The sequence below is a fragment of the Talpa occidentalis genome, unplaced genomic scaffold (assembly GCF_014898055.3).
Source record: "Talpa occidentalis isolate TD23 unplaced genomic scaffold, MPIMG_talOcc4v2.1 talOcc4.17, whole genome shotgun sequence".
NCBI classification, from domain to species: domain Eukaryota; kingdom Metazoa; phylum Chordata; class Mammalia; order Eulipotyphla; family Talpidae; genus Talpa; species Talpa occidentalis.
Window position 1 is genome coordinate 49,237,427 of NW_023601754.1, and position 67,916 is coordinate 49,305,342.

Sequence of the window (67,916 nt, forward strand, 5' to 3'; positions counted from 1 at the left end):
CTCCAGCCTCAGGGAACAGAGGCATGGCCTGTTTGAGTGGAGGCGACAGAGCCAGGTAGGAGAGTGGCTGCCTCAGCACAGACGCCTGTCAGATTACACAGACCTGGAAAGTCCAAGGTGTCACACCCGGCGGATGACTCAGGCTGTAAATGTTTGCTTCTGTTGCCCCAACCCTGAACTCCGTGGTTTTGGGGTTGCGGTGCCTAGGAACAAAGACTGGCCACAGAGGCCACAACTTAGTGAGCTGTGTGTGTGTAGGGCTCCCGGGAAGGATGGGATATCTCAAGTGTGCCTCTTCCTGGTCAGGCAGAGAGGGGCTGTTGCGGGCTGTGGGACCAGGCGGCTGCGGCTACACAGTGCCCCAGGAGATGTGGGGACAGAACTTGGCAACGTCCTCAGGGCCCTCCCGACACTCTGCGTCCTCGGGTGGCCCCTCATTCAGGAGTCGAGACCCCCTCCCCTGGCAGGTCACAGAAGCACAGAGGGTCTGTGGCTACTCCTGTGCAGGGACACACATGTGGGCCTTCGAGCTCCTCATCCCTGCCACCCCACCCCTACCCCCACTTCTGCAGAGCGCGGCGTCCACCCGCCCCTCCCACCTCCGTAGGGCACGTAGCCCGGGCGGAGGAGCTCGCGGACCCCTGCGGACCCCCGCCTCGCGTCGCGCGTGCTGACACCCCAGGACTCGGCCTCCAAGCCTGCTCCGTTGTCGCCTGGAGGGCGCCCAGGACCCGTTAGCTCAGCGCCGCGGAGCAGCCGCGCCAGGCCCCGCCCGGCGGCCGCGGCGAGTGAGGCCTCGCAGGGGACGACTGCAGAGGGGTGAGTGAGCTCGGCCGGCGGGAGGCACCCCTGTCCCGCCGCCCGCCCCGCCCTCCCGGGCCCGGCACCCCCAGCGTCGCCTCCCGCTAGGGTTTCGGGGGCCGCCCCACCCGCAGGGACCCGCAGTCCCTCCGCCCCACCGCCGCTGTTGGGGGGCCCGGCGGGCGTCTCGACGCCCCGGGCTGCAGCCCGGAACCCGGAGTTCCTGGCCCCGGCGCGTCCTCATTAAGCTCAGGGAGCCCCTCCCTCATCTGGGAGCCAGGAATGCGGGCCAGAAATATCTCGGCCAGACCCAGGAGACGAGCTTGCGGCCACATCTGCGCTGGAAACCCTGAGGCTGAGCAACGAGGGCGCCTTGAGCCAAGCCTCGGCCCCCACCCCGCCCCCGGCATCCTGTGGAACCCCGGAGGTGCCCCTGACCCCCACCGCCCTGGACGCCGGGGCATTTGCTGACACCCCCCCCCCCCCCCCCCCGCCTGGGCACAGCTGGGACCCAGCAGTCCCGCGCCCCACTCCTGGGCGCCCGAACCCCAGCTCAGGGAGGATGCGGGCCCCATTTGCCCCTCCCCCAGATCCTCCAGGGCAGGGAGCCTCCGCGCTCCTCCCGGGGCGGAGGCAGGGCCCGCAGCCCAGGACACCCTTCCTCTTGCAGGGCCCAGGTACCCTCGTCCACCGTCCCCCCATAATCCGAGGCCGCACCCCCCAACAGTCTGCCGTCCAGACGCGACCCCCCAGAGCAGGGCGGGAGCAGACGAGGAGGGCGGCGGGCAGGAGCGAGAAGAGAGCGGGGGGCGTCTAGGGTGGGCCGGGCTGGGGGCGCCGCGGTCCTAAACACACGCCCGCGGGCGGGTTGGCATGGCAACACCGGGCCCCGCGGAGCTGCCGGGGCGGGGCGGGAGGCAGCCCCCGGCCCCCCTTCGGCTGTTGTGTCTTCCTGTTTTGTCACCAGGACAACGGTGACCTCAGCCCTCCGCGCCCACCCGGCGCCGGGAGCTGCGCCCGCGCGGGGTGGGGGGGGGGGGGGGTGGGGGGCCTCGTCTCGGCCCCACCCGGGGCGGGGCTGGGGGAGCCCCCGCCGGGGGAGGCGGCCGGGCCCGCGCCCCAAGCGCCAGCCGGGACTCGGCCCCGCCCCGCCCCCGCCCCCCGAGCCGCCCGCCCCACCCGGCCCAGCCCCCGCCGTCCGTCCGCAGCTGCCGCCGTCCCTCCTGCCGCTGCGCGGGCCGCGTAGGTGAGGCTGCGGGGACCCCGCGGGGGAAGGCGGCCCGGGCTCCCGAAAGCCGCGGGGGGTGGGGTGGGAATCGTGTCTGCGTCCCTGGAAGGCCGGGCCGGGAGCGGGCTCGGGAGCGGGGGCTGGTGCGGGCCCCGCCGGTGGCGCCCTGAACGCGGCGGGGCTGCGCCTGGGCTCCCGGGGGACGGGGAGGCTGGGGTCTGGCCCGGCCCGAGGGAGCAGGCTGGGGCCGGGACGCCCGAGTCTGGGGAGCAGGGGCTGGGGCCTGGACTCGCGCGTCCGTGCGGGGCGGGACAGGACGCCGGGAGCTGGGGCCGCCCGGGGCGGGAGTCTGAATGTGGGTCTGGGGGGCACGCCTGGGAGCCTGGAGGCCGCCGGCGGGGAGCGGCTGGGAGCTGCCGGCAGCCTCCTCCCCCTCTAGGGGACCGAAGTCGAACTTCGGACTGGAAAGGCGGCGCGTGTGCGCGCCTGGGCCGTGCGTGGCTGAGACCCCGCAGCTGTCCCCCCAAAGTGAGGACAGAGCTGGGAAGGGGGGGGGGGGCCCAGCAGCGCTCCCGGGCGTGGAGGGCCGGGGAGCTCTTCGGAGTCGGCGGGAGATGGGTGTGTTGGAAGTGAGCGGGAGGAGGGAGCACTGGGGTGTGGCCGGGGAGGGGGTGCCGAGCTGGCCGAGCGGAAGAGGCGCTCGCTGGCCCCCTCCCTCCCCCTCCCTCCCCCTCCCTCCCAGGTCGTGCATTCCTGAGCTCTGACCTCAGGCGCCGGCGGGGGTGGGGTGGGGGGGCTGGGGTGGAGACCCCTTCTCGCCGGGGGTCCCCGCGAGCCCGCCCTCCGCGAGCCCCGAGCGAGGCCCCGCCCCGTCCTCCGCGCGGCTTCCTCCTAACGGACCCCCGGGGGCCGGTGACAGGTTCCCGCGCGGCACCCCCGGCGCCGGGGAGCCCAGCGCTGCCTCCGGGAGGGGTGCGAGGTGTGGCCGCTTCCCGCTGGCCCGGAGCCCGGGCTGGCACAGCTTCAGCGCCCAGGGGCGCGCCTCCGCCGGTGACCCCGGGTTCGTGGCTCCCTGCGCGCCCTTCCTCCGAGACCGGGGGGCGGGGCCCGGCGGCCCAGACCCTCCCGAGGCGCCCCAGACGCGTGCCAGGGCCCCAGAAACGCGGGCTTCCCCAGGACCGGGGCGCGGGTCTCCACGGCTCCCCCAATTCTGAAGTCCCCGCGCGGGGCGGGCCTTCCCGAGCGGGGTCCGGCGCCGCCTCCAGGGCTCCGCACATTCCGCCCGGCGGCGCCGGCTTCGGGCCTTATAAGGCCGGGGCCGCCGCCTCCCGCCCCGCGGCCGCCGCCCCCAGCCGCCCGGCCCGGGCCGCGCCGCCCCCAGCCGCCTGCCCGCGGCGGGTGCGGACCGCGAGGGGCGGCCCCTGGGGCCCTCCGGACCCCGGGCTGGGCGCGCGGAGCCCCGGCGGGGCCTCCACACCGGTCCGGCCGCCCGGCGGGCCGGAGGGCGGAGCGCGGCCCGGGCCGGAGCTGACGTCCTCTCCCCCTGTGCCCTAGCGCCGTTGGCCCGGTGCCCGCCGTGATCCGCCGCCGCCCCAGCCCGCGCTCTCCCCTCCCCGCCGGGGCCCTCAGCCGAGGCCGCAGGTGAGTGGCAGCAGGTTGGGTCTCCCGGATCCGGGGAGATCCGAGGCGCTGGGCTGATCTCGGGACCTGAGGGAGGGGGTGCTGAGGGCCTGGACGCCCTCCCGGGCGTGAGAGAGGAGCGGCTGGGGGTACCTGGCTGGGGGTGGGGGGCAGAAGTACCTGGTCGCTTGGGTCCGAGGAGAGCACGGGGAGGTGGGTATCTGAGGAAGACGCTTGGCTGGACCACCAGACCGCAGGGAGAAGCTCCAGCCTGCCCAGCTGCTGCCTCTTGTGTGCCCCGCCCTGGAAGGAGGTATTCCTCCCCACGGCTAAGAAAGGTCTTCTGAGTTCATGAGGGGTAGTGATTAAGGGATTAGGTGTCTGGGGGCCCGAGGGAGGACCCCTGGTCAGGTGTGGAGACTGGACGCAGGATTCCTGAGGGCCTTTAGGACCAGCAGCTGGTGCCCAAAGCAGGGCTGTGGGCAAGTTCAAGGAGATGGCCCCAGGATCCTGGGCTCTGAAACTGTAACAGAACCTACCAGGCTCGGGACTTGGGGGGTGGGGGCAAGCTGAGCACAGGCCAGTGAGGAATCAGGGCAGCTGAGATCCTCTGAAGTTGGGGAACTAGCTGGTTGGGTTCTGAAGGGGGTTGGCTCCTGGGGGGAGGGGCTGTAGGGAGGCGGAAGTTGAGCCACCAGGCCTACATCCCAGATGGTGGGTGCACTTGAGGGCGCAGGCCCACTCTCCACCTCGACGGGGGAATGGGCAGAGGAAGGGGGCTGCTGACAGGAGAGGGGGCTAACCCCATCCCAGCAGGGGGAGTGGGAAGCACATAGGCTTCCAGAAGCTGGGAGCAATGTGATGCTGACAGGAGACAAGCTGGGGACTTGGAAGTTCTGAACAGATGTGTGGCCCCCAGAATGTGCACTCATGGAGGGTGAACACTTGAATGTTTGGGTGGGGGTTGGCAATGTCTAGGCCCTTGCGGTAAAAGAAGGAAGTTGGGTGCAGGGTGTGGGGTGCAGAGCTGTGGGTACCCAGAGGGAGGGGGTTTTTAAGAGCTTATGGGATACCAGGGAGGGGATGCTTTGGAGCAGTCTTGAGACGCTGAGTGTGCAGAGTGGGCAGAAGGACAGGTGGGTTTACTGGGAGAGAAAGGATTGTTTGGGAAGGCGAGACAGGGGCCTGACTACTGAATGCTGACTTGGGTGGGGAGGAATGGTGACTACTACCCAGAGGCCTGCGGCTATTCAAGCTTGCAGACTGGGGGCCTCCTCCCCTCAATCCAGCTAGAGTCCGGGTGACTTTGTTCCCCTAAGGGAGGTGGGGGGGTTGCCTGCCTTCTCCCCTGGGAATCTTCTTAGGACCTGTTCTTCCCCTCCCTCCAGCCATGCCGGTGACAGTGACCCGCACCGTCACGACCACCACGACATCCTCAGGCCCGACTATCGTGGGGTCCCCTCGGGCCCTGACGCAGCCCCTGGGTCTCCTCCGCCTGCTGCAGTTGCTGTCCACCTGTGTGGCCTTCTCACTGGTGGCCAGCGTGGGTGCCTGGATAGGGCCCATGGGCAACTGGTCCATGTTCACCTGGTGCTTCTGCTTTGCCGTGACCCTGGTCATCCTCATGGTGGAGCTAGGGGGTCTCCAGGCCCGCTTCCCCCTGTCCTGGCGCAACTTCCCCATCACCTACGCCTGCTATGCCACCCTCTTCTGCCTCTCGTCTTCTATCATCTACCCTACCACCTACGTCCAGTTCCTGTCACATGGCCGCTCCCGGGACCATGCCATCGCCGCCACCGTCTTCTCGTGCATTGCCTGCATGGCTTATGCCACTGAGGTGGCCTGGACCCGGGCGAGGCCCGGCGAGATCACCGGCTACATGGCCACCGTGCCAGGGCTGCTCAAGGTGCTGGAGACCTTCGTGGCCTGCGTCATCTTCGCCTTCATCAGCGGCTCCAGGCTGTACCAGCACCAACCAGCCCTGGAGTGGTGTGTGGCCATCTACGCCATCTGCTTCATCCTGGCCGCCGTGGCGATCCTGCTGAACCTGGGGGAGTGCACCAACATGCTGCCCACCCCCTTCCCCACCTTCTTGTCCGGGCTGGCCCTGCTCTCCGTCCTCTTCTACGCCATCGCCCTGGTCCTCTGGCCCCTCTACCAATTTGATGAGAAGTACGGCGGTCAGCCGTGGCGGTCCAACGACAGGAGCTGTGGCACAAGCCACACGTACTACGTGTGCAACTGGGACCGCCGCCTAGCCGTGGCCATCCTCACCGCCATCAACCTGCTGGCCTATGTGGCTGACCTGGTGCACTCGGCCCACCTGGTGTTTGTCAGGGTCTGAGGCCAGGCCCTGGGATCCTGGCTCCCTCCAACTTTATTCTTCTCCTGAGTTGGCTTTCCTGAGTTTGATGTCCTCTTTCTGTCTCCCTCTCTCTCTCCTTTTCCCACGCCTCTGCTCGCTTCCCTCCTTTCTGGAGTTCTCTCCTTGCCTCCCTGTTTTGCCCGGTGACCTGAGATCCAGGTTGGCCTCCGGCCTGTTACTATTTCCCCTCCACTTCTCTTCCACTGGTTCTGCTTTTTGTCTCCTGGTGGATCTTCGTAGCTGTTTTCTCCTCTGCCAGTTTGCTGACCACCTCCTACTCTGATTTCTGACTTCCTCCTCCGGAGCCCTGAGACGACTTTCTTCTCTCCTCCCACCCCCCTACCTCCAAAGGTGCTGAGCTCCACGCCACACACCCCTCTTTTCAGCTGTTCATGCCCTGGGCCTCCCAGGGGGCCTCCTTGCCAAAGCATGCCTGCCCGCCCCGGCTGTGCCTTAGTTAGTGTGTATGTGTGTTTTTTGGGGGGTGGGGGTAGGGAGCTATGGATTGGACCCCCTTTCTCCCAGGGGAGGGGGGTGCACAGTGCACCTCCCTTTAAGTTAAAATAAAACACTCTCTGGAGGACCATCATTTCCAGTGGGCGGGAGGCTTCAAGCACAGACCCTAGGTCCCCAGGCCTCCTCCTGGCTGGCCATGTCCGGAAGTTTTGCCTGGCTTACAAAAACCCACTGCATAGAAGCCATTTTAGCAGAAGGGGCAGGGGGATGCATCAAAAAAGCTGACAAAGAACCACATGATCTTGAAGACAATGGCCTGAAGTATTTGTGAGGGGCTGTGGGATGGTCCCCCAGCCTATGTGTTATAAGTAGCTTGTCCCTCCTCTGTAGGGAGAAAAGAAAATGGCCACTGCTGGCCTTAAAGGCAACGTTGGCCAAGGGGTTATGTTTTTTTTTTTTTCTTAGTCCTGAACTCAAAGGCAAACATGACTGTGGGGAAAGTTCTTAAAAAAATTTTTTGTTGTTGGGTGGGGGGGAACTGTTGCTGCCGTAGTTACAATTGCACTGCTTGAGTGAGTGGATGGAACATACAGGGGTGTTTCTGTGTGCTAGTTGCTTCCTGCTGCTGCTTGCTTCTCTGGGACTCACGCATAATGTGATATATATAAATGTATAAATATATATTTTATTTTTTTTTAATTCCCTGGAGCTTCTAGTTCCAAGCAGCCCCTCTGGAAGGCACCAGAGAAAACAGCCTTGGGACCACTTCCACATTCATAATGTTGTTTTTTTTTTTACCTCAATATAAAGATAAAAGAAAAACTGCTTGCTTTATTACTGGGAAGGTCTCCAGGATAGAAAACAAGGCCTGGATTCCTGGGACTGGTTGGAGAAGGGGATTGAAGGAGGCCAAGATAACTCTGGCCTCGTCAGAAAATAGAGCTGAGTCTGGATCTCTCAAGTTTGCTTCTCAAGCCAGGAGAGCTGGTTAGGACAGAAAGGAAGACCTCTCTCCACCGTGTCCCATGAGCAACTCAGCACCTCAGATAAACAGTGTCCAATGGAGTCCAGCATCCCTAAAATCAACTCTTCCGGGCTCCCCATCTCAATAATTAGCCTCTCCAGGCAGAGAACACGTCTTTGTGTCAGTTCAAACACTTGAACTCACCAAAGGCGCAACAAACACTTGACTATTCTCCCTCCTAAAGACTTTGATATCTGGGCCTCCCCTGGTGGCAGCAGCGGTTGAGCGCTGGGTTGCGAGGCTGCCCGCGGCCTCTGCAGCGCCGGTTTAATTTACGGCCGCCCGGCGAGGGTCCCACAAAAAAAAAAAAAAAAAGACTTTGCTATCTGTCCCCTTCTCCAGGTTCCTGACCCAGCTCGGGTTTCATTTGGCTTCACCTGAGCAATATTGCCCTCGGCTGCCACCGCCACTTCCTCCTCGACACACTCAGCCAACAGGAGACCCTGACAAAGCTTAAGTGAATCGCTCCTGCCTTGAGGGTCATCTTGCCCGTTTCTCCAACCCGACAATCACAACTACATAAATATGTAAATGCGGGGCACATGCAGTCCGTTTTCTGCACCTGCACCCCATGCTTGAGCCCCCCCGGAAGGCACCAGAGAAAGAACAGCTTAGGGCCCCGGGTGCCGGTGACTGGCGAGCAATCTCGGGCGGGCTGGCACGGAATGCGGGGGGCCGGCCGCACCCCCTATGCTGGGCCCTGGGGGGCAGCGGACGCCTGGAGGTGGCTGGAAGGCGGGTGGACCCATGTTTGGGAGACCAGGGGAAGGCGCGGATTCTCTCACCTCCCTCTCGGCCTCGGAAAGCCGCCCCCAAGCCCAAAAACGTCCCTGAGAAGGTGTGACGAGCGTTCAGGGGCGCGGCCCAGCCACGGCGCGGCGCCTCGCTTCGCGGGGCATTCTGGGAGAGGAAGTTCTCGCCCTCGACCCGAGGGCGGCCGTCCTGCTTGCCGAGACTACAAGTCCCAGAATGCATTGCCCCCGCAGCCCGGGCGGGCCGCGGCTCCCAGCGGGCGGGGCTCCGGGAGCCGCCGGGGACCGGGAGGCGCTCGGGAGCCGCGGGAGGGACCGCGCGCCACCGGGGTGGGGGCACGTCGCCCCCGCGGAGGGGAGACTCGCAGGAGACCCTGCCTCCCCGGACACTGGGGGGAGAGGATGCCATAACTTCGAGACAAATGGGGGGCACAACTGAATCCCAGAGACCCCCAGATGCACAGGGAGACCCCCGGAGACTGGCCGCGGGCGGGCGGGCGGGCGGGCGCGGGCGACGGCAGACGGGGGGCAGCGGAGTGGGGCGCCGGGTCAGCTTCAACGTCCAGAGAGACGCCCCCGGCGGCCCCGACGGACGGAGCCGGGGCGCGGGGCGCCGCTGGCGGGGGGCGGGCCCGGACGCAGCTCGGGGGACGGGGCGGGAGGGCGGCGGCCCCACCTTCGCGGAGCCGCGCGAGGCCGGGCCCGGGGGGCGGGCGAGGCAGGGCGGCGGCGGGCAGCGAGGCGGCGGGGGGCCTCCGGAGGCAGACCCGAGGGGCCCGGCCGACCGCCCGCGGCGCCCCCCTGCGGAGGGGCAGGAGCCGGCGTTCTCGGCGCGGAGCGGGGCGGCCCCTCCCCAGCCTCGACGGCGGCAGAGCCGGCCGCCCCGGGAGGGGGCGCGGGGGGCGCCCCCAGCCCGCCACTCCCCAGGGACGCGCGCGCAGGGCCCCGCGGGAGCCGCGGGCAGGACGCGCCGGGCCCGGGGGAGCGGGGCAGCAGCCCCGCCGGCGCGGTCGGGCCCGCCGCGCTGGACCCAAAGTTTGCGGGGCGAATCAACGACCCAGCCGGACCCGGAGACGCGGCGGCGGCCGCGGGGCGGGGGCTGACAGGCCCCCCGGCACCCCGGCAGGGCTGGGGTGCAGAGGGGCGGGGGAATGGCGCGGCTCGGCTGCCCCCCTCCAGCCAGCCCCGGAGTGGGCGTGCGCACGTGTGCGGGGGGCGGGCGCTGTCCCGCGTCCCGGGGAGGGGGGGCTCCTTTAAGCCGAAACCCCGCCCCTCGGTCGTCCTGGCAACGCCTCCCCCCACCCGGGGCTCCCACATTTCAGCAGGTGCGGGCGCTGGAGCTCCCGCCGCCGCCGCCCGTGCCTCCGGCTCCCCGCGCCCCTGCCTGGGCTCTTCGCCCCGCTCGCCCGCTCCCCCTGGCGGAGCGGGCGCGCCCCGGGGTGCGGCCCTTGGCCCCGCGCGCTCGGCACCCCGCGGGCCTCGCCCCTCTCCTCGCGCCGCGGGAGCTCGCGGGCTCCTGCGCTCTCCGGAGTCCCCGCGCCTCGCCCTCCACCTGTTTGCCCAACGCCGGGTCCCGGCCCGGGCGCGGGTCCTAGGGCCATGGCGGGCCTGGGCCCCGGCGGAGGAGATTCCGAGGGGGGACCCCGGCCCCTGTTTTGCAGAAAGGGGGCTCTGAGGCAGAAGGTGGTCCACGAAGTCAAGAGCCACAAGTTCACCGCTCGCTTCTTCAAACAGCCAACCTTCTGCAGCCACTGCACCGATTTCATCTGGTGAGGGCAGGGGCTGGGGAGCGGCTCCCGCCACAGCCAGGAGAGGGTCCGCAGCCCCGCGCCTTGGGCTCCGCCCAGACCTGGAGTCGGAGGGAGCCGGGGCCTGGGCCCAGCGGCGAGGGAGGAGGGCTGGGGGCCTAGACTCTGAGGGCCGGGGCTGGGGGCCAGACTTCCCAGCTCCTAGAAAGAGGAGGTGGCTGGGCGCAGACTCCTGGGTCCGAGGGGGAGGGAGGACCCGGGTTGGCAGGCGGGCCCGTCCCCGTCTCCGCGCTGACCGCAGACCCTTGGCTCTCGGCAGGGGGATTGGAAAACAGGGCCTGCAGTGTCAAGGTAAGAGCTGGGGCCTGGGCTCCCGGGACCCTCAGGAGGGTGGAGGCTGGGGCCGGGCCGCCGAGGCTGCTTGACACACGTGTTCCCTGGTCCCCAGAGAGGCGCGGGGGAGCCCTGGGCGGGGGGTGTGGCAGAGACACAGCCTGAGCCTGGGAGGGAGCTCTGCGGAGGGGCCACCGCGGAGGTGGTGCTGGGGGCCCCTCCCTCGGCCGGCTCCAGGTGGGGACAGATATTTGGAGAATCGGTTGCTATGGGAACAGGGCGATTTGGAAAAGGGGAGCTGAAAGGCGGGGGGGGGGGGCCTGGAGAGGCAAAGTCAGAGCCCCCCCCCAGGCTGCTGTCACCATGACAACACCCACCGTCCTAGGCAGGGGCAGGCGGGGTGGGGTCACTGATGGGCGGGAGGGGGCCGGCAGTTATGAGGGGCAGGAGGGGGGCGAATCTTCAAGCACCAGCTGCCACTGCTGAGAACAGAGTGAGTCAGGGAGGGGGGCGGGCCTGCAGCGGGGGCCCCCAGACTCACTTCTGCCCAAGTTGCTGCTTCCTCCATTCTGTCTGCGGCCGTTTCTCGGCGCTGGCTTCCTTCCCGCTGCTTCTCTCTTCTCGTCCCTGCGGGCTGTTTGTCAATGAGACCCTCTTCTCTCTCGCTCTCTCTCTCCCTGTCTGTCTCTCTGTCTCCCTCTGGCTGCGTAGCGGGTGTCCCTTGGGGTCTCTTTCTGTCCTCGGGTCCACGCTTGCCTTTCCATCTCCTGGCCCCACTCTGCGTGCTGAGACCCCGCCTTTGCTTCTCTCTGTGGAAGTCTGTGTGGGGTCCCTGTCCGGCTCTTTCTGTCCTCAGAGGTGTCTCTGTGATTCTCACCTTCAGTCTGCAGCTTTGTGGTTCATCGACGATGCCACGAATTTGTGACCTTCGAGTGTCCAGGTGCCGGGAAAGGCCCCCAGACGGACGTGAGTGCCCGGACGCCAGGTTCTCCCTCCTCGGGCCGCGCCCCCGCCCTCACCCCCTCAGCGTCCGTCCCAATTTCTCCTGCTATTTTTATGGCTGGGCGGGGAGGGGGGCTGGAGAGAGAGGGGGAGCTAGTCTGGCCCAGATTCCCTGCCCTTGGCCTGGAAAGGGGGAAGGGGACGGGGACTGAGGCAGGCCTGGGACACAGGTAGGGGACAGAGGTGGCAGCGGTGAGAGAACCCAAGATGGGAACTGAAGGGGGTGGGCTGTGACCCAAGAGTCAAGAGATGTAAGGAACAGCCAGGACAGAGAAAGAAAAACGTGGATTCTGTAGAGACCCTGAGATAAAACAGAATGTCAGAGATGCAGAAAAAGAGAGACCCTAATCCAGAGACGGGGGGGGGGGGGGGGGGGGGGTAGGGGGTGGGCCAGAGAGAGCCCCACAGGAGGAAGGTAAAGGGGAGACCTGGGGAGAGAGGCAGACAGCAGATGCCCAGAGGGAGACACTAGCACGCGCAAAGCTCCAGCCTGGGGGTGCCCGGAGAGAGAAGCCCAGAGAGAGCCCAAAGCCACAGGCTCACATATGCGCACACACCCACACCCATGCACACACACACCCCCATGCACAGACACGCACAACCTCTCTCTCTCTCCCTCCTCCCCCATCGGGCACTTACAACAATAGTCAGCCTCCCTGTACCCCTCCTGGTCCCCTCCTTCACTCTGTCAGGGCTCTTCTCCCTGAACCTCACCTCCGGAAGATGGGGCTGACAGTCTAGTGTGGACCGATAGAACATCCTGCAGTGATGGGAATTATTCTGTCTGCATTGTCCCAAGTCCAACACAGCAGCCATGCACAGCTAGCACTTGTTGTGGGAGGGCTGGACATCTGAATTCCATTAAATTGCAATTAATTTAAATTTAGATGGTCACACCTGGTTCCTGGGTACCCACGAGCCAGCTTCCAACTGGACATCCCCAGGCTTGCTCTGACTGTGCTAGGAAGTCAGGTGGGTTATGGGTTAAGGGTCTAGCCCAGGGCGTGATACAGGTTTGGAGACAGTTTAAGGATCAACAGGGAGAGAGACAGAGAGACAGAGGAGCCACAGAAATCCATGAGCCATTTCACCAGCTTGGCAGCTGAACATCGAAGTTCGCAGAGAAGGTGTGACTTCCGAGAACCTATCCTGAGCCTCCCAGCCACCAGCACCCGGGCCTGTAATTGACTGGCCACCTCACCTGCCCACTTCCATGCCAGCACTGCCTCCGGCTGACCCAGTGCTGATCGCAGGCTCTCACCGGGTACCTTGTACCAGCATAGATTGAACCTGGTGAGGTTCAGCATTGTTCCTGTCTCCATCTGAATGGAGGCTCCTGAGGTGGACACCTGATTAAAATCCTGCAAAGGGGTTCTATGACCTTCCAAATGGCCTTTGCCCTTCTCTGCACCTCTGGAATGCCTCACCTCTAAAATGGGGGTGCTTAGCATGCCCACCTCATCAGATTCTTCTGAGGGCTCAATGAGTCCCATAGTTGGGACAGTAGCTGACATATAACAAGAGACAAAAGATGGGCTGTTAATGTTGTTAAAATTATTACTATTGCCAGCGATAAAACAGGTGACTAGTGAAGGGAGGGAAGTATTTCCTCTTGGTCACGTCGCTTCTTTTCTCTACTTAATGCTTTTGATCTTATTGTAAGGAACACGGATCCAGGGCTTAGGATGGGCTAAGGACTTAGAGCAGGGCTTTATTTCATCTTCCTAAGGGGCCCCTTTCCAGGGACGGCTTGTGGCTCTCATTTTACCAGAAGAAACCAAGTTTCAGTAAAGGGTGGTATGTGCGTGGGGGGCAGGGGAGACACACACATCTGGGTTAGTTGGCACAGTAAAGATTTGGACCAAGCTTCTATCCATGGGTCCTGTGGCCAAGTGTGTGCCAGGTACCCTGCTGGGGCTTTCACACCCAGGATCTCATTTCCGGCTACCACAACCCTCCATGTTAGAGTGGGCCCTTAGGGGCAGCTGGTGATCTTTTGAGGCCCAGAGCCTTGAAAGAGATCGTGGCAACTTCCAATTCCCCCCCACTCCCCCCACTGGGGAGTGTAAAACAAAAGTTGAAGAGTGTCCTGAATTTTCACCCTAGGGTAACTCTTGCAATACATTCTTAGAAAAAGGCAAATATCAAATTAGTGAACACTCAGTCATCGCTGGGGGTGGAGGGAGGAAGACTTTATCTGGTGCCCTAAATTCATGTTTCATTGGATGCCGGACATTTAGCACTGTTTCAAGACAGAGATTGTTTATTTCTACTGGGCAGAGGACGATGCTGAGGCTCAAAACTGGGAATGGATGAGCCCAAAATCACACAGCTGGGAGATGGCCTAGCTCTTATTAAACCTGGGATTATGTGGGACTGCAATAAAATCACTAATAATAACTAGAGCAGTAACAATAGCAGCGGGAGCGAGAGTACTGAGCGAGCACATTTCACACGCCAGGACCCAGCACACGCTGCAACTCTCCAGCTTTCACTTCCTCACCTGGCTCCCCATGCCTGCGAGGTCATTTCATACTGTCCATCCCGCCAGGGACTCAGAGGAAGTGGACCATCAGCAAGCCCACATTGGCATAGGCCACAGTGGATGCTCTGGGGTTCGTGGTGGACCACAAGTCTTCAGAGAATAGCTTTAATGGGCGGTGGGGCCGATAGGAACTAAGGATCCTTGGAAGCTGCCCCCCCCTGCAGGTTCTGCCCAAACACCACCTAGTTGGTGGGTCCCTCTGCTTCAAATCTCAACCCCCTCACTGTGCTGGCATCCTCTCTCCTGCCTCATGTTTCTTCCAGAACTCTATCACCATCCACCATGCTGTTAAATGAAACAAAAGTCTTTTTCCCCCGTTCCTCAGCACTTGGCAAGTTATTACGGAAAGAGAAAAAGGAGAGACTTCTGCATAGACACAGATGGTCAGAGAGCTGCTGAAATAAAAGTCTTAATGCTAGTTACTCAAGGAGTTTATTAGGTAATCAAAGTGAGCATTCGAAGCTGGGAGACAGTCGCAGATTTTTTTTCTCTGAGAACCGCTCTGACAATTGTAATTTTGAGTCAGTTTATATACTCGTTACGGAGTAGCACACATGCAGAAGGAAAAGAATGATGAGTCACTGACCATAAAAAAAAAAAAAGTCATTATTCTTGACAGGGGTTTTCATTTACAAGTTGAGCTTTTCCATTTCCTAAGTTATCTTGACCTAAACGTAGGTTGATGCTATCTATGTGCAAAGGAGGGCAAAGGCTGGGGGTGATTTTTGGTCTTCTGAAGAATGCACTGTGGAGCTGCAGAGGCTGGGTACCTCTGGTTAAAGTCTTCTTCTTTTTTAAAAGATTTATTTATTTATGCATACAAGAGCTGGGGTATTGGCCAGAAGTCGGGGGGAAGGGTGAGAGGATTCACCAGAGACAGAATGGGGAGCAGAACAGGAGGACTGACTGAAAACCACTGCTGAGGGGAGCAGGAGGGAGACAGGAGAGGTCTGCTGCGCCCTGTGGGTCAGCTCCCTGGCCGGGGATCGAACTCGTGCTACAGTACCTGGCGCTAGCTTGATGGCTTTTGATAACCCCCTCTTTAACCCCTTCGCCACCAGGGAGGCCCCTGTTAAAATCTCGTTAAGGGGCTCTTGGGTCATCAGTGGAGGCTGCAGCCTTTCTGACCTATTCTTCTCTGCCCCCAGGACCCCCGGAACAAGCACAAATTCCGCCTGCACAGCTACAGCAGTCCCACCTTCTGCGACCACTGCGGCTCCCTCCTTTACGGGCTGGTGCACCAGGGCATGAAATGCTCCTGTGAGTCTACACTGGCTGCGCACCCCAGAACTGGGCGCTTGCGGAGCCCCTCCAAAGGCATAGCGGCTAGGTTTCGGAAGCAGGAGGGGATGGAGTCTGGGCTTGGGCGCAAGGGCTGCAGGCCCATCCCGGGTTTGTCTCCGCAGGCTGCGAGATGAACGTGCACCGGCGCTGTGTGCGCAGCGTGCCCTCTCTGTGCGGCGTGGACCACACGGAGCGCCGCGGGCGCCTGCAGCTGGAGATCCGGGCTCCCACCGCAGATGAGATCCACGTCACGGGTGAGGCCTGGGCCCTGGTCTGGCTACGCCTTTCACCCCAGTGGGCAGCGCCGGTTGAATTCTCGTGCGCCGGCCACCCGGGAAGGCCATGCCCACGCAAAGACCACACCCCCATACTCCTCACCCCGCCTCTAAGGGCTGGACATTCCCTGGCCACGCCCCCTTCATAGCACCTCTGGCCACTTTCAGAGCCTCTTAATGGCCTTTCCAGGCCTCATGGTGCTTGAGAGGGAGGGCTTATCACTGGTGATGTGGCCGGTCCTGACACCTGGACGCCAAGGGAGGAAGGGGCTTTGGGTCTAATCTCTCCCCCCACCCCCATTCCTTGTGTCCTCTTATACCTCCCTCAGCTCTTAGAATGTTTATTTTTTTTTAAAGATTTATTTATTTATGCATACAAGAGCTGGGGCACAGGCCAGAGATGCAGGGGGTGAGAGGATTCACCAGAGGCAGGGTGGGGAACAGAACAGGCAGACTGACTGAATCACACTGCTGAGGGGAGCAGCGGGGAGACAGCTGCACCATGTGGGTTGCTCCCTGGCCGGGCCGGGGATCGAACTCGTGCTGCAGAGGCTGTGGATTGCTTCATAGTGCGGTGCTTAACCCCTTGCGCCACGAGGGAGGCCCACTTAGAATGTTTATTAATGTCCACTACGTTTTGAAAAATTTCCTCCACTTTTTGAAAATAACTGCATTTCACCCTTTCTTATGGCTACATAATAATACTCTACATTGATCCAATCATTCCTCAGTGGACATTAGGCTCCCCCCAAGGCCCGGCCACTGTAAAAAATGCTGCTGTGAACTTGGTGGAAGATACAGGTTTTTTTGTTGATGGTTTCATGTTCTGTGGCTAGATGCCCAAGAGTGGGATTGCAGGGTCCTGCAGTATTTCGCTTTTTAGTTTTTAAGGTAAATCCAGATCGCTTTCCATATGGCTGCGCCGGTTCGCACTCCCACCAACAGTGTAATACAGCTCCTTTTTCTGGGCATCCTTTCCTGCACTCTTGTTGGGGGTCTTTTGAATACGTGTCCTTGTCAAGGGTGTGAAATGGTATCTCATTGTAGTTTTCATCTGCATCTCTCACTTTAGAAGTGACAATGAACATTTTTGACCCTCTGCGTGTCCTCTCTGGTGAATTCTCTCTTCATTTCTGGGGCCCATTCATTAATTGGGTTATTTGGAATTTTTACTGTTGAATTGCATGCCGTTTTTATGTGTCTTGGATGTTGTTTCCTTATCAGTTGTGTAGTGTGCAGATATTTTCTCTCACCCAGCGGGGTGTCTATTTAATCTCCTTGAAGTAATCCCAATTGTTTATTTTTCTTTTTCATTCTCTTGCCATAGGGGTCGAGTCTCTCAAAATATCTCTATTGTTGATATCATGGAATGTATCGCCTATGTTTTCTCCTAAGTATTTGATCGTTGCAGTTCTTATATCTAAATCTCTAGCCAGTTTGGAATTTATTTTTGTGTATGGAGTTAGCAAGTACTCCAACTGGATTCTTGGTGTGGCTTTCCAATTTTTCCAGCACCATTTATTTATTTATTTAAAGAGATTTTATTTATTTTTGCATAGAAAAACTGGGGTGTAGGCCAGAGGGGTGTGTGTGGGGTGTGTGTGTGAGGATTCACCAGAGACAGAGCGGGGAACAGAACAGGTGGATATACTGAAATACACTGCTGAGGGGAGCCGTGGGTGAAACAGGAGAGGTCTGCTGTGCCATTTGTGGCTTAGCTCCTTGGCCTGGGATCGAACTCAGGCTGTTGTGGTGGGCCGTTGCAGAGGTAGCACTGAGACTTAACGCTCAGGCTACCAGGGAGGCCCCAGCACCATTTATTAAAAAGACTGTCTTTGCCTTAATTTATGATCAGAGGTGCTTTACCATAGATGAGGTGCTGGCATGTATGTGGATCTATTTCTAGACTTTTGAGTCTGTTCCATTGGTCCATGCATGTATTTTTGTGCTGATACTGCGTTGTTTTTAATACTCTTGCTTTAAAATAAAGTTTGAAGTCAGGTAAATGGAGAACCTCCATTTCTCTCCTATTTTCTTAGGATGGCGTTTGCAGTTTGAGACCTTTAGTAGTTCCACATAAATTTCAATATTTTGTGTTCAGTTTCCTTGAAAAATATTGCTGCTGTTTTGATGGGGGTTGTGCTAAATTTGGGCAGGAAAGTCATTTTGATTGCTTTGAGTCTGATTTCTGCTTCTCTGGAGGAGGAAAGTGCTGTTGGCTCTCCCTGTCCTCTGGCTATCAGAGAGGTAAGAGATCAGACCTGTAGATCCTGAAAAACACAGCTGAGAACATGCACTTCTTTTTTTAAATTAATTAATTTATTTGTTAAAGATTTATTTATTTATACATACAAGAGCTGGGGCACAGGCCAGAGATGCAGGGGGTGAGAGGATTCAGCAGCAACAGAGTGGGGAACAGAACAGGCAGACTGACTAAAATACACTGCTGAGGGGATCAGCAGGCGAGTCAGGAGGGGTCTGCTGTGTCATGTGGGTTGCTCCTTGGCCTCCCAGGGATCAAACTCCTGCTGCAGAGTCTGCGGATTGCTTCATAGTGCGGTGCTTAACCCCTTGCGCCACCAGAGAGGACCCTCTTTTTTTTTTTTTATTTAATTTTTATCTGTGTGCATAAGAACTGGGGTATAGGCCAAGAGGTGCAGGGACCGAGAGGATTCACCACAGACAGAGTGGGGAGCAGAACAGGCGGATCTATGGAAACATTGCTGAGGGGAGCAGCGGGGAGACAGGGCTGGTCTGCTGTGCCATGTGGGTCAGCTCCCTGCTCAGAGATCAAACTGTTGTTGCAGTGGCTGGCGATAGCTTCATGGCACTGAGACTTTAACCCCTGCGCCACCAGGGAGGCCCAAGAGAACATGCTGACTGGAAGAGAGAGTGAGGGGCCTCTTCCTGCATCTCTGACTCAATCTACCTTCCTTCCCTCTCCCCTCAGTTGGAGAGGCCCGCAACCTCATCCCCATGGACCCCAATGGTCTGTCTGACCCCTATGTGAAGCTGAAGCTCATCCCAGACCCTCGGAATTTGACAAAGCAGAAGACCCGGACTGTGAAAGCCACGCTAAACCCTGTGTGGAACGAGACCTTTGTGTTGTGAGTCCAGGGCCAGGGCGGACCTTGATGACTGAGAGAGAATGATCTGCGGGGCCCATGACCCACAAGGCCCTAGAGAACAGGTGTTAGGACAGAGGCGTCCTCTGGGCAGAAGTGAATGGTGGGTAAAGGGGATGGAGTAATGAGGGACTCACTTTAGAGGAAGACAGATTGGGGGTGGGAGAGAGAGACAGAGAGAGAGAAAGAGCTGGTGGGAAGGAGAGAGTGAGAGAGATCTCAGAAGAGGAACAACGCCAGAGACACTCAGATGGAATGGTGGAGGGATGCAGGCAGAAGGATGGTGGCGGTGATGGTGGGTGGACGGATAGGAGGGAGAGAAAAAGAAGCCAAGTGGTGCAGAGATAGCAGGACAGAGACCCAGAGGGAGAAGAGAGCTGTGGAGGGAAAGGCCAGGGATAGAGGGAGGGAGAAAGCTGTCCAGGTCTACTTAGGCCCTGACATGGGGAGAGAGCCCCCCTTCAGGAAGGTCAGAGGTGGGGAGACACAGGCCCAGCCCGCAGGGCCTGCACGCCTCCTCCAACACAAGGGGGACGCCGGGAGCTGGCGCCCTGACCCATTCATCCCGCCTGCAGCAACCTGAAGCCCGGGGACGTGGAGCGCCGGCTCAGCGTGGAGGTATGGGACTGGGACAGGACCTCCCGCAACGACTTCATGGGTGCCATGTCCTTCGGGGTCTCGGAGCTGCTGAAGGCACCTGTGGATGGCTGGTGAGTGGCGGGGCCTGGTGCCCCACTCTGTGTCTGCGTGTGGTCTCCCCTCAGGCGACCATCTTTCTTACTACCTCCCTGCTCCTCCCTCTCCTTATCTCACTCTCTCTCTCTCCATCTCTGTGTCCTTCTTGGTGTCTCTCTCCTCCCTCCTTGTCTCTGCCTGTCCCGCTGGGTGCCCCTCCCCGCTCTGCTCTCTGTCTGCGTGTCAGGTACAAGTTACTGAACCAGGAGGAGGGCGAGTATTACAATGTGCCGGTGGCTGATGCTGACAACTGCAGCCTCCTCCAGAAGTTTGAGGTACCCAGAGTGTGGCTGCCCACTGGGAGAGTCCCCAGCGCCCCCAGTTCAGGGCTGGCCAGGTCCTCAGCCTCCTCAGTGCCCACTGGGCCTGGAGTTACCATTCCTGAGAGACCCTGCAGCTACTTCGCCTCCTTTTCTTTTATTAAAGATTTATTTTATTTATGCATACAAGAGCTGGGATGTAGGTCAGAGGTGTGGGGTGAGAGGATTCACAGGAGACAGAGTGGGGAGCAGAACAGGGGGGTTGACTGAAATCCACTGCTGAGGGGAGCAGCGGGGAGACAGGAGAGAGGTCTGCTGTGCCATGTGGGTCAGCTCCCTGGCCAGGGATTGAATTCAGGCCACAGTGGTTGGCGATAGCTTCATAGTGCTGAGATTTTACCCCTTGTGCCACCAGGAAGGTCCCTGCGCCTCCTTTTCTAAGGGCCTCCTGCCCTAGGGTTTGACGGAAATTGTAATTCCTACCCATCTCATGGCTTGGGAGTTTTGGGGCCTCTCACCCCACACTCTAGGGCAAGCTGCTATCTCTTTGGGGGCTCTGACTCTGCCTTTCCCCTCCCCAGGCCTGTAACTACCCCCTGGAACTGTATGAGGTAAGTAGAGGCTGTGAATGGAGAGTTTTGTCCCTGTGGTCTGTTTCTCCCTCTGCACCTCTCCCTCCCCCGCTCTGTCTCTATTTCCACGCACTTGTTTGCTGTGGTTCTTGTGCTTGCTCAGTAGCCCTAAAGCTCCAGCTGGGGTTGGAGCCTCAAGCAACTCCCCAAAGTAGGGACACAGTTCCAGATTCTTAAATGCCAGGATGATGTGTTCTATTAGAAGTAGCCCAGGGCACCGAAGAAGAAGAATAGAGGAGGTGCTAATCGCTCGGGGGAAGGCATCAGGGAGGACTCCACTTAGGAGGTGACACCTGAATGGATCCTTGCGTTGTCCTGTCTGTTTATCTCCCTGGAATTTCTGCAACTCATGTTCTCACCTATTTCTGAAGCGTTACCTAAGCCAAGCCCTGTTCTGGGAGCAGAACCAGGCCATTCCCTGGGGAGCTCCTCTTTCCATGTTGGAGAAAATTATAGCTAGAGACACTCACGCCTAAGAAATGTGTTGGATAATGGAGATAACATCAGGCTGCAGGGAGTCCCAAAGCCCCTAGCCCCTTCTGGGGGAATGGGAGGCAGCTTCCCAGGGGGGCCAGTCCTGGAGGGAGTACAGCAAGTCCCTGGCAAAGGGGAGGGAAGCCAGACTCCAGACCCTAGGAAGAAAAGTTCTCTCGCTAACTTATTCTTTCAAAAACCAATTTGTTGAGCTCCCTCCATGTGCAAGGCGTGGTTTAAGCCACAGAGGATACAACAGCAGGCAAGACAGGAAAAAAAAAAAATCCCTGCTCTCCTGGGACTTACAGTCAGAGGAAGTGGAAGAAAGTCAGAGAATGAAGTAAATGCTAATGCAGACAGGCATCCCATCAGTGCTGAAACGCATCCTGAGGCCATTTCCTCAGCAGGCAAAGTCTAGGGTGTAATCCCACATGGGGCCTCCGCTCTCCTGGGCTGGGTGGTGCAGCCACTGTCCCCCTCGCATGGACGAGCCTGTGAAGACCACTGTCAGATGCAAGTGCAAAGGCCCTGGGGTAGGAGCTGGGCAGGGGTTTCTGCAGCACAGCATGGAGGACAGGGAGGCCGAAGGGTAAGAAGCAGGTGATGTCAGAGGGTACCTTGTCAGTCATTGGAAGGAATTTGACTTTCAGACCAAGTAAGATGGGAGGACATCAAGGGTACCTGAGGTGATTTAGATTTGAGCTAGATGACCGCCTGTGTGCAGAGAGGGAGGGTAGAGGGCACTGGTGGAAGGAGGAAGAGGGCGACAGCGAAGACCCCAGGGAGAGCTGGGCACCCGTGGTAGCCAGCAGCCCTCTTCTCCCAGCCCTCGGTCCGCTGCACACCCTCTTGATGAGATCTGTGTTCCTGCCAGCTGCTGGGTGACAGTGGGGAGACAGGAAGGGTGGAGACACAGTCTCCGGCTTTAAGTAGCTCAGGTCTGTGTCACACAGAACCTGGAAACACAAGTCATCTCAGCAGGGAATTTCCACAAGAGTGGAGGCCTTACAGGCATTGTGGGGGCCACAGGAGCCTTTAGCCCCCAACTTGGAGGCTATCCAGGGAGGTGACCTTCGCAACCCCAAGGACAGGGAGCAGCTGAGGAATCGCCAGGAGTAAGCAAACACCAGTGGGCTTCCTTTCTCCAGGAAAGGAAGAAGAATGCAGAAACGCGCACTGGGGTTTTCAGGCCCAGTTGGGCGTCCTCAGGAGCGTTTGCCAGAGAGAGAAAAAACAAAACATTTCAGGGGTCTCGCTGCAGGCTCAAGCACCTACATACCACCAAATCCCTGAGGTGGCTGTTTTGAATGAGAGCTGGCTGCTTGGAGCTGGGATACGCAGGGAGGAAATTCAGGTGCAGAGGTATAGCCTCTTGCCCAGTTTTTCACCACTTCTGCAGCAGAGGTGACATTCCTGTGCTCTCACCCGACAGAGGCTTGGCCGCGAAGACCTGGAAGACAGTGGGTAAGATCTGGAGGCAGGAAGGGGGGGACCATGGGATTAGGTGTCTGATGTGGAGTGTTTGTGAGTAACAGCATGGCTGCTGGTGGCTGGTCCTGAAATGTCCACTATTGAGAAGCTGGGGTGTTGTTTTGCACCCTCAATCTTTTGGGGCTTAACAGGCTCCTTTGGAAACTAGGGATTATGTTTTCCAAGAAAACAAAACAAAACAAAATAGATGCACATGATAGTGCCTTTTCTTTTCTTTTTTTTTTTTTTTAAAGATTTATTTATTTATTCATACAAGCACTGGGTACAGTCAGAAGCGCGGGAGGGTGAGAGAATTCACCAGAGCCAGAGTGGGGAGCAGAGCAGGCAGAAGGACCGAGGTACACTGCTGAGGGGAGCAGCGGGCGGCAGGAGAGGTCTGCGCACCATGTGGGACCCTCGCCGGCGGCCAGGGATCAAACCGGGGCTGCAGAGGCTGCAGGCAGCTTCGCAACCCAGCGCTCAATGATAGTGCCTTCATTTTCTTGCCATTCTTCATGGATGTCATTGATGAATTCCTTCATCTACAAGTATTAATGACACAGCGCTAGCCCAGCACTCAGTATGTGTCTAGAAGAAAAGCAAACAGAAATGGCCCTTATCATGCTGCGCTCTGGAAACTGTCCGAAGCACTGTGCATGCTAATTTATTTCATCTTCGCCAGGTCCCTATGTGGGAGCTACTGCTATTATCCCTGCCTTGTAGTTGAGGATATGGAATCTGTATCCAGGTGGCAGACTGCTTTTCTCCACAAGATTGCAGCGTTTGATAAAAACCCATTAAGCCCCAGCTCTTCCCCATGCACCATTACTGTGTTTCAGAGAACAAAACAGACCCCAGCCTTAGGGAACTCACAGCAATCAAATAGATGTAGATGACTAAGAAAAGAGTGACAATGGAGCTCTCAGTGGTGGCAGGGGGCAGTGAGAGAGGCAACTGACCTGGTTAAGAAAGCCTCTATGCGGTGGCTCTGGAGTCAAGGTCTAAAGCATGAGGAGCTGGGGACTAGGAGGAAATTGGAGGGGTGAACTTTCCAGCGAGAAGGAGGAGCACGTCAAGGGCCCTGGGGTGGGAGGGAGGGCAGGGTGTCTAGATCAGGATGACTGGACCATGGAGGGAGGCAGGACAGCAACCTGCAGGGTCCATTTGTGCCTGGTTTTGCAAACCATATGGAATAAAATCTTAATGCAGGGCTGTTTAAGGGCTTAGGTGTAGGGGCACAGGGGACACATGACCCAGTTTATTTATTTTTAAATTGACCCCTCAGTAGAGCATGCCTTAGAAAGGGTAGCCATCACGTACAAGTGTGGACGCTAGCCCAGCAAGTCCCCTAGGGGCGGTATCACAGGACGCCCTCCTGAGGACACAGCAAAGGCCTGGAACTTAAAGCCAAGTGAGCGTCATCCAGGAATTCCTAACAGATGCAGATTCTCAGACTGCACCTCAGATTTAAGGGAACATAAAGCCTGGGGGTGGGGGAACATTCTCAGGAATTCCAGCTTAGCAATTTGGAGCACGGAGACCCTGGAATTGAACTTTTTGCATTTTTTTTTTTTTCCTGGCTCTGCTTTTCACACACTTTTCACTGACTTTGGGATAGTTAATTAACATCTCTGTGCCAGTTTCTTCTTCTCTAAAACGAGGTGGATTTTTCAAAGACAAGGTCAGAGAGTAGGCTAGCTAAGTGTTGGCCAAGTAAATAAACCCTCTTGGCTCTGTAAATCGGAGAAGGTTGTTGAACCAAGGAGCAGGGGTGGGGACAGTGGTTTTCCCTGTCCGTTTCTCCCCAAGCCTTTCATTCTTGGATATTCCCTCTCAGGGGCGTCGCCTTATTCCTGTCTGGGGTCTGACAACTCCCCCTTCTCTCATTTCTCTCGCAGCGGGTCCGGATGGGCCCCTCGTCTTCTCCAATCCCCTCCCCATCCCCTAGTCCCACCGACTCCAAGCGCTGCTTCTTCGGGGCGGGCCCTGGACGGCTGCACATCTCTGACTTCAGTTTCCTCATGGTTCTAGGAAAAGGCAGCTTTGGGAAGGTTGGATTCTGGGGCTCTGGGGGTGGGAGTGGAAGCAGTGTGGGGAAGGTCCTATTTCTGACCCTTGGAGAAGATGGCCAGGGCCAGGCTCAGCACCAGGCTACCAAGGCCCCAGGGTCTCTGGGGAGAACCACCCAGAGGCAGGGGTTGGCAAAGTGGGGAAGCCCGGTGCCCCGAGAGAAAGGAAAGTCCTAGGGTTCTGTTTCTCCGTGCGCCTGAATCCGTAGGTGATGCTGGCCGAGCGCAGGGGCTCCGACGAGCTCTACGCCATCAAGATCCTGAAGAAAGACGTGATCGTCCAGGATGACGACGTGGACTGTACCCTGGTGGAGAAACGCGTGCTGGCCCTGGGGGGCCGAGGCCCGGGAGGCAGGCCCCACTTTCTCACCCAGCTCCACTCCACCTTCCAGACCCCGGTAAGGAAGGAGGAAACTAAGGCGGACTCCAGAGTCCTGCCTCATGTCGCGTGGATAGGCCGGGCTCAGCTTCAGGGGTCTCCGCTCACGGCAAAAAGTCTGAGACTCATGCGCTCAGCCTGGGCATGGGTGGGCCTGGGCGCTCGGTGGGCGTGGCCTGCAGGTGCGCTGCAGGGGCGTGGCCGGAAGGCTGGGCCCCTCGGTGGGTGTGGTCAGCATGCAGGTGCGCTGCAGGGGCGTGGCCTGAAGGTTAGGCCCCTCGGTGGGCGTGGCCTGAGTGAGCTTGGTCTTGAGTGGGTGTTTTTTTTTTAAAGATTTATTTATTTATGCATACAAGAACTGGGGTACAGACCAGAGGTGTGGGGGGATGAGAGGATTCCCCAGAGACAGAGCGGGGAACAGAACAGGCAGACTGACTGAAATACGCTGCTGAGGGGAGCAGCGGGCGAGTCAGGAGAGGTCTGCTGCGCCATGTGGGTTTCTCCCTGGCCGGGGATCGAACTCGTGTTGCAGAGGCTGCGGATTGCTTCATAGTGTGGTGCTTAACCCCTTGCGCCACCAGGGAGGCCCTTGAGTGGGTGTTTTTTGAGTAAAGGATTTTGAGTATAAGAAGGCGTGTGGAGAATGGCTGTGAGTGGGAATGCCTACAGTTGAGCTCCGAGGTGCTCACTCTTGGCTTCTGAGTGTAGGACTCATGAGAAATGGGGCGTTTCCCCAGGATTGTGGGATGGGACAGGAGTCAGAACCCTGAGGGGGTTGAGAGGCTGTGTCTCCACTTCCAAAAGGGCACAGCCAGCTCCCCAGGTTAAAATAAATTATTGTTGTCGAGGGCGGCTTTGGTTTGATGACCAGAATTGCATGTATGAGTGGGTGGGTGTGGAAGAAGTTGTATCCCCAGGACTTTCTTTCTTTCTTTTTTTTTTTTTTTTTTTTTTTTTTTTTTTGTGGGACCCTCGCTGGCGGCCGGGGATCGAACCGGCGCGGCAGAGTCTGCGGGCAGCCCAGCGCTCAACCGCTGCGCCACCAGGGGAGGCCCAAGATTTATTTATTTATACGAACAAGAACTGGGGTACAGGCCAGAGGTGTGGGGGGGGGGTGAGAGGATTCACCAGAGACAGAGCGGGGAACAGAACAGGCAGACTGACTGAAATCCACTGCTGAGGGGAGCAGCGGGCGAGGCAGGAGAGGTCTGCTGCGCCATGTGGGTAGCTCCCTGGCCGGGGATCGAACTTGTGCTGCAGAGGCTGCGGATAGCTTCGTAGGTTGCGTCCTAACCCCTGCGCCACCAGGGAGGCCCCCTATCCCCAGGATTTTTAATGAGTGAAGGGTCTCAGTCTTCAATGCTGAGGGCGCAGAACCGAACCAGCTGATAATTCAGTGTGTGGGGATGGGATGGAGGAAGATTCAGAGTGGCCGGCCTAGAATCGCCAGGGCCTCCCCGTAGGCGTGACCAGGCCTCTGGATTTCTGACTGGGTGAATCTGGAGCCCCCCACGTGTGTCCCAAGTGGGTCCCACTCCCTGGTGGGCGTGTCCTCGCCTCTAAGCCCCGCCCACTCCTCCCCAGGATCGCCTGTATTTTGTGATGGAGTATGTCACCGGGGGCGACTTGATGTACCACATTCAGCAGTTGGGCAAGTTTAAGGAGCCCCACGCAGCGTGAGTCCCAGCCAGGAGAGGGGTTGGTGGCGTGGGAGGGGGGTGCGAGGGACTATGACGGGGAAAGCGGGGGAGGGATCCAACCTCTGACCTCTGACTTCCCCCCCCACTCTCTTCCAGTTTCTACGCAGCCGAAATCGCCATCGGCCTCTTCTTCCTTCACAATCAGGGCATCATCTACCGGTGAGCAGCCGTGGACCTGTTGGTCACCTAGAGGGGAAGGGATTCAAACTCACAGCTCAAACTGGCTGAACTCAACCCTTTCTGCAACCTCTGCCTCCACTCCCCTGCCCTGTCCTAGGGACCTGAAACTGGACAATGTGATGCTGGATGCAGAAGGGCACATCAAAATCACTGACTTTGGCATGTGTAAGGAGAACGTCTTCCCCGGGACCACCACCCGCACCTTCTGCGGCACCCCAGATTACATAGCCCCCGAGGTAACCTGGATTCCGATGCCCTTGGTGCTTTCCATGTTCGCTGAGTGACTGTGGTTGGTTGTCTAGTATTCTGTGTATCTCTAGTAACTGGGGGGCTGGTCCTGGGGTCTTTACGTGCATGGTGGGCGATGTAGCGTGGGCTCTCTGGCTGGGCAGAGGCCTGTGCGCCTAGCATTCTAAGTGTGTGTGTGGGGGGAGCTAGGTCTCTAAATAGGCAAAGTGGGCAGGACCAATTAATAAGGATTCTAGAGCTCAGAGCCTGTTACTGGACTATTCTAGGATGGGGTGCAGAGTGGAGCGATTTCCAGTGTACTCTGCGTGCGTGGGGCTGTCTCCCTAGAACACTAAGTGTGTGGAGGCTGTCTCCTGACTCTTGCAAGTGGGTGGAGTGTTCTCTGCTTTTGTTAAGGGGGTGGAGCTAATGATCTGAACGTAAATAAGTGGGTAGAGAGCGTGTCCTGACTTTTCTCAGTTAGAGGAGGTGGTATTGGTGGTGCCATCCTTGCTCTTCCCAGGTGATTCAATGCTAGGGTCCAAGGAATCAATGTCAGTGGTTACAAAACCTAGCTGGAAATCAAAACCACCTGGGAAAATTTTGAAACACACACATATTCCTGCCTATTGAGGCTGAAATTCTTCAGGGCTGGGAACATCTATTTTTAAACAACCTCCTAGATGAATCTGAAATGCATCCAGATTCAAGATGCTCTGGTCTCTGCTATTTAGCCCTATGCACCTGATATTGTAAGGACTGGGTCCAGGTACCTAAATATTCAAGAACAGGGGAGCATGTGACTTGACCCTTAGATAGTCTCTTGATTTCAACCACGAGATGCTCTAAGTAAGTAAAGTTTGTTTTCAACATTTTCCAAAGGATGAAACTCTGGCCAAGGATTCTGAGTTGGAAGAGTCTGTGCTGAAAGCACAGTGGGTAGGGTGTCCAGGGTGTAAGGCTAGAGGCGTCCTGGGCTTCTTAGAGCACAAATCCTGATTCTTTGCCTCTCATCCCTTGTTCCTGACAGATCATTGCCTACCAGCCCTACGGGAAGTCTGTGGACTGGTGGTCCTTTGGAGTCCTGCTGTATGAGATGTTGGCAGGACAGGTAAGGGAAGCCGGGGGGAAAACTGGCTTGTCTAAAGGCAACAAGGAATGGGGTCCCATCTGTGATATGGAGCAGATCAGGAAGGTAGGGCTAATCTGCGGGGAAGCGCTGGCCCGTCTAGCGCTGTCCTTGGTCCTGAAGCATTCTCTGCGCACCCGTCAGGTGATCTGCAACTTTGTTTTGTGCCATGGGTCCCAGTAGTAATTTGGTAAGGTTTAGGGACCCCCCCCTTAAAGTTTTTAAATTCACAAATAAAATGGTAAGATTTAAGGAGAAATCGATCATACTGGAGTATGGTTATTAAAACTTACAAAAGTAACAAATGTCAATTAAATATGTTTATTTGAAAGGTATAGAGTTGCCTAAAATATTAAACATTGGGAGGTGGACATATAGGAGATTTATGATTAGTGAATTAAATAATATGTTTTAACAGTAATTGGAGGTAAATAGGAAGGTCTGTCAGCAATTTTGAAGTGGAGATTACTGATATATTAAGGTATCTGCTTCTCTAATACAATAAGAAAATATCTGTGATTTCTGCTGGCAATAAAGTCACAAGTGCTACTGTGGAGCGGGTTGCCTATATTTTTAATTGAAGAAAATGTCCATTTAGAGACTTTAAGAGATGGAGATGATGCATTATTCCCAAGCAAGATCAGAGACCCCCCTCTATTGTATACCCAGCTCCTCAGTTCCCAAAGATTAAGAAACCTTGCTTTGGGTTGCTTTCCCTAACCCCAAAGACTGGAGACTACTGATTCAACCAGGAAAAATGCTTTTACAGTTTTCCCCTGCAGCTTTTCCTCTCTTCTATTTAAATGACATATTGCCTCATTAACACCCTGCTGATTTACACCTCAGATAGAGACAGGACGGCAAAGAGGTACAGAGAGCTGAAGCATCTGAGATAAGAAAGGAGGGCATCTGAGAGGGAGAAAGATAAAACTCTCCTCTGTGGTTAGTGGGGGGGGGGTGTTCATTTCATGGTGGGTGATGAGGGTGTGGAAGGTGTCAACAGGTAGCTTGCCAAGTCTCTGACTAATCACCCTCTCCTTCCTAGCCCCCCTTTGATGGGGAGGATGAAGAAGAACTGTTTCAGGCCATCATGGAACAAACCGTCACCTACCCCAAGTCACTGTCCCGGGAAGCCGTGGCCATCTGCAAGGGGGTGAGAGCCCCCGACTCCCAGATTCTCCAGTGCACCCCATTGCTCCCTTCCAGGACAGCCCATGTGGTGTCTCTGTGCACATTAGAGCAAGTGCCCATTCCTTCCATCTGCTGGAAAAGCTTGTCTCATGCTGGGGCCGGCATATGCCCCTGCTGCTCTTCTCCCATTTTCTTTTTTTTTTTTAATTTATTTATTTATGCATAGAAAAACTGGGGTACAGGCCAGAGGTGTGGAGGGTGAGAGGATTCACCAGAGACAGAGCAGGGAACAGAACAGGCATATCTACTGAAATACACTGCTGGGGGGAGCAGCGGGCAAGTCAGGAGAGGTCTGCTGCGCCATGTGGGTGTCTCCCTGGCTGGGGATCGAACTTGTGCTGCACTGGCTGCGGACAGCTTCATAAGTTGCGTCTTAACCCCTTGCGCCACCAGGGAGGCCCTCTCCCATTTTCTTTTTCCCACTACTCAGGGAAGTGCAGGAAGGCTAGGGCCTGTCTCCCCAAAACAGGGTGGGCCCAGTGAGCCTAACTTCTGCCACTTTTCTTGGATGAGTCTCTGAAACTCTGGGAGCCTCAGTTTCCTCTTTGGGGGTTAACTCAGGAGAAAGAGCCTAGTCTAGCAGCTTTCAAGAGATGTTAGCACAGTCTGCCTCTAGCTCCTGTCTCTGTGGGCTGCTGTCTCGTCCATGTGCCTCCATCTACATTTATATGATGGGGGCTTTCTGTGTCTCTGCCTGTCCTCTGTGTCCTTTGGGATCTCTGTCCACAATCTGAACCTCTGTCCCCTGCCTCTATGTTACCCCTCCCCCCAACGCCCAAACACACACACTCACACTCTGTCTTGCCCTTCTCTCTCCGGATCTCTCTCCTCCTCTTTTTGGGGGCTCTTTGTTCTGATCTCTGCTTCTTATCTGTTCTTTTGCTTCTCCCTGGGGGTTTGTCTGCTGGGTCTTCATTCTCTTCTCTTTCTGGGTCTCTGCACACCCCCCCCCCAAATCTCCTCCATCTCCTACTTTCTCTGGGTCTCTTTCCTTCACTCAATCTCTGTTCCCCTCTTCTGGTCTCAACCTCTCTCCATCCCCCTCTGGTGTTCCCCTCTGTCCTCCTCCACTCTGTCTGGGTTTCTCTGTCCTGGTCTCTCCCTTTCTCTGCCCCTTGCTCTCTGGGTGTGGCTCCCTCTTGTCCCATCTCCGTATTCACCTCTTTCACCTTCCCTTTCTAATTTCTCCTGCCCCCACCCCTGCTCCCCCTTGCTGTCTTTTCCTCTCTGGATCTCTTTGTGGGTGTCTCTCTATCCTTGTCTTTCTTTTTCTCATTCTCTGGGCCTCCCTGTCTGGGATTCTGTCCGTCTGTCCGTCTTTCTCTGTGTTTTCCACAGTTCCTAACCAAGCACCCAGCAAAGCGCCTGGGCTCAGGGCCCGACGGGGAACCCACCATTCGTGCCCATGGCTTTTTCCGCTGGATCGACTGGGAACGGCTGGAACGACTGGAGATTGCGCCTCCATTCAGACCCCGCCCGGTCAGTCACCTTTCTCGCCCTTTAGTTCGGGGTGGGGGGGGGGCAGGGGCAGTGAGCTCCAGTACCTGCATGTGGAGGTGGCCTGGGGTTCCTTGTGGGGAGACCCCCTAAAGGGAGAGGCAAAGGTTATGAGGGATGTGCAGAGGCCCAAAGGAGACAGGAGGTGAATACGGGGTACATAGATGGACACCCAAGGAGGGGGCAGAACTTCTCAGGTTGTCCTCTGGGTATTTTCCACAGTGTGGCCGCAGCGGCGAGAATTTCGACAAGTTTTTCACGCGGGCAGCGCCTGCATTGACGCCCCCAGATCGCCTAGTTCTTGCCAGCATCGACCAGGCGGATTTCCAAGGCTTCACCTACGTGAACCCCGATTTCGTGCACCCGGACGCCCGCAGCCCCATCAGCCCAGTGCCTGTGCCAGTCATGTAATCTCACCTGCAGCCGCTAGGTGTCGCCATCGCCCCCGCCGCCACACCGGTTTAACCCCACTGCCACCCCTTTCTGATTCTATATCTTGCTCCCCAATAGTCTGGCCTCTGCCCTGTGGGTGCTAGATGCCCACCCAAGCGCTCTTGGCATTCTAAACTCCATACAGTGTCTAGAGCCTTCCCGTGTTCTGGATTCTGCTGTGCTGAATAGTCTCATCCATCTCAGGGTTCTGGACTCTACTCCACCAGGTGCCAGAACCACCTCCTCCATCCCAGCCCCCTGGGGTTCTAGACTCCGTCTTGGTAGATTCAATGCCTCTCTCTTTTTTTCCTTTCTGGGAAATAGTCTTGTGGGGTAGGCTGTTCCAGACTGGATTTCCAGAACCAGCCCGCTACCCAACTTTGAGGCCCCTCCCACCTCCACTACATTCTGGAGCAAGTGGGGGGCTGTGCCTCCTGCTCCAGTGCCCCTCCTCTAGGCTCTGGGGTTCCTGGGAGATCTGGAGGACTCTTTCCCCAACTGTTCTCAATCAGCTTTTGGTCTAGACTTCCCCATCATAAACCCATCCCTGCTCGCCTGCAGGTGCATGGCTCAGTCCTGCTCGGACCCTCATCCCCACCCACCCCTGCCTGCCACCACTCTGGGGACTCCCTGGTCCCTCCTTCTCTACTCTCTACATCTCCCACTGGCCACCGCTGCTGGAGAATAAATTTGGGATGCTGATGCTGAAGTGTTTGGATGTTTTCTTCTAGGCTTGGAGGCTGAAGGGGCTGCGGAGGTGGGAAGTGACTGTACATAGAAAAAAAAAAACCATGAAGAGACAGGGGGCGGGGTGGGGGGGAGATGGCGGCAGAGAGAAGGGGAAGCACAAAAGACCCATCAGCGAGAGAAGATACACACAGCAGCCTGGGGCGGGGGAGGCACAGGGGACCGAGAGGTAGACGCACACCCCTGAGAGTGGCTGGCACACGAGCACGCACATAGCCGCCGGGAGCAGGACGCGAACTCACAGACACACGGCCACGTGCTGAGACCCAGCACCTGGGAAATCAAAAGCGAGCCTCCCGCGGGAAGACGAGGAGACTCGGTCGGAGGGAGAGACCGAAACCCCCCGCACCTGCGAGCTGAGGAGCCGGCGACGGAAGCCGAAGGCGGGGGACGCGCGCTCCGCCTTGACCCACTTGCGAGCCGGAGGAGCGGCGAGGACTCCGGAGAGACTACACTTCCCGGCACGCATCGCGCCAGACCCTTCCCCTCAAATGCGGCCCCTTGCCGTCAGGGCTTATGGGAAATGTAGTTTCAGGACAGGCGCCGCGTGTCAATGGTGTGCCTCTGTCTGTGTGCTTGGAGGGGACTGCGCCCCAAAGATTCGCAGGCTCCCCCAGAGTGGAGGAGTGGCGGCTTTTCGTCCCGGAGGCCCTTGGGTTATCAGGACTCGGCCTATTGGCTGCCGGCGCCCCGGCCTCTCCCAGCGCCCCGCGGCGCCCGCGCCCGCCGCCCGCGCCCCAGCCCCGCGCCGACCCTCGGCGCGCGGCGGCCCCTTTAAGAGTGGCCCCGCTGACATCACGGCGGGGGGGCCGCGCCCGCGCCGCGGCGGCTGCGGGACCCGCTCGCTCTGCGCCGCCGGCTGCTCGGGACCCCGGCCCGGGCCGCGCCGCCTCCTCCCGCCGCCCGGACCCGGCTCCGCGGGCGCCCAGGGCCGGTCCTCGCGGGGGCCCCCGCATCGCCCCGCCGGCCCGCGGCCCGGGGCGCCCCTCCCTCGCCTCCGTCCCCGCTCAAGGTCTCGGGGCTCCGCGGCCCCCGGCGCGGCCTCCCGGTCTCGGCGCGGCCCGGGCCTCGCGGCCTCGGCGGGGCGCGGAGGGTCCCCGGTGCTCGCCGCCGCCCGCGCCCCGACTCCCCCGCCCGCCCGAGCCTCCCGGGTCCAGGCCCGCGGGCTCAGGACTGGGGCGCGCGCTGCGCCCCTGCCCGCCGCGCCCCGCGCCCCCCGCGCCCGCCGCGCCCGCCGCGCCCCCCGCGCCCCCCGCGCCCGCCGCGCCCCCGCGCCCCCCGCGCCCCCCGCGCCCGCCGCGCCCCCCGCCCCCCGCGCCCCTGCCCCTCCCGGGCGCTCCGCTCGGCTCCGCTCCGCTCCCGCGTCGGCTCCCCCACCCCCGGCCCCCGCGCGCCCCCGCCCCGCCCGCCCCGCTGCAGCCAATGAGCGGCCGCCGGCCCCGGCTCCCGGCTCCCTCCGCCGAGTGAGGCCGCGGGCGCGGGGGGCGGGGGGCGGAGGCCGGAGCCGGGACGCCGGGCTCCGGGGCGGGGGCGGGGGGCGCGGGCGCCGGCGACCCCGGGGGCGGCGGCGGCGGCCGGGGGAAGCCGCGGGGCCGGTCATGCGGCTGCGGGGCCCGCGGCCCGGAGCGTCCGCGCAGCCCTGAGCGAGGTGAGGGGTCTCGCCGGGAGGGGCCCCGGGGTGGGCGCCGGCGGGGCGCGGGGCGCCGGCGGCCCCTCGGTGGGCCGGGCGCCGGGGCGGGGGCGGGGGGGGCGGCGGGGCGCGCGGGCCTGGGGACGCGGCGAGCCGGCCGGGGTCCCGAGTGGGCAACTCTTCTCGCCCGCGTCCGGGCGCGGAGACCCGGGGCCGGGGCCGGCCCGCGCCGGGGGGCGTCCTGGCGAGGGTGGGGGACCCGACGGGGAGACCGTGATGTGGGTCTAGAAGGGGGCCCCAGAAACGGGGAGTCCGTCTCCTCACGAGGTCGGAAGGGGATGGAATTCGAACTTGGGGCTTGGAGGGTGGGTCGTGGGTCTGCGCGCCCGGCCCCAGGGGCTGGATCCCGAAGGGCGGGAGGGCCGGGCCGGGGCAGGGTCCCCCAGGAGGACGCCGTCCGGGCGGGCGGGCTGCTCGGGGCGAGGACTCGGGCGAGGAGGGGTGGGGGTCACACGGGGTAGTGAGGGGTGACAGTGGGCAGGGCCCCCGCGGGGAGCCCGGGGAGCGCCGGGGGAGCTGAGGTCGGTTCCCAGGACTGAAGCCGTCAGGGTGACTGGGTTTTCATGCTTGTTTCCCAGCCCCGCGCCGGGAAGACGAGCCGGCAGCTGGCGGTCGAGCCCCGGAGCCGCGGGCGGGGGATGGGCGCAGGGCCGGCGGGAGCCCTGCCAGGCTGTCCCGAGGCCTCGGAGGCTGGGGGGCGGGGCGGGGCGCCGGATGGGGCGAGCCGGAGGGGAGCGGGCCGGGAAGGTTGTCTCAGACTTCAGGGTTCTTACGGGGTGGGGCCGTTTCGAGGCTACAGAAATCTGGTTCAGAAAAGTGGGGTGCGAAGTCTTGGCTGCATTGTTGGGGGCATGTTTGGGGATCTTAACTGCTGTAGTTAAAGGGTGATGAGAAACCCTTTATGTAGAGATGCAGAGGTCTCTGGTTGAGAGGTGAGGAAGACCCCAAGTTCCCCCTGCATCACAGGATTGTGTGGTTTGGTGAAACGTTTTGGTGGGGCTGAGGGTTGTGGGAAAAGGTTTAGGAGCCTCTGGTTGGAATCTTTTGCTTCCTAATTGGGATTCGGAGTCCAGAGGCATGCGTTCTATGAGTTATAGTTTGGGGGGGCTAATATTAGGGGGATCCGAGTACCAGGTTGGATGTTGAAGAAGGTTTGTAATAAGAAGTTCTAGATGGGAATTCGGGGTCAAGAGTCTCTGGTAGAAAATGCGGGGGGGTCTTGTGATGGGAAGTGGCAATCCGGGGTTCCTGGTTGGGATGTCAGAGTTCAGCACACTGATCCTTAGCTTATCAATTCTTTGACTGGGGTGCTCTGGTTAAGATGCTGAGTTGGGGGGTTCCTAGACATTGTCTAGTAAGCATGACATCCAATGTCATGCTTTTGACATTCTGGACTCTGTAGCCAAAATCTAAGATGGGAGAGTTGGGGTTCTGGAATCTTATATTTGGGTTGTGGGCCACAATCTCACTGAGGCGAGGTGCAGGATCAGAGTTATAAGGTCACGGCCAAAGTCTTGGCGTTAGACTTGAGTGTTAAACGGGTCAAGACTCCAAGGGTTTAAACTTTGATGGGGTGGGGGTGGGGCCTGCTCAAGGCCTTATGTAGGTCTTAGGTTAAGGGTTTAGGGGGACTAGGGGTCCTCACTTAGCAACCCACTTTGGGAAATTCTGCTTGCTATTCAGAGACAGTCCAGAGGAAAGGGGTGAGCGTGCCAGGTCAGGGCATGGAGTCAGGATCGAGTAGGGGAGGGATGCCTGGTCTGAATGTTGAGATCACAGATCAGTGTCATCACTTCTGAGTCACAGGCCCAGGTTTAAGGTAAGAGGTTCTGGTGGGGTCTGGTGTGGAGGGTCAGGGCCTCAGGTTAGGATTGGCAGGCATGGTTCTGGCTTTGAGAACCTGGACATTGAGTTTCTAGTGAGAGTCATGCTGCTCGGGATCCAGGTCCAGATTGGTTGGAGTCCAGTCTGGGCCGAAGGTTACGGCTGGGAATCTTACCCTGGAGTTTGGGGTCCGGTGTGTGACATCTCTGATCAGGATCGGGCGCCAGAGCACCAGTATCAGATTTGGGGAGGCCATTTCTCTGCTTGAGGTCAACAGTCATTGGTTTAAATTCAGGCGTGGGGGCCTGGGCCAGGACACAGAGGTCAGATTTGACAGGTTTCTGCTTAGGGTTGGTGTTTCCGGCCCAGGTCTGGGATCCCAGGTGGTTGCATGAGGCTGGGGACTTAGTTGGCCCCAACAGGGCTGTGACCACTTTCATCCCTTAGGCCCCACAGGGCGCCCCCCGCCGCTGAGGATGAGTCACTGTAGCAGCCGCGCCCTGACCCTGCTGAGCAGCGTGTTTGGGGCGTGTGGCCTGCTGCTTGTGGGCATCGCAGTCAGCACCGACTACTGGCTGTACATGGAGGAAGGGACAGTGCTGCCGCAGAACCAGACCACGGAGGTCAAGATGGCACTGCACGCCGGCCTCTGGAGGGTCTGCTTCTTCGCAGGTAGGTCCTCACCTGCCCTCCACTTAACTGCGCCTGTCTTGCCTGGGATCCGAGAGCCCTCTCCGTAGCCCCATGTTGCGGATTCCAGAACAGACCCTGTTTTTCCCCTGGAGACTCCAGTTTCTACCTGAAGCCCCAGTTTCTGTCCCCTTGTTTCCTGGAACGCCATAATCTCTGGTTGCCCCCAGAGTCTCCCCATAGCAGCTGTAGTCTCGCTTCAGAATTTGTCCCCTGCACATGTTGAATGTTGCATGAATAGGATGAAAAATCCCTGACTCCCAGAGCCCACTGAGACCCTCCTTCCAGGTACCCATGACTCCCGGCCGGCAGCCCCTCTCCACTCAGGGTCCTGGCTTCAGCCTGTCCCTGCTGTCCATGGGCCTCATGGGGATGCTTCCAGACATCCTGCCGCCTGTACATCCTTCCCCACCCCTCAGGGTGCTGCGACCGTCTGCCTCGCTCCCCCATCTCAGGATCTGCCTCCCTGTGCCAGCCTCTCCTGAGCACAGGGGCCAGGCATCTAACCCTGCTTTCTCTCCCCCCTAGGCCGGGAGAAGGGGCGCTGCGTGGCTTCTGAATATTTCCTTGAACCGGAGATCAACTTGGTGACGGAAAACACGGAGAATATTCTGAGTGAGGGGAAGAGGGCACCTGGGCAAAAGGGGGCAAGGACCACAGGGCGGGTCCTGGGAGAAGGGGCTGGAAAAGGGAAAAGGTGGGGTCCAAGGGACCTAGTGGGGCCTGGAGAGATGGCTGAGGGTTGGGTAAGGAGGAGGAGCCAGGTGGACGGCCTGGGCTGGGCCTGTGGATGGTGGTGTCGGCAGGAAAGGAGGGGCAAATGAAAGGGTGTGGTCTGGGTCAGGGGGGTGGGGTTAGAGCCAGAAAGGGGAGGAGCCTGAGGGAGATGCCCCTTCAGAGAGTCCCCCTCACCTGCTACCTCCCCTCCCGCTCCCCCAGAGACAGTACGCACAGCCACCCCGTTCCCCATGGTCAGTCTCTTCCTGGTCTTCACCGCCTTTGTCATCAGCAACATCGGCCACATCCGCCCACAGAGGACCATCCTGGCCTTCGTGTCCGGCATCTTCTTCATCCTCTCGGGTGAGCCTAAGGAAATGACTGATGGGCTGGGGCACTATTTTAGGTTCCAGGAACTTGGGGTCTCTCTTGCACTGAACAAGGCGCTTTTTTGCTGTGTGATCCCAGAGGGGTTGCAGGACCTCTGTGGTCCTCTTTCTCTTATCTGTGAAGCGGAGATGGCAGTGGCCACGTTGCAGAGCAGTTTAGAGGGCCAAGTCAGAGCGAATGCTTATCGGGTGCTAATTAGGTAGGAGGCGCTGTTCTAATACCACAGTCCTGTGAGGTAAACGCTATTAATAGCCCCATTTTACAGAGAGGGAAACAAACATTCCTGGAGATGAAGTCATTTGCTCAGGGCCGAGCAGCAGTGAGCCACAGAGGCAGCTCACCTACCGAGGCTGTATTTTTAACCACCTCTGATGTTTTAGCAATTAACAGCTTACAAGGCTCTTTATTTTCCACACCTTTTATCTGAAAAACGTGCAAATAGAAAAGCTAAAAGAATTTTGGAGTCAGCATCTATATGCCCACCACTGGGAGTCAACCATGAAGATACGGCTAGATTGTTTTATCTCCTATCTGTGTATATTTCTAACCATACATCTATTTTTCAAATGCTTCTCAGGGTGAGTTGTAGGTGTCAGTACATTTCACCCTCAATACTTTTTCCATGCATGTCATTAGCTGGGGTGTATTGTTTACAGTTCTTTCTTTCCTTTGAGATACAAGGCTCATCTGCATGCACAATCTCACACCCTCTCGTAACATCTCTACCTGGGGATTATGAGTAGTAGTCATTTGATAAGAGTGGAGGTACAGAGGCCCAGAATTGTTCATGGAGTGGCCCAGGACACCATCGTGAGCTGAGAACTGTAGAGAATCCTGAATTCCAGAGTTCTTTATGACGTGTTACCTGGCTCCAAATGTCAGTCCAGTCCAGTCCAATCTAACTATGCTCAACTCAGCACAAACAACACACTCACCCCATCAGTCCAGTCCAGATAACCCCAATCCACTCTTACTCAATTCTTCAGTTTGAGTTACTCCAACATAATTTAGTTAAACTCAGTTGCAGTCCTTTAAATTCGATTAATACGTTATGAACAACCCCTGCAGCATGTCTCATTTCCATTCGGCCCCATGTACCCCCCCAACTCTCTTCCCTCTTTCTAGTGGGTGCTGCAAGTAGGTGAAGATGGATCTCCAAATATCCCTTCCCCCAGCCTCCTCACAGCTCCTCACCCAGCTTTCTCGAAGCCTCCCCCATGCCTCCAACCTAACCCGAGGAGACCTTTTCCAGGGAAACCAGGGTGCAACCTCCGTGCAAACCTGAATCATGGCTTGTGGAACCAGACACTGAGCTAAAATAAGACACGTAGAATATTACCACCCCAGAGTGTCACAGCCGAAAGGTCTCATCATTTTTCAGATGGAAAAATAGTGGCCTAGAGAGAGCGAAAGTGGGGCAAGGGTAGGTAGCATGGAGACTTTTATTTAACCCACCTGAAACATTAGAGGGAAAATCCCACTGTTTGAGCTTCACAGAAGTCAGAAGGGAAATAGAAGAGGCGACGTTGCTTGTCAGTGGCAGGGCTGGGAATAGAATGGAGGTAGTAATTCTAATTACAAAAGCCAAACTCCCCCCAGTGCACCCCGACCTGACTTCCCATGGTCCAGCTGAGACTCCATGGCCCTCAAGGCTGGAAGTCAGCCCTCCTATGGAACAACAGAGTCATGGGGGGGAGGGGAGAGGGTACTGAACCTGTTCATTTCCTCCAGTTCATTTCATAGACTGCGACTTATGCATCCCACCCCAGAGCCTCCTGTCCTGTCCTTTCAAGATGGTGGGGTGAAGTGGCTGAAGGCACACGCTGACTTAGAAAGACAGTGCCAACTTTGAGAGATCTGGGGTTCAAATCTTGCAGCTACTCACTCTGACCTACAGTCTTCCTTTGTGGGCTTGTTCAGGGGACAAACCTTGGTCAGGGGTCAGCAGGCACCTTCTGTTTGGAGGCAGAGGATAAATATTTCAGGCTTTGTGAGACACGGGGTCACTGATGCTTGTGACTCAGCTCTGCTACCACGAAGCCCTGCCAGGCTGCAGAGGTAGCACCAAAGCTGCTGGAGGTGGGTCAGGGGCGTGGCTTGTTCCATTTGCACCGATATGTAGACCTTGACATTTCAATTTGATAGAATATTCGTGTGTCATCAAAGATTAGTTTGGGGGGCGGTTATCCGCCCACCATTAAGACAGTATAAAGAGGGCCTCCCCGGAGGCGCAGCGGTTGAGCGCTGGGTTGCGAAGCTGCCCGCGGCCTCTGCGGCGCCGGTTCGATCCCCGGCTGCTCCCCGGCCACCGGAGGAGGATCCCACATGGCGCGCAGACCTCTCCTGCCGCCCGCTGCTCCCCTCAGCAGTGTACTTCAGTCCTTCTGCCTGCTCTGCTCCCCACTCTGGCTCTGGTGAATTCTCTCACCCTCCCACGCTTCTGACTGTACCCAGTGCATGTATAAACAACAAAAAAAAACAAACAAACAAACAAACAAATAAAATAAATAAATAAAACATGCCTCTATAAAAAAAAAATACTTAAAATCCATTTAAAAAAAAAAAAAAAAAAAGACAGTATAAAGACCACTGTTCCTTTGTAAACCACACCGAAACAGGCAGCAGGAATAATTGCAGTGTGTCATCCCTGGTCTGTATGGTGGAGGTTAAAGGCCCTACCTGGGGCCTGGTCTGTGAGAGCGAGTGGTGGAGGCCGGGTAGTTTAAGATAGGTAATTGCTGCTGCTGCTGCTGCTGCCAGTACATCTACTACTAGTGTGTACTACTGTAAGAAACAACATTGAGTGCCGTGGTTTGGGGAAGTTCTAAGTACTTTACGCAACTTCATTTTACTGCCCTACCACAATTAAAAATCTTACAAATGAAGGATATTTGAATTGAGAGAAAAGGAAGGAATATCTTAGATCTTGGAATGGAGTGATCTTGTCCACCATCTCCGGTCCCCCATGAGGAAACCAAGAGAGAGTGGTTGGCAGGGGGCAGGGACAGGGTCACACCAAGGTGTTGAATGTCCCTCAGGGACCTGTGTTAAAGATGGACTAGAGGGAAAGAGACAGGAAGTTGGCTACTCGTGAGGAGGTTTATGAAGGGGTCCAGATAATAGCTGATAAGGTTTGAGCTGGGGTTGGTGACGGGAGGATATAGGCTACTGGGTAGTTTTAAGAGAGAAAGATATCGACAGAAGAATCAATGGACAATGGGACTGACTGGACATAGTTAGTGAGAGAAGGCGGGGAGGAGGCTGAAGTGACATTGATTTTCTTTTTCAGGCCTTAAGAGGCATGCTTCCCATATTAACCCCTACTTCTCAAACATTTTCTATGCATCTGCTCATTCATTCACTCATCAAACATTTACAGAGACATCCCACAGGCCAGGTGCTCTGCTGGGCACTGGAAGCTGAATCCTGAGTGAGATCCCCCATATGCAGTAGAGACAAAGCAGCCTCCAGCTATGCCTCTGCCGGGGCTTGGCACACGCCTGCTCAGATCCCTCCAGTGCATCAAAGGAAGTGCTCTGAGACCACATCCAGACCCCTCACTGGTGCGGTCTATAGTCTCCCATGGTCTGGCTCCTACTCAGATCCTTGACCTCATTTCCTAACCCACTAATGCGCTCCATTGCTTATAACTTCAGCCACACTGGTCTCCTTCTTGTCCTTGAAAGCGTGACTCTCAGCCCCAACTCCACTTTCCTCTTGATTCTCCAAGTGCTCAACCTTTCTTCCCTCTTCAGAATTTGTTTCTCTGACAATAGTGCTGCCTTGCTTCACAATACTAAGATGTTCCCTATTGTACCTTTGTTTTGTAACATATTGCTATTGGTCTTACTCATTTTCGGTCTCCTTTTGCCAGAATGCAAACTCCCAAAGGCAGGGACCTTTGCAAACATGCTCTCATTTGTATCTGCAGAGCCTAGATAAGTTTCTGGCATAGAATACACACTGAAATATTTGTGGGATGGATGAATGATAAGGATAGCTCAGGGGATTCTGGGAAAAGGGAAGATGCGTGAACCTGACACAGTAGGGTTTTGGAGAGGGTGTGTGTGACCATGGAGGGCTTCCAAAAGGAGACGACATTTAAGGTGATGCTGCTGAAAGGGTGACGGGGATTTTTTTTTTTTTTTTCCAAGTGAAGAAAGGAACATGTCTCGTGTGGAGCATTCTCAGCATATGTTAAGATCCTAGAAAGCATCTAAGACCAAGCGAGGCGCAGTGCAGCTCTCCGTGGTCCTGAAAGCCTATTCTAGCTGGGTTTCTGTTCAGCTCAGAGTGTGATTATAACCTACTGTGCTCTAAGAATTATGAAGCATATGTGGTGCTAGTGGGGGGAGTGGATTACAAAAAAGGAAGTGGGAAGGAGGGAGAGAGAAAAAGAGGGAAGGAGAAAAAAGGGAAAGAAAATTATTTTTGGAGAACCAAAGACAGCAAGGAGAGAGACTGAGGATATGAGAATCACTTACCACTTGACAGTGTGTTCAGGTAGCTTTCAATTTCTAAAAACAAAAGTGAAACAAAAGCAAAAAAACTGCTTTCTATTTGGAAATATTTGTTTCTTGCTCATCAACCCCCGCTTCTGTCTGTCCTTATGGAGAATGTCTGTTGTTTAAAGCTGAAATGTGCAACGTGGGATTTCAGGTGAGGCAGACGTGGTGGTTAGCAGCAACCCCATCACGGAGACAGAAAGAATGAAGACTTTCTCCTGTGGAGAGGAGGGAGCTACGGCAGAATTCGGGGCACAGAGAGATGTAGTCTGGCATGAGTTTTCAAAAAAATTGGTATCGAAAGCAGGGAGCTAATGATTTGGGTGCCATGGTACAAGAAGAGAGAGTAAGTCTGAGTGGATTCAGATGACTTGGGGATACAAGGGGGTTTAGATTTAGGAGAGGTTCAGGAAATAAAAGGGACAAGACTTGGTGACTGGCATCATTGGTAGGAGAGAGAGAGAGAGAGAGAGAGAGAAGAGACGGTGCCCCTGTGTTTGATTAGGGTACCCACGTGGGTGTATTTCTTCCCTTGATACTCTCTTTCTATAAATCTCATCTTTCAAGACCCATCTCAGATGTTTTTCTATCATGTAATGGCCTGGGCCTCTTTCCTTAAATGTCAAAATTATGGGAAACTAGAAGTTGAAAATGCTGTGGAAGAACAGAGCTAGGAAAGGCTAATTCTTAGAGAGGCTGGAGAAATGGTGGGATTAGGGTAGGTTAGAAAGGGAAAAGCTGCTCACGAGCTTTTCTAGAAGTTCCAGCGCAGTGCTATAAATTACTTTGACTGGTAGTCACTGTGTGCCCGACCTTGTGCTAGGTGCTGGGGATGCCGTAGGGTACGAGGTCCCAAGCATCTCAGCGAAGAGTCCCCCAAATGAGTTGGGTGGCAGTAAATGCTACAAAGAAAAATGAAGCAGATTAAAGAAAAGGAGAGGGTGAAATGATATTATTTTATCTCGCCTTAATCATTCTAATTATTTCAATGAAAACTTTGAAATCTGTGGCATCGTGCCCCCCCCTTCTCTCATCAACCATGTCCAGTCAGTCGACATCTTTCTCTCCTGCATGTTGCTAATGATTACCACATTCTCTTTCTCCAGCCCCGCTTTACACACACACACGCACACGCGCGCGCACACACACACACACTTTTTGATTTTATCACTTGAAAACAAGCTGTGTCATCAGATAGTTCATCTCCAACCATTTCATCATGCATCTCTTAAGAGTAAGTCAGTTTTCTACATAACTACACCACCGTAGTTGCTCTAGACATTTCTTTTTAAAGGACAGGTTTACTAAGAAAAGGAGAGAGGCACCTGCACAGCACAGGCAGGCGGAAAGCTGCCTGCACTAGACAATGTTTTACAACAATTCCATAAATATAACTTATTCGCACGTTCAGACTGTCCCAGTTGTTTCGGGAATGCCATTTATCATGTTCCCCCAGAAGCAGAATTCAGTCTGGGTTCACGCACAGCATTCAGCTAATGTCTCTTTTAGTCTAGACTAGTTCCCCTGCTAGTTTTTGTTGTACAATACAGAGTTTTGGAATAGATTTCATTATAAAAATAGAGGAGAGTATAACGAAATTCCATGTATCCTTTCCTCAGTCTCAACAATGATCAACATATGGTGATTTGGTTTTTTTTAGTGCCACTACCCTATCTCCCTACTGCACTTCACTGCATTATCTTCAAGCCACTCTCAGACATGAAATCATTTTTCCCAGAAATATTTCAGTCTGTCTCTGAGAACTAAGTGCTTCGCTATTTAACAAAGACACAGTGTCACAGCCATGCCCAAGCAAGAATAGCTGCTTAGTATCATGTGATACCTAGTCAGCATCAGCTTCCCCACTTGTCTCACAAGCACCTTTTTACAGTTTGTTCCAAATCAGGATCCAAATTCCACTTGTGCCTTTCCTTGCTAGATCTCCAGAGCCTCTTTTCATCTCGAACAGCCCCTCTCCCTCTATTTTTCCCCTTGCCATTTGTTTGTTGACAAAAATCAGATCATTTGTCTTGTAAATTTCCCACATTCTAGACTTTTCCATTGTGTTGCTGTTTTGTAGTTTATTATGTTCCACCATCCCTGTGTTTTGCTGTAGTGTTGGTGATGGATCCAGGTTTGATTTTTTAAAAATAATTATTCCTTTATGTAAGATTTTTGTTTATTTTTATATAGAAGAACTGGGGTATAGGTCAGAGGTGCGGGGGTGGGGGAGTGAGAGGACTCACCAGAGACAGAGTGGGGAGCAGAACAGGCAGATCTACTGAAATCCATTGCTGAGGGGAGCAGCAGGGAGACAGGAGAGGTCTGCTGTGCCATGTGGGACAGCTTCCTGGACGGGGATCAAATTCAGGCTGCTTTGACCCACGTGTGGTGGTTACACTGAAACTTTAATCTCTAGGCCACCAGGGAGGCCCTGATTTTTCTTATTTTTTTCAAGAATAGGTCGTAGATAGGTGGTGCTGTTTACAACCCACTGCATCTTCTCGGGAGACAGAGTAACGCCCACTTGTCTCTCCTTTTGAGATGCTGATCTTGATCTCTGGTTTAGATGCTCATTAGTAGCTTAAAGACTGTGGGATGGGGTGTCTTTTAGAATATGCTACATTCTTTTTCCCTGTGTTTCCTGTAACTTGGAAGTTAGGTATAGAGTAGAGGCTTAATTGGATTCAGGCTAAGCATGCTTGGGAGGAAGAGTCAGACAGTGTCGTGTTCTTTAGATCAACTGGGTGACGACGTCAGGAGTGGTACACAGTCCGAGCCCTCTGTGAAGGTGGTGGTGAGCAGCATCCTCATTGAAGAGACACCTTTTTCTCTTACAGTAAATTAGTATTGTGCAGGATAACACTTTGGCACCTGGGCAAGGGGAATCCTGTTTGGGGATTTATTTTTATTTTATTAAAAAATTTTCATTTGGGGCCTCCCCGGTGGCGCACCGGTTCAGCTCTGGGTTGCGAAGCTGCCTGCAGCCTCTGCAGCGCCGGTTCGATCCCCGGCTGCTCCCCGGCCACTAGAGGAGGGTCCCACATGGCGCGCAGACCTCTCCTGCCGCCCGCTGCTCCCCTCAGCAGTGTACTTTGGTCCTTCTGCCTGCTCTGTTCCCTGCTGTGGCTCTGGTGAATTCTCTCACCCTCCCGCGCTTCTGACTGTACCCAGTGCTTGTATAAACAAACAAACAAACAAACAAATAATAAATAAATAATACATGCCTCTTTAAAAAAAAAATTAAAATTTTTTTTTTTTCATTTTGGACCTCCCTGGTAACACAAGGGGTTAAGACGCAACCTTTGAAGCTATCTCCAGCTTCTGCAGCACTGAGTTCGATCCCCAAGCCGGCCAGGGAGCAACCCACATGGTGCAGCAGACCTCTCCTGACTCGCCCGCTGCTCCCCTCACTAGTGTACTTCGGTCAGTCTGCCTGATCTGTTCCCCGCTCTTGTTTCTGGTGAATCCTCTCACCCCCACACCTCTGGCCTGTACCCAAGCTCTTGTATGCAAAAATAAATAAGTCTTTTTTTTTTTTTTTAAAAGATTTATTTATTTATTTATACAAGCACTGGGTACAGTCAGAAGCGCGGGAGGGTGAGAGAATTCACCAGAGCCAGAGCGGGGAGCAGAGCAGGCAGAAGGACCGAAGTACACTGCTGAGGGGGGCAGCGGGCGGCAGGAGAGGTCTGCGCGCCATGTGGGACCCTCCTCCAGTGGCCGGGGAGCAGCCGGGGATCGAACCGGCACTGCAGAGGCTGTGGGCAGCTTCGCAACCCAGCGCTCAACCGCTGCACCACCGGGGAGCCCCAATAAATAAGTCTTTTTAAAAAAATAAAAAATAAAGTAAAATAAAATTTTTCATTTTGGAAAAAATGTAAACCTATCGGAAAGTTGCAAAAGCAAGTCGGTGAACTCTCATATATCCTGCTTCTCATATATCCAATTTTTAAGATTCGCCACATTAGCCCTTTTCTTTCTCTCCTATTTATATATGTAGATACTGTTTCTGAGGGCTAATGGTGCCTAGCCAGCTAGATCTCTCTCTCTCTCTAAATATATTCAGTATAAAATACATATACACAGTCTATAGAATATAGGTATTGCACATAAGCTGCAAACACTGCACCCCTAAATTTTTTTTTTTGGTGGGACCCTCGCCTGCGGCCGGGGAACGAACCGGCGCTGCAGAGGCTGTGGGCAGCCTCGCAGCCCAGCGCTCAACCGCTGCGCCACCAGGGGAAGCCCCCCTAAAATATTTTTTTTAAAGAGATATTTGTACAAGAACTGGGGTACAGGCTAGAGGTGCAAGAGGGTGAGAGAATTCACCAGAGACAGAGCGGGGAACAGAACAGGCAGACGGACCGAAAGCTCTGCTGAGGGAGCAGCGGGCAAGACAGGAGAGGTCTGCTGTGCCAGGTGGGAATCTCCCTGGCCAGCCAGGAATCGAACCCGCGCTGTAGATGCTGTGGACCGTTTCACAGCGCTATGCTCAACCCGCTGCGCCACCGGGGAGGCCCCCACCCCTAAAAATTTGAGCAAATGCTTCAGCACGTTCCAAAGAACAAGTGTATTCTCCTTTCTAACCAAGTACAGCAATCAAATCTGGGCAGTTTATCACTGATACAACCGTGTGACCAATCCACAGAGCTCACCAGACTGTCTTTTAGAGTCATTTCCTCCTTTCATGATCCAATCTCTTCCTTGTCTGGTCTCTTCTACCTCCTTTCATCTCTTATATAGTCCCTCTTCCTTTTTGAACAAGGTGTCTTTCATGTGCACATTTTTTGAAGCCTGCAGCCAGTTGTTTTGTAGCGTGCCCCTGGGTCTCCTCAGGAGCGGTTGGGGTTGCACATTTCCAGCGGGAAGGCGCAGGAGCAGAGTGGCCTTCACTCTAAGCGAGGTCAGCTCCCACCACTTGGGGAGGGCTGTGTCTGCCGGGTTCCTTTGCAACCAAGGGAGTTTTCTTTTTAAAATCTCTTTGCAATTACTAGCTATTCCATGGGGAGACTCTGTCATCCAGTGATTTAATGTCCACTGATGATGTTTGCCTGAATCCTAATTTCTCCTACTTGTTGGCAAAATGGTGTTTGCTTCTGACTCTTTTCCAGCTACGTGCAAACCATTTAAAGAAGATATGTCTTTTGTCTCTCCTTCCTTCCTTCATTCTTTAAAACTCTGTCCACGTGGATTTACATTTTTCAACATTCGATGTGGTGTATGGCATTCCTATTGTTGTTCATTTTGATGTTCAAATTGTTCCCTATTGGGCTCTCAGGAACCTACTTCAGACTAGTTCCTGTGTCTTTTTCTGACTGGCCCCTATCTTTTTGGGGAAGCAATTCCTTACTTTGTGGCCTAACTATACTTTCACTGCCCCAGCCTGAGGCTTCAAATTAGCTATTTTTTTCTTCTAAATAATTAGCACTTTATTTAATGGGCATTGATATCAGAGACCAAAATCTGGGTGCTAGGTGTGTGCCTGGTGGCTGAGGTGCTGCTGCTTCTAGAATGTTTGTGGACACAGAGCTGGGAAATTCTTATATATTTTTCAAAAGGAGTTTTACTGACACTTAAGCACCTAGCCTCGTTGCAGAACATGAAGTCTGGTTCCCTCAAACTATCAACCTATTTACACATTGGCCCAATCCTTCCGTGCACACCGAATAGTGGTTGAACTGTTACCCCTAGACCACTCTCAACCAAAAAACAAACAAATAAATAAATAAATAAGTGAGGTTCAAGACTGCTGCTTTTCTTTTCTTTAGACAGATCTTTAACCAAAGTGCTGTATTCAAAGGCTACTTGGAGTAATCCTCGCCTCTCCTGTGGATATAGCCTTCATTTGATATAAAGTTAGGTTCATTTATTTCTGTTTCTATTCCATTTTTGTTTCCCCCATTTGTTGGTTTTATTCTTTTGGATATAGAAGACATTAGAATCATTCTGAAGGTCAAACCATACAAAATGTAGACATAGGGAAGAGCCACTTCCTCTGCTCTCCTCTTATTCTCCACGCCCCTCTAGGTCATCAGCTTCATTTGTTTGTCCCCCTGCCTGTGTCTTTTCTTGCAGAAACAAGCAGATGCACATGCATTCTAACACATTCTTTTTGACCCAACACATAGCATTCTTTCTACACTTTTCCATACTATCTTTTCCTCTCTTCTTAGCGAGATCTTTTGGGGCTATCACTGAACCCCACATCATTTCACAGAACTGCTCCTCATTCTCATTGCACAGCAGTGCAGTTCTTTATTAAGTGAGGTTTTATAGTTTCTGCCGTTATTCCTCTAGGTAAAGGCATTTAGGTCACTTCTGAAATTTTTCAATTACAAGTGCTGTTGCCGTGAATCAGCCCTGCCTGTGTGCTCTCACAGCCCGGTGGGCAGCTTCAGGGTATGTTCCTAGAAGCGGGGCATCCTGGGGTCAAGGACAAATACATACGCAGTTTTGTTCGATCTGACCAAACCCCCCCCCCTATTTTGCATTTCCACCAGCAGTAGATAAGCGCATCCCTCTCCCAGCCTGTAGCAGAGTGTGTTGTAGAGTGATGGATGAGAAATGTTATCCCCTTCTAGTTTTCATTTACATTTCTCTTCCTTTGAGTGAAGCAGCATTATTTTTTTTAAACAAGGGGGTCGCTGTAGAAGGTCTTTCTAAGGAGATGACTGAAGCCACAGGGAGAAACATGGAGAAAACTGGGGAAAGAGCTTTCCCGATGAAGGAATAGCAAGAGCAGAGCCCCTGAGGCCCATATGAGCTTGATGTGTTCAAGAGCCTGGAAGGCCTCATAATGTAAGTAGAGGGAGCAAGAGAAATTACCTGGCGATGAGGCTGTCAGACACCAGCCGGGGCGGACATCCCAATCCCGGGGTCAGGGAAGTTTTTCTGTAAGAGGCCAGAGAATAAAGATTGTCAGTCTCACTTGTCATACCTCTCAACCACTCTTTGAAACAACTCAACACTGACATGTAGACAGGCAAGATGTAAACAAATGGGCCCCTCTGGGTTCTGATAGAAGATTAGTTGTGGACACATGTTTGAAATTCGTGTACTTCTCACACTGAGATATTATAATTCACACAGCATAAAGTTCATGCCACTCAGTAGGTTTTGGTATAGTCATGATCTTGTACAATCCCCTCCATTATCTTAACTTCACATTTTTTTTTAAAGGTTTATTTATTTGTACAAGAACCGGGGTCCAGGCCAGATGTGCGGGAGGGTGAGAGGAGCCACCAGAGACAGAGCAGGGAACAGAACAGGCAGACTGACTGAAATACACCGCTGAGGGGAGCAGTGGTCGAGACAGGAGAGGTCTGTTCGCCACGTGGGTATCTCCACGGCCGGTGGGGATCGAACTGACACTGCAGAAGCTGTTGACAGCTTCACAGTGCCGCCTGTGCCACCAGGGAGGCCCTTTACTTCACATTTTTATCACCCTCCCAAAAAAGAATCCTCACACCCTTTAACAACCAGTCATAAAATGCACCCCCAACCTGCACCCCATACCTCTGCAAACACATACCTGCTCTGTATGGATTTGCCTGTTTCGAACATTTCGTATAAACAGAACTGTACAATATGTGTGGTCTTTGGGTCTGGCTTCTACCACTTAGCATGTTTGCTAGGTTTGATGCATATCATTGCATATGTCAGGATTCCATCCCCCTTTCGGGGCGAAGTAATATTCCTGTCTATGGCTCTACCACATTCTGCTTGCCCATTCAGTTGTTAGACATCTGGGTCGTTGCCACTTTTGGTTCTACGAAGAACACCGCCACAAACGTGTGTTCTCACTTTTGTGTGAGCATATTCTGGCTCTCCTGGGTAGGTACCTAGGAGTAGAATTGCTGGGCCACATGGTCATTCTATCTTTAACACTTGGAGGAAGTGCCAAATGAACTTCACTTTTGTGGGCCACAAAATAGCTTTTTTCTTTCTGTTCCTTTTTTTCCCTCATCCATTGACTTATAGCAAAGCTGGTCTTAGCTAGTAGGCTCCCCACAAACAGCAGGTGGGGTGGGTTGAAGCCACAGGCTTGTCAACCCCTGTTGTAGGAGGTAGAAGGAACTGAGACTTTACTATTAGAGTGTGATGGAAAACATCTTTATTTACAGGGTTGGAGGGAGCATGCTGATAAGGATTACTTGGATTAATTTAAGGCAGGGGATGTGTACTTCCTTTAAGCCCCCTGGGCATGGCTACTGTTTATTTTTTTTTTTAAGATTTATTTTATTTATTTATGCATACAAGAGCTGGGGTTTAGGCTAGAGGTTTGGGGACAGGGTGAGAGGATTCTCCACAGACACAGAGGGGAGCAGAACAGGTGGATCCACTGAAATACACTGCTGGGGGGAGCAGCGGGGAGACAGGAGAGGTCTGCTGCACCATGTGGATCAGCTCACTGGCCAGGGATTGAATTTGTGCTGTAATGGCTGCAGACAGCTTCATAGCTGAGACTTAACCCCTTGTGCCACCAGGGAGGCCCCATGGCTACTGTTTAGAGGAAAGTTCCTCTTGAAGATTGGTTCATTCAAAATCCTGATGATATTTTGATGATTTTTAACTTAACAAATAAGGACTATCTCAAGGTTTAGTGGCTTGGAAAAACCACTATTGATTGGAAAAATAAAGAAGAAAAACTACTAGCATTGCGCACACACAGGCATGTTCACACATTACATCCCAACAGTGTGTTCCACTCTAGTTGGAAGAGCCACATAGCCATGTAAACGTCTTCTCTCACTTGACTATTGATCTCATGATCCAAAGAAGATCCTTTACCGATGTGTGCCTTACCTGGCATTTACATTCTAGAATGAATATGAAGTCAAACAATTGTAACTTTCAGAAATGTAAAATTTGAGGACAATTTTCTTGGAAATTAAAATGAATCTGATGATCTGGAAAAAAAAAATTCTCATATTCTGCTCTCCACTGCTCTACTCTCCACTGCTCCCGGTGCCTCTAGTTTCTTGTCTGTATGACGTTAAAATGGTACCCACTTGAAAGGGTTGTCGTGAGGTTTGAATAAGTTAATCCATATACAGCAGTGAAAACAGGGCCTATATAAGTAGTTGCTATTATGATCATTATTATTATTGAGATGCTGTCATTGCTATTATTGTCTAGCCAGCCTCAGCTCAGGCCTCATCCTCCTGCCCCTTGAATATCACAGCTCCAGTTTCTGCCCTCCAATCTCTTCTCAGTACCAACCCGTCCTCAAAGGATATTCTAACAGCCCAATCCAGGGCTGTCCTTCTCCTGCTCCATACCTTCCTTGGCTCCCTAGTGCCCTTGGCATTGATCAAAGCCAACCAAGCTCCCCGGCCTGGCTATGTCCCGGCCCCTTTCTCTGGCCCCATTTCTTTTACTGTGGTTCATGTTTTAGCCGCGTGGACGCACCAGCTCACTGCTCCTCCCCCAGGAGTGCCCACGCTGCTCCCTGGCCGGGAGTGGCATCACTGTGTCCTCCTGCTCTTCCACAAGCCCATCCTTCAAGACTTGGACAGAGGCCCATTTTGCAGGCAGCTTTCCTTGGTCCCGCTACCCCACCCTGCCCTCGCCCTTGCCCCTGCCCCAGGTGGTCCAGAGCAAGGTCCGGACTCCCTGCTACTGGTCTCCTTGTAGCGCATGTCACAGGGAGACTGCTGGCCAGTGTCCAGATCTGCCTTCCCCACTGCATTGGGAGCTCCTGACCAGCAGATTGGGGAGGGAGGGAGGAGGGTGTTGCTTCATCTTGGGGACCTGTGCGCCCATCCAAGGCCCAGCACACGGGGCCTTCAGTGGATGGAAGGCAGCCCAGGATGGCGGGGAGCAGGGGCGGGGTAGGATGAGGTGCGCTGGAGGGTTTGGGGGGAAGCTGAGGGGAGCTCTGCACCTTGGTCATGGACCAAAGGCATCCCTGTGCTCCCCAGGCCTCTCCTTGGTGGTGGGCCTGGTCCTGTACATCTCCAGCATCAACGACGAGGTCATGAACAGGCCCAGCAGCTCTGAGCAGTATTTCCACTATCGCTATGGGTGGTCTTTTGCCTTCGCTGCTTCCTCCTTCCTACTCAAAGAGGTGAGGTCTGTGGGGCCCAAATTCAGTTTTGAAAGGGGAGGTGGGGGGGTCTGATTACCGGGCCACAGAGGAAGAGGAGGTAGGCGTGCAGACTCTAGATTGAGGGGGACGGGGCAGCCGGAGGCTTGATCCCTAGGCCCTAGAGGAGAAGGGCCCAGGGGCCTGACTCCTGGGGCCGAGGAAGAGGAGGTGGGTGGGAGGAGGAGGCTGGAAGATGAGGCTGCTGGTGTCTGGGGAAGGAGAGGACTGGGGTCCTAGTCCCCCCCCCACCCCGGGAGGGGGAAGCCGAGGCCTCGATTCCTGGGTGCTGGGCGAGGCGGTGGCCGGGTGGCCCCTGGCAGCTGACGCGCCTTGTGCCGCAGGGGGCCGGAGTGATGTCGGTGTACCTGTTCACCAAGCGCTACGCCGAGGAGGAGATGTACCGCCCGCACCCCGCCTTCTACCGCCCGCGCCTCAGCGACTGCTCCGACTACTCCGGCCAGTTCCTGCAGCCCGAGGCCTGGCGCCGCGGCCGCAGCCCCTCGGACATCTCCAGCGACGTGTCCATCCAGATGACGCAGAACTACCCGCCCGCCATCAAGTACCCCGACCACCTGCACATCTCCACCTCGCCCTGCTGAGGCCCGGCTCTCCGGCCCCCCCCCGCGCCCCCCCCGCGCCCCCCCCGCGCCCCCTCTCCCCCCCCCCCCCCCCCCGTCTCCCGGCAACGCCCCCGCCTGCCCCCGGAGGCCCCGCCCCGACCCCCACCTTCCGCCGCACCCTGGGGGCTCTGGGCTGGAGAGCAGGCTCGGGCCTCCGGGAATGCCAGCCGTCCTGTCCCCCCAACCCGGGCCCCTCTCTCCTGGCCCGTCTCACCCCTTGACCCTGGGTCCCCTGGTGTGCTGGGGTGGGTTTTGCTCCCCCTGCAAGGGTCTGCAGGCCCAGGGTGGGGCTCACCTGGTCCCCGTTTCTCTCTCTCACACACACACAAAACCGTCTGCTCCCCTGGGAGATCCCTCTCTCTCTGACGGGGCTCTTCTCAGCCTTCTGAGGGTCACCTGCCGTCTAGGGGCGGCTGTCTGATGGATCTTCCCGCTCTCTCAGCTGACCTTGGCTTCTCTACCCCCCTCTCACCCCCCCTCCCCGCCTTCTCGTCCGAGGCCCCCGGGTGCATCCGCCCCACACACCAAATGACTCCCGGATGGGAGCCCACGGCTGGGAATTCCTTCCTGCCGTTTCCACACCTGTGCCCGCCTCTCCCCCCTCGAGGCCCCGTCGGGGGAGGGAGAGGCAGTAGCGGGGGTCGACACCCCCCAAACCTTCAAGTCTTCCATTTTCTGGCTCTCCCCCTCATTGAAGTCCCCCTTCCCATCTCAGACCCCCAACACTGGCCTCTTTCAAGGGTCCGTTCGCCCCCTTGGACAGATTTGGGGGGGTCACCAGAAACTCGCTCGCCCCCCTTATTCAAGGAGGAGGGGCGGGGTAGCACAGTGTTATACACGGAACCAGAGTGGCCCCCGGGGTGGGGGGAGGGGGGCAGGGGAGGAGAGGGGGCTTTTAGTTTGCATCTTGGGGGGGGGGGGGAGGGGAACCCGCCACAGTTAACCTGTCTTTACGCAGCGATTTTTAACGCGGCTGGGGGAGGGGGGCTTGCGGGAGGGGAAGGGGTGGGGTGGGGGGCCTGGCTCTGTTATTTACCGTGTATCATATGTAAATACAGACAGAAACTTCAATAAACTTTATTTCAAACACGTCTCTGCCTGCCCAGGGGGAGGGCACTGCATCCAGGGGCCTAGTCCCAGCTTCTTCCACGCCGGGCCGGGTCCGCCGGGTCCGCGTGTTGCTGAGTAAGGCTGGACTGGCCTTTGCGAGCTGCCTGGTCATCGCAATTACCCACAGCAGCGCTTTATGGTTCAGCCCCTGCGAGCGCGGAGGACAGCAAACGACACCCACCTGGATAAATAAAAACGCGCTCCTGCTATTACCACGCTTCCCTCGACATTTATTGCTCCACTTGACAGTCTCCCCAGCCGGAACATTGCGTTAATTGGACTCATTTTGTAGATCGGTCCCTGGAGGTGAAATGACTCACCCAGGGTCACGCAGGTAGACGTTGGCCGACCCTGAGCGCTGGAATTGGTTCAGCGGCTCCCAAAATGGGACCTTCCTTCGCCTGGCACCAGGGGGCAGTGGATCCCCCCAAAGCCTGGCTCCTTCGCTCTGTTGAGAAACATCTGCTGCCATTTATTGCTGACCTACCGTGAGCCTGGCACTTCCTTCCACCAGGCGTTCCCAGAAGCCCTGTATGTGGGAAATACAGCACCCCCCCCCCAAAAAAAAAACACACACACACACACACACTCCGCAGGCGAGGGGATGGAGCGTCAGGGTGGGTCCTAAATCTGGTCTAACCCCCCCCCACACACACTGAGGGTTTGAAAACAGCCGTAAAGCTTGATAAGTTTATTCTTAAAATGTGCCGCAAAGGAAACCAACTGAGCGCTAGCATTTCACTTCTGTCCCTCGTCTAGATTTAGCCTCTTCAGAGGCTGTGGGAAATGCTGCAGTCTCGTCCACAGCAGAGAAGGACCACAACCACACTCACCGAGCTGTCGTTGCGTGTCAGGCGCTCGACCTTTGCATTCATTAATTCTTTGGATTCTCCCCAACAGCCTGCAACTAGGTATTCCAACAGCCCCACCTTACAGATGAAGAAACAGAGGCTGGAGAGGTAAGGTCACCCCAGCGGGCAGGACAGAGAGGGGAGAACTCACACCCAGGCCTGTCCCACCCCAGAGTCTACTCACTAAAGGGTGAGATTGTCCCCCTACTTGTTTGATGCAAACTCATATGACCTTGAGCTGGTCTTTTAATCTCTGGGCCTCCAGTATCCTTCTCTGTAAAGAAAAAAATAGCAAAACAAAGGGGTTGGCTGAGAAGGACTCCAAACCTGTCTGGAACAAGGAGAATTAGTGGGGGTGCATTAGCAGGAAAGAATTAAGAGTCAGCAGGATCAGACTCCCTGAGGGAAATATTCTGAGTCATGTTTAATGATTTCAGGAATTTCTGGAGGCCACGGTTGAGATTTGGGATGACAAATCTGTGTCAGCCTTATCATCAGGACTAATGGATGAGGATGTACTGGTAGCCTAGTGGCTACCAGCCGCCCGGAGTTGAGAAGGATTTTGAACACTCCCTCAATGGGAAATCATGTCCCCACTGATGGGTGCTGTCTGCCGCATCTGCGGGATGGGCCATGAAGGTGCAAATGCTGGGGAGTTGCTGGTTTTGTCCGGATCTAAACAGCCTGAAATCCTAAAGTTTTCTTTTTTTTTAATCAAGCCAGTTTTTTTTTTCCTTGCTTCCTATTTCATCTTTAACATTTAGCCCACTTTTTTTGAAAATGGAGTAGGAGTCTTTTGTTGTTTTGGGTTTTTTTTCAAGGAATACTGTGAAAAGTCAGTCTTTCTTCTGACCTGACATCCAGAAATCACCCCTCTTCCTGATTACTATCATCTTTTAATGTATACTTACAAGAATACTACATGCATATTTGAGATCACAGATCCATGTGTTTAAATCCACCAAAGGCAGATATAGAGCATATACTTGTGTGCTTGACATTTGTCATTAAACATTTTCATTTAGAATTTATCATACCATGCCCGCAGTTCTGTCCCTTCCAATTTCACATGATGATGTCTTATGGCGATCATTTAGAATGTGTTATATAACCCTAACTCAGTGTTTGTCAAGGTTGCTTAATAGCAAGAGTTTGCATAAGTTAATTGCATAATTTATTGAGTGTTTCCTATGTGCCAGCCACTTTATATTCAATAACCCAAGGACACCAGTGCTTTTATTATCAATGAGACCCTGAGCCACACAGAGGTTAGATAACTCTCTCTCCTGGTCACACAGCTAGAAAATGGGCAAGCTGAAATCCTGAGAGTCTCCTGAGCCTACCATGCTTAACTTCTAATCCCCTCCAAGCATGTTAAAGTCACCGAGTTCCATCTACTACTCTATTGCCATTTTACAGTCTTATGTTCTCGTGTAGTTTACAGGACAATACTGCACATTAGTGGTTGTCAAAGATTGGCCCAGAGACCCTGGGCCATCCCTGAGACCCATTTAAGGGGTCCACAAAGCAAAATCATTTTAATAGTAATACTAAGTTAATATTTGCCATTTTTACTCTTCATCTCTCATGAATAGAGTCCAGAGTCTTTAGAGGTTTCATAAGAGTGATGACACAATAGGTCGAATACAGAAGTAGATCTTCCATTTGGCCAAACAATGAGCAGATTTTCAAAAATAACTAACAATACCACTATATATTTTTTGTTTGGGAAAATACAGCTGTTTTCTACTGAGGTAAGTTGTTTATGTAAACATGCAATGGGTTTATTATTATTTGCTTTAAAAAAGGCATGTTTTGAAATAATCTGTTTGAATTTTGAATATGTTCAATATCGATAGATGTCATTAGCATGCTCTTTGGATGTCTCTACAACTGTCACTTGCATGGAGGGGTTCTGAGAGCCCAGGGCTTGGGCAGCTCTCCGTGTGTTGTGGAGGCGACGTATGAGGTGTCAAGGATGGCTTCATTTTTGTCAATGACTCCATCGTGGTTCCTTTAATGGAGGTGATTTACTTTAACCATAAGCTTATATTTATTTTACGTGTAACACCTCGTCATGGTTTTCACATGGAAGCAGTAGAGCAGGGTAGAAAGAAAAAGGTGACTTTCTTCTTTCAGTCTTCTCAATCCCACACTTATTTCCCTATTATTATCAGTTTCTGCCTTTAGACCAGGTGGTTTTGCCCCCAGGAGATAGTGGGCGGTGTCTGGGAAAATTTTTGGATGTCACTGCTGGGGTGGGGGGGTTGCCCAATGCATACAAGCCGGGGATACTGCTCAAATCCTCTAACACCCAGGACAACCCCCCGCCCCCGCCCCCCCCACACACACACACAGGCCACCAGCTCTAGGATGCGTCTGGTGCTGAGGTGGAGAAAAACCTGCTTTGACTGTTTTCTATGTGTTTATATATGCTCCCTTGCTTTTTTTGGAATTTATTGTTATTATGATTTTATGAGATTTTGCTAAATCAAGTTTTAAGTAAAGACTTTTGCAGGGAACTAGGGATCCCTTTGAGAATCAGATGAAAGCTCTGCCACCACAACTGGAAAAGAACACCCGTATTCACAAATTTTTGCACATAACAGAAAGGACTTCTTCTCACCCCTCCCCCCAACAAGCTGTGCCATGGGATTTTGAATAGCAGTCCCAGGACACCCCATCCAGAGGACAAGGACTACCTGCACCCCTCCCCTTTACAGAAGAGAGGATGGAGGTGCAGAGAGAACAAGGGTTTGTTTCTGGTCCCTGGGGAAGGCATGGAAAAGCAAGGATTGGAACTCAGGCCACCTGACGCCCCAGCACTGGAATATTTCCACTTCACCCTGAATGAGGACGATTTAGAAACGCTGATCTTGTCTTCCTGGTACAGCGGGGAAAACACGCCGCCACCACTCTGTTCCTCTAGAGAAAACACAAAGGCCCCAGCTGTTGTTGATGAGAAACACTCAAGCACCTGGGAGAGGCCCATTCAGGAAAGGAGGCGGGGAGAGGGGTTGGACAGGGACAGAGGTTGTAATTGGGTGTTGGGGGCAGCAGGATCCCTAGAATATGTAACCACTGGTTCCATGAGTCTTTCATTCACTCCTTCGTGTATCCATCGACCACCATCCATCCTGCACCCGAGGGCAGAGGGTTCCTGTCCATGGGGGCTGCGTTCTGAGGGCACTGAAGTGAATCACCCTGTGCCTCTCCTTGCATAGATTCCATGTTGCTGGGGCAGCTGACCAGTGGGCCAATCAAAATGAGGGGGTGGAGGGCCTCCCCTGGTGGCTCAGGCAGTTGAGCACAGCTGAGCGCTGTGAAGCCGTCCACAGCCTCTGCAGCATGGGTTCGATCCTGGCCAGCCAGCGAGAATCCCACTTGGCATGGCAGACCTCTCCTGCCTCGCCCGCCGCTCCCCTCAGCCGTTGCCGCTCCCCTTTCAGTCAGTCTGCCTGCTCTGCCCCCCACTCTGTCTCTGGTGAATCCTCTCACCCTCCCTCGCATCTGGCCTGTACCCCAGCTCTTGTATGCATGAATAAATAAATCTTTAAAAACAAAATGAGTGGTGGGGGCAGCAAAGCAATGATGGCAACTGTCACCTGAGATGCAGTCTTGGGTGGTTCAGGAAGGCTTCCTGGAGGAAGAGGCAGTTAGTCAAACCTTCAAGAGCAGGGAGAGGGCTTGCCATATGACTGGGGCGGAAGGGAATTCCGGGCAAGGAAACTACTCTCAAAACGCTCAAGTGTGAAGGAGCTGGGCAGAGTAGAGAAAACAAGCCCAGTGTGCAGGAGGGAGTATGTTGGGGATGGCGTGAGTTTGATGCTCTTGGTAAAAGGGTAGAGATGAGAGCTCTAGATAGTCTCCCAAGGGCAACAGGAAGCCATAGGAAAATTTTAAATAGAGGAGGAAGAGGGACAGCTCTGAGCAGCAGAAAGAGTCTTCGAGGTCAGGTGAGCTGTGAACGGGAGGGGTCCAATGCAGCCAGGAGACGAGAATGGACACGAGCGGGGTCTAGCGGGAGAGGAGTCCCCACAGGGGACTGACCGGTCACTGGGAGTGACGGGGAAGGAAGCACGGAGCAGTCTGACTGACCTCTGCTTTGTGTCTACCAGTGCGAACAACCACAAACGCAGGGGCTTCAGCGGCGCTGAGAACTGCGTCGCTGGCCTATTCTGTCATTGTGTACATGCCATAGACTGTGATCACGCACACCTAGAGGGTTCAGGACACACCCAGGTTAGACGGCACAGCCTGCGCACCAGCGTCATGTGCACAGCCTGTCCTCGACCTAAATGTCATGAAGTGACACCTCACTATTTGAAACACCCAGGACACAGAAACAGCCTCACCGCCTCCCCACGGACAGGTGGCGCACAAAGGTGTGGTCTAGGGGCCTCCCTGGTGGCACAGGGGTTAAGAAGCAGCACTATGAAGCTACCTGCAGCCTCTGCAGCATGAGTTCGATCCCCGGCCAAGGAGCTGACCCACATGGCGCGGCAGACCTCTCCTGTCTCCCCGCCGCTCTCCTCAGCAGTGTGTTTCAATAGATCTGCCTGTTCTGCTCCCCACTTTCTCTGGTGAATCCTCTCACCCCCCACAACTCTGACCTGTACCCCAGCTCTTGTATATATAAACAAATAAATCTTTTAAAAAACTTATTAAAAAAAAAGAAATTTGACTGCACAATCGAGACTGCCAGAGGTGGTAAGAGCGGGGAGAATCACGTGGGAAGGGGCGCAGCAAACTGGTAGAGGGCTAGGGCTGCCTTGGTGGTGGGTGTGATACGGTAACATACATCTGAAGGGTGTGACCCTATACTTCTACCTGTGAATTGTGGACAATGTTGTAAACCCATGTCACCTGGAGAAGAAAAAGAAGAAGAGGACGAGGAGCCACACTGTGGAATACTTTTCAGCCTGAGGAAGGATGGAATGCTGCTGTTCACAGCAAAATGGAGATTCAGGTGCAATAAAGCAAGTCGGAATGACAGAGACGGAAACCGGGCACTTAAGAGCCGAGCTGATGATTTGACAAAGTTAAACACTTACAAAAACTAGGGGGCATTCCTGACCCCAATGAGGGTTATGAGGTTAAGAGGAAGGGTGGAGGGAGAAACAGACCAAGGAAAAAGGAATGAAAAAAAGGAAAAAAGACACACGAGTTTATTATGTCATGGTTTCTGTGGATCAGGAATCTGGCACTGAGAGATGAGGCCCTCAACTCAGGGTCTCCCAGGACTAAACTCAAGATATCAGCCGGCTGTGTCCTCACCCGGAGGCACAGTTAGGGAGAGAGCCGCCCTCACGCTGTGGATGGGGCAGCTGAATTCATCTCCTGGCGCCGTGTGCCCGGAGCCCTGGTGTTCTTGCTGGCACTTGCCACCCACAGCAGCTCACCATGTGGCCTTCTCCACAAAGGGCCAGCCTGCTCCTTGCAAGACAACAGATTCTCCCAGATTTTTCCTTTGACTCTAACTCCTTGAACTTTTTTGTTATTTCTGAAGAGACAAAGTAAAAAACAAGCTAATATCCTATCTACCTCCCTACACATGGAAAAGACCCAGTAAGACTAAGTTACTGGCCCACTTGATTTCAGAGGCCATCTTCAATAGCTCAACTAAGACATGGGCAATGTCAGTCAGGCGGTTACCAAGAGAGGCAAATACATGCAGACTAAATTCTGCCTTCTCTTTGGAAAAGAGAGCAGGAGTTAGGTCTTTTTTTTTTTTTTTTTTATAGAGGCATGTTTTATTTATTTATTTGTTTGTTTGTTTGTTTTTGTTTATACAAGCACTGGGTACAGTCAGAAGCGCGGGAGGGTGAGAGAATCCACCAGAGCCAGAGCGGGGAGCAGAGCAGGCAGAAGGACCAAAGTACACTGCTGAGGGGAGCAGCGGGCGGCAGGAGAGGTCTGCTCGCCATGTGGGACCCTCCTCCGGTGGCCGGGGAGCAACCGGGGATCGAACCCGCGCTGCAGAGGCCGCGGGCAGCTTCGCAACCCAGCGTTCAACTGCTGCGCCACCGGGGAGGCCCAGGAGTTAGGTCTTCCTGAAACAGTGAGGGAGACCCATTACAGAGAGAGCTTCTCCTTTGCAATGGGAATGTCTCTTCTAAAAAGCCCCTCCTATGAAATAAATTGTCTGCCAAAAATGATGTACAGGGCCTTCCTGGGGGTACAAGGGGTTAAGTCTCAGCACTATGAAGCTATAGGCAGCCACTGCAGCACGGAGTTTGGAGTTTGATCACCCACCAGGGAAGTGACCCACATGACACATCAGCCCTCTCCTGTCTCCCTGCTGCTCCCCTCAGCAGTATATTTCTGTCAATCTGCCTGTTCTGCTCCCCATTCTGTATCTGGTGAATCCTCTCAACAGCCCCCTCCCCCACCTCTGGCCTATACTCCAAGCTCTTGCATGCATAAATAAATAAAATAAATCCTAAAACAAAAACAACAATGATGTGTGTGGGGTAGCATAATTTTGTTCCCCTACAGTCTCGCCTTTGGAACTTCTCAAGAAGTTCCACAATGTAGAAGTTGAGTTGTTTAGTCATTTCATAGAACTAGTCTCAGTCCTGAGGATAGATCAGTCCAATTAAATCGTTGTGTCCAGTTCTTGAAGACAGGCCAGAGGGAGGGAGTACAGCTTTTAGCTGATTCTCAAAGAGATCCCTTTGAGGCCCAGGTATGTATGCTGGAGGTGGGGGAGTTGTATTTTGGAAATCATCTTAGAATTTTGTCTACCGAGTGGCATCAAGAGACGTGAGGGTAATGAGAGAAAATTATTATCATTATTTTTTTTTTCTGAGAGAAAATTCTTAAGGGCAGTGACTTAGCAGGCTAAACTCAGAGACCCAGGACTAAACTCAAGATATCAGCCGGCTGCGTCCTCACCCGGAGGCACAGCGGACAGGCAAGCTGAATTCATCTCGTGGTGCCGTGTGCCCGGAGCCCTGGTGTTCTTGCTGAAGAGCCTCTGGGCTGGAAACCCTGGCTACTGTGAAATGAATTCATGAATAAATCTAAGAATGAGATGTGAAGGGGCCTCACAGAACAGTCCTTCCATGAACTGAAGGGTTTATCAGTGGGTCTAATATTTCTGTTTTACGCAATGAAGTTAGAGACGCTAGCTCATTTCTCAAACATGGTAAACCTATGATACAGCAATTCCATTCCTAGTATATGCCCCAGAGACATGAGGATGCCCATTCACACTACAGCTAGTACTGGAATGTTCACAGAGGCATTGTTCGTTAGTGTCAAAATGTGGAAGCAACCCAAGTGTCCATCAATGAATGGATGGGTAAATAAAATCTGGTTTATCCATAGAGTGGAATATTATTCAGCAATAAAAGGAAATGAAGTGCTGATGTATGCTATAAATAAATGAACCTCAAAAGCATTATGCTAAGTGAGAGAAGCCAGACGTCAAGGAACATATATTGTCTGGTTCCATCTATGTGAAATGTCTAAAATATGCAAATCCGTGCAGGGAAAGCAGATGAGTGATGGTCTAGGGCTGGAGGGTTGTGGGGAAGACCAAGGGTGGGGGTTGGCTTAGGGGTATGTGCTATCTTTTGGGTTGATAAAAATGTTCGAACATGGGTCTAAAGCTGATAACTTCACTACCCAATGATTATGGTTGAAAGTCACTGAACTATGTACTGTCAGTGGGTGAGTTTTATAGTATGTGGAGTGTATCTCAAGAAAGCTGCTTAGAGAGCAAGAGAGCAGGGGTTGGGGGGGAGAGAGAGAGAGAGAGAGAAAGGCTCTGTGAAATAAGCAATCATGATGTATGTCTATTACTTAATGTCACAAAATTAACCAATAGAGAAGCTCAATATATTCCTCCTCGGGAGGAAGGGAGAAAAAGATGAGGTCTTCCAGAGTTCAATCCTAAGCTATCAGAGAAAAACACACGTAATGTTGACACATCCAGGAGTGAATTCTTATTTGGGGATAAAAAAAGCAAATAAGAGAAGAAACAGTTAAAAAAAAAAAAAAAAAGAAAAGACTTTTCTAATGAGGACCAGGACTTGAGGGAGAACAGATGGCAAGGTCTTCATCACAATCCCTTACTGCCGGCATTAGTGAGTGAGGATGCAGGACACTGGACGGCCCGCCTCGGGGAAGTGCCCATCCTGAGCGCCAGTGTTGAGAAACCTGACTTGATTCTGGATCTTCCCAGTCGATTTCACCCTTTGAAAGTATCTGTGTTGTTGTTGTTGTTTATTTTTCGTGCTCGCCCTTGGGATAGAAACACCCTCCTTCCCTCGCCAAAGAACAGAGAGAAGTGACAACCGCACAAGCTCTGGCACCTGCAGCGGGTCCCCCCTGCTTCTCACACCTGATGCCTGGTGACGTTGGGATGCGCTCACCTCTCTCAGCCTTAGTCTTCACATCTTTTAAATGGGGGCTAAGAGCAGACTACACAAGGGAGTCACTGTCTGCAAATCGTGGGGGTCTTTAAGATTTAGCGCTCAGCTTCCATTAGTTACCCTTATGGCTCAGGACCGCACCGTCTCCCTGCAAAAGAAGGGGCTGCACTGACAGCGCCTGAGTGAGTGAATGCAAGGCCTCTTCCCTTGAGGCCCCTCCTAAAGCAGGGGTGTGAGAATGCTTCTCCAAACATCTTCCCATCGAGGGGCATGGCGAGAGTGAAGCAGATGGGCCTATAGAAACCCCAGAGGAAGTCTGAGAAGCAGAAAGATACGGCCCCTCTGGGGAGGTCATTGGAAGGGGGAGGACACAGGATTTTTCTGTCTCCTGCCAGCCCCCTAACATGAAGGAGCTGGGGCTTCCGTCGTGGCGCAAAGGGTTAAGCGTCAGCACTGTGATGCTATGGGCAGCCTCTGCAGCACGAGTTTGATCCCTGCCCAGGGAGCTAGCCACATGGTGCGGCAGACCTTTCCTGTCTCCCGGCTGCTCCCCTCAGCAGCGTATTTCAGTCAGTCTGCCTGTTCTGTTCCCTGCTCTATCTCTGGTGAATCCTCTCACCCTTGCACCTCTGGCCTGTACCCCAGCTCTTGTATGTGCAAAGAGTTAAGCGGCTCTGAGGTTGACCTCTTGCTGACTACCCATGGCAAGCCCCCCATGAGGGTACCTCCTCTAGCAGCTCACACTGATACTCCCCCACCACCATGACCCTGGGCCAAGGACTACGCTGGGGAGGCTCCAGTTTGCTCATCTATAACCTGAACATTCGTGCCTCCTTGCAAGGGTTCTGCACGATTTCACCAGCCAGCGGGGCAAGGAGACTGCCTGGCCCGAGGTTCAGGTTCCTGTCCTGGTCAAGGCGGGCTCTAGGGTTTTGTGGGCATTTGCCTGGGGACACAGTCCTGAGATCACTGCTGGCCCAGGCCAGGGAGAGACTGTTCCGTCCCTCGGCCTGGCTCTTCTCTCCCCGCTGGCCGTGTGGGTCCTGTTATAACAACAGAGTCTAGAAGAGAGGAAGAGCCTCCGGCAAGGTCACAGCCGGGCTGAGGGTGTCTCTGAGACTGGAACCCAAGCCCAACCGATGCATCTTTCATCCATTTCCTACCTCAAGCTGCTCGCCCCGACTAGTTCTCGAACTCACAGGTCCATTCCCCTCAGAAGCGGGGCTGGCCCTCCCCTCCAGCTCCAGCAGGGCTGAGATTTCCACCCAAGCTCCTCACCTTCCTGTCTCGCCTCCTTCCATCTCATCTTGGGGGCACTCTGACCGTAGCCCGTCTTCCCCAGCGGGTTAGAACTAGGGGTGGACAGAGTCGGAAGAAAAAAATGTGTATTTGTTGGTGAAATTCATAAAGCTCGCTCTCCTCGCAAATCTAATATAATATGGCCTTTAGCTCGGGGAGGCCTGGCCCTCGCCACTTGGAGGGAGGGGGCGGGAAGACGGGGGGGGGGGGGGGAGTTTTCCTTGGGTTTTGGTTCAGGGGTGAGCTCCTGGGGTCCTTTTTGAAAGGCCCTCCCCTCATTTCCGGCCGCGGCTTCCAGCCTTGGCTGGGCGCCTGGATCCTGTTGCTATGACGACAGGAAGAGGCGGTGGCGGCGAGCGATGCTGTGGAGAGACGGAGGCTAGTGGGGGTGGGGGTGGCGGCTTCCAAATGGGGGAGGGGGTAGGGCCCGGGGCCCGGGGCGGTGGGTGGGGGAGGAGGCAGGGCTCTGGCCCGCACCCCTGACCCCTGAGTTCGTCTGAACCTGCTCCCCGCCCCCCACCGTTCCTCCAGCTTCCTTCTGCGGCTGCCTCCGTCTCTGCGAGTCTCTCAGTCTCTGGGTCTCTCCCCCAGTTCGAGTCTCTCCATCTGTCTCTCCCCTCGGGTCTCCGCGGCTGGCTGCACCTGTCTCTGCTTCTCTGGGCGGTTTCTGCTCCCTGGACCTTTCTCCCCTGAATCGTCTCCCCCTCCCTGCCTCCCCCTCTCCCCTGAAGCCTCCTCGAGCTGTTAAGCCCTCGCCGGGCCCCCCTCTCCCCCCCCCGCCCCTCTCCCCTCTCGGTCCCTCTGTCTGTCTCTCCCATCTGTCTCTCCTCCCCCTCTCTGGATGGCTCTCTCCCTGTCTCTTCTTCCCTTCTGTCACCCAGATCCTGACCCCCCCCTTACCCCGGACCTTTTCCACCCCCACCGCGCCCCCGGGCTCTCTCCGGGCGTCTGTCTTTGGGGCTCAGTCTCTGTCCCCTTCTCGCTCACTCTCCAACTTCCTTCGGCCACCGGCCGCTGCTTCCCCCAGATCCTCCCTCCCCCGTCTGCGTTTCCCCGTCCCCGGGTCTCTCTTTCCGTTCCTCCTTGGAGCGCTCCTCCCTCTCCGGGCTTCTCTCGCGCTTTCCCCAGCTTGCCTCTGCCACCAGCTCCTGCCCCCCAATCGCTGCCCTCCCCCCATCCATCTCTTCTCCGAGGCTCCCCCATCCCCGGCGGCTCCCCTCCCCCCTCCCGCCTCCCTCCCGCTCCCGTCCTCCAGCTCCGCACTTTACCCAGCGACACGAGAACCAAATTGTCTCCTCACCTTTTTTTTCACCCCGACCCCCGCTCCCTTGGGGCCCGAGCTCAGAGCTGCCCCCCAGCCTCCCCTCCTGCCTCAACACCCCCATTTCCCACGCGCCTCCTCACCTCCACCCCCCGCCCGGGCCGGACGCCGGGGTCCCTCGCGGCTGGGGGAGGGGGCGCCGAGAGCACTGGGAGCCCCCGGGGCTTTTCTGGGGGGGCGCCGCCGGGGGGCTCCGCGTGCCCTCCCAGCGCCGGAGCGCGGACCCGCGGTTCCCGGAGGTGAGACGGGTCTTTGTGCTGGTCGGAGGTGGGTGGGCGCCGCGCTCGGGCTCCGCGACCCCCGGTGCGGGAGGACGGCCCGGCCCCCCGCGAGCGGGAGCGCGGCGGGGATCCCTCTCCGCTGCTCCCCGGAGCCCCGGCGCGGGGTCCCCGCTCTGCCGCGCGGCCGCGGGCCCGAGGCGATCTCGTCCCGAAAGACAATCGGTCGCCCCCGGAGCCCGGCCCGAGCGCGCCTCTCGGAGCGGAGCGAGCGCTGCCCCGCCTCGCCCCCGCCCCCTCGCCCCGGGGCCGGGGGGCCGGGGGGCCGGGGGCCCGGGGGCCCGGGGGCCGGGCGGGGGAGGGGCGCGCCGGGGGTCGCGGGCCCGGGGGAGCAGAGGTGCCCCGGGAGCGAGGCGGCGCCGGCGCGGGCGCGGGAGGCCGAGGGGCGGGGGCCGGACGGCGGCGCGGCGCGGGGGGAAGGAGTGGGGGGCAGCTCGGCGGGAGGGGCGCCGGGCGGGCTCCGCGGGCGCCGGGGCCCGCGTGGGGGCCGCCGGAGGGGCAGTGGGGGGGCCGCGGGGCGGCGGGCCCAGGCCTCGTTGCCATGGAGACACCCCGGACCGGCTTTTCCCACGGCCCCCCCGGGCGCTGACCCCGGGACCGGAGGACGGGGCGGGAGAGGCCAAGGTCACCCTGGGCCCGGGACCCGGCTTCCTTCCCCGCGCCCCGGGCTCGCCGGCCCCCGGGCCGGGGCGGAGAAGGCGGCTGGCAGCGGGGGCCGGCCCGGCGGGAGGGTCGGGGGGAGGCGGAGGGGCAGGGCTGGGGGCGTGGTGGGAGCGTGGGAACCCGCCGCGGAGGGGCGGGGGGCGCGGGGGGCGCGGGTGCCGCGTGGAGCGGGCTGGAGTCCCGGGGCCCGGGTCTTCTGAGGGGCCCCGTCTGGGGGCTTCTGCTTGAATTTGGAAGGCAGGGGGGCTCGGGCACAGGTCCCCAGCCAGGTGAGACAGCAGGGGTCTGCAGGGGCCCCCGGAAGGGGAGTCGTGTGGCCCACGAAGGGGATTTTCCGGAGTTAAAGATGCCGGGAGCCCGCGTGGGTGGCGAGGGTGAGTGTGAAGGGGAGTCTTCCCGGGGCCCGAGAAGTGGGGGGGCTTGTAGTGGAACCGAGTGGGAGGGGGAAGCGAGTAGGGGAGACCTAGAGTTGGGGTGATCCTGTGTGATGAAGGCAGGGGTTCCAGTGGGGGGACCTGGAGGAAGGGGGGCCGGCGCAGGGGCAGAGGCGCGGCGTGGGGAGGCCGGGCCCGGTGGGGGTTCCCCGGAGCAGGACGGCAGGGTGGCCGGCCGAGAGCGCCGCGTTTCTAGTGGAGGCCCCCGGGGCCCGGGAGAAGGGATTCCTGTGAGTGGAAGACGCTGCAAGCTCATGGAGGACTTTTTTCTTAATGGAGGAGAAAGTGATGGTTATGATGAGTTTGTCGAAGTTGTAGAGTCCGTGGGGGCCGCTTTGGGAGACTTTTTCTGAAGCAGAGGAAAGAGGGGGGACTTTCTGCAGTCAGAGGCAGGACAGTTTGGGGGTCCAAGGGAGACGCTGGGGTCTGTTCCTGAGCCTGTGCTGGGGGGGGGGGAGGCAGCCCTCCAAATCCTGGGTGTAAAGTGCGGGTTGCCCACCGGAACCCCCTGGGGGAAGTTTTCGGGCTCAGCCCAGGGCCACCCCGCGGGCGGCGGGAGAAACCGGGAGCCGTCAGGAGGGAGTCGGGTGTCAGTGCCCTGAAAGGTCCTCTGGTGAGGCTGGGGGGACGGAGGCTGCGGACCCTCCATCCAGAGTCTGAGGGGGAAGGAGGCTCCCTTGCAGAGGAGTTGGGGGGCCGGTGGTGGTAGCCCCTCTTACTCCGAGTGAAGCAGTGAGGGTTAGTTGGGAAGACTGGGGTTTTTTTTAAGGGCAGGAGAGACTGAGAAATGTATTTTTCCTAAGCAGGGGACGTCGTGGAGTATGCAGAGAGGAAACTGCAGGAGAGAAGGGGGGTGTCATTGAATGGTGTGTGGGGGGGATCCTGAAGTGTGCAGATAGTTGAGGCTGAGTTGGGGAGAGAAAGACCGGGCTTTTGGGGGGTGGGGGCTGCCAGTCTGTGGAGACACGGGGTGCGCAGGGAAGGGGGTGGTGGGTAGAAGGGCAGGGAAGAATGGTGGTGGGCGGGGTCTGGTAAGAAGAGGGGGTGCGGGAGCCCCGAGAGTGGGCGGGGTGGCTCCCGGGCGCTGGGTCCCCAGGAGCGGGGCGGGAGAGCAGGGGGGGCCTGAGGGTGTCCTGCGGCAAGGGGTGGCCCCGGCTTCTCCCAGGGGGATCCAGTGGGAAGACTTTCCCGGCGGAAGATTTCCTTCCCGGAGAGCGGGAGGCCGCGGGCGCCGGGGTGGACGCTTCCCTCCCGGAGGGAATAGTGGGGGGGGGCGCGGGGGGGGCCGAGGGGCGCGCGGGGCCCGCAGGCCCGGTGGGCTCACCCTGACTTCGCTCCCTGCCTCCCCCCAGCTGGCGACCATGGCCGC

The 67,916-nt window shown here is 55.7% G+C and overlaps 3 protein-coding genes across 5 annotated transcripts; all 3 read left to right on the forward strand.

Annotated features, from left to right (window-relative positions):
- Positions 1 to 2,026: 2,026 nt before the first annotated feature.
- On the forward strand, positions 2,027 to 7,732 carry MYADM (myeloid associated differentiation marker). Of its 2 annotated transcripts, none has more exons than XM_037517168.2 (2): positions 2,027 to 2,047; positions 5,038 to 7,732. In XM_037517168.2, the coding sequence occupies exon 2, from the start codon at positions 5,040 to 5,042 to the stop codon at positions 5,991 to 5,993; it is 954 nt and encodes a 317-aa protein (XP_037373065.1). In that variant the 5' UTR covers positions 2,027 to 2,047; positions 5,038 to 5,039; the 3' UTR covers positions 5,994 to 7,732. The 2 variants fall into 2 exon arrangements, with proteins under 2 accessions (XP_037373065.1, XP_037373064.1); XM_037517167.2 differs by lacking the exon at positions 2,027 to 2,047 and adding an exon at positions 3,612 to 3,670.
- Positions 7,733 to 9,831: 2,099 nt separating this feature from the next.
- Positions 9,832 to 31,638, forward strand: PRKCG (protein kinase C gamma). Its single transcript, XM_037517169.2, has 18 exons — positions 9,832 to 10,015; positions 10,314 to 10,345; positions 11,211 to 11,293; positions 15,023 to 15,134; positions 15,281 to 15,412; positions 18,384 to 18,540; positions 19,134 to 19,268; positions 19,481 to 19,568; positions 20,135 to 20,164; positions 24,028 to 24,180; positions 24,408 to 24,596; positions 26,162 to 26,253; positions 26,374 to 26,436; positions 26,555 to 26,693; positions 27,716 to 27,796; positions 28,860 to 28,967; positions 30,344 to 30,484; positions 30,725 to 31,638. Exons 1-18 carry the CDS (start codon positions 9,846 to 9,848, stop codon positions 30,911 to 30,913), a joined length of 2,094 nt encoding a protein of 697 aa, XP_037373066.1. The 5' UTR covers positions 9,832 to 9,845; the 3' UTR covers positions 30,914 to 31,638.
- A 1,460-nt stretch (positions 31,639 to 33,098) lies between these two features.
- Positions 33,099 to 52,211, forward strand: CACNG7 (calcium voltage-gated channel auxiliary subunit gamma 7). 2 transcript variants are annotated; one of them, XM_037517170.1, is made up of 6 exons: positions 33,099 to 33,329; positions 35,643 to 35,867; positions 36,414 to 36,500; positions 36,825 to 36,965; positions 51,424 to 51,569; positions 51,932 to 52,211. In XM_037517170.1, the coding sequence occupies exons 2-6, from the start codon at positions 35,672 to 35,674 to the stop codon at positions 52,187 to 52,189; spliced, it is 828 nt and encodes a 275-aa protein (XP_037373067.1). In that variant the 5' UTR covers positions 33,099 to 33,329; positions 35,643 to 35,671; the 3' UTR covers positions 52,190 to 52,211. The 2 variants fall into 2 exon arrangements, with proteins under 2 accessions (XP_037373067.1, XP_037373068.1); XM_037517171.2 differs by lacking the exon at positions 33,099 to 33,329 and adding an exon at positions 33,620 to 33,638 and having other exon boundaries at positions 51,932 to 52,197.
- The last annotated feature ends 15,705 nt before the right edge of the window (positions 52,212 to 67,916 follow it).

Coding starts and splice junctions, on each gene's coding strand:
- MYADM (XM_037517168.2), top strand. CDS start 5,040: ATGCCGGTGACAGTGACCCGCACCGTCACGACCACCACGACATCCTCA.
- PRKCG (XM_037517169.2), top strand. CDS start 9,846: ATGGCGGGCCTGGGCCCCGGCGGAGGAGATTCCGAGGGGGGACCCCGG. Junction 11,294..15,022: donor GGAAAGGCCCCCAGACGGAC/GTGAGTGCCCGG, acceptor CTCTGCCCCCAG/GACCCCCGGAACAAGCACAA. Junction 30,485..30,724: donor CTCCATTCAGACCCCGCCCG/GTCAGTCACCTT, acceptor TATTTTCCACAG/TGTGGCCGCAGCGGCGAGAA.
- CACNG7 (XM_037517170.1), top strand. CDS start 35,672: ATGAGTCACTGTAGCAGCCGCGCCCTGACCCTGCTGAGCAGCGTGTTT. Junction 35,868..36,413: donor GAGGGTCTGCTTCTTCGCAG/GTAGGTCCTCAC, acceptor TCTCCCCCCTAG/GCCGGGAGAAGGGGCGCTGC. Junction 36,501..36,824: donor AAACACGGAGAATATTCTGA/GTGAGGGGAAGA, acceptor CCGCTCCCCCAG/AGACAGTACGCACAGCCACC.